The 64,269-nt window shown below is 32.2% G+C and overlaps 6 protein-coding genes and 1 long non-coding RNA gene across 7 annotated transcripts; 6 read left to right on the top strand and 1 right to left on the bottom strand.

Moving 5' to 3' along the window:
• Positions 1-13,982: 13,982 nt before the first annotated feature.
• Positions 13,983-21,943, top strand: LOC146958147 (tRNA nucleotidyltransferase cca2-like). Its single transcript, XM_085739724.1, has 16 exons — positions 13,983-14,273; positions 14,379-14,509; positions 14,818-14,932; positions 15,277-15,332; positions 15,827-15,876; positions 15,959-16,057; positions 16,182-16,528; positions 16,662-16,778; positions 16,911-17,035; positions 17,383-17,449; positions 17,599-17,679; positions 18,820-18,882; positions 18,991-19,135; positions 20,479-20,628; positions 21,340-21,434; positions 21,537-21,943. The coding sequence occupies exons 1-16, from the start codon at positions 14,130-14,132 to the stop codon at positions 21,639-21,641; spliced, it is 1,890 nt and encodes a 629-aa protein (XP_085595850.1). The 5' UTR covers positions 13,983-14,129; the 3' UTR covers positions 21,642-21,943.
• A 2,516-nt stretch (positions 21,944-24,459) lies between these two features.
• Positions 24,460-28,783, top strand: LOC146958146 (uncharacterized). The gene is made up of 6 exons (XM_085739722.1): positions 24,460-24,599; positions 24,811-24,909; positions 25,407-25,496; positions 25,834-25,960; positions 26,166-26,305; positions 27,992-28,783. Exons 2-6 carry the CDS (start codon positions 24,811-24,813, stop codon positions 28,109-28,111), a joined length of 576 nt encoding a protein of 191 aa, XP_085595848.1. The 5' UTR covers positions 24,460-24,599; the 3' UTR covers positions 28,112-28,783.
• A 5,434-nt stretch (positions 28,784-34,217) lies between these two features.
• Positions 34,218-34,765, top strand: LOC146958145 (uncharacterized). The gene is made up of 3 exons (XR_015020289.1): positions 34,218-34,274; positions 34,360-34,540; positions 34,648-34,765. It is a non-coding gene; the product is annotated as an uncharacterized LOC146958145 (long non-coding RNA).
• A 1,966-nt stretch (positions 34,766-36,731) lies between these two features.
• Positions 36,732-43,151, top strand: PDIL5-2 (PDI-like 5-2). Its single transcript, XM_085739729.1, has 5 exons — positions 36,732-36,974; positions 38,553-38,656; positions 38,758-39,128; positions 41,113-41,414; positions 42,590-43,151. Exons 1-5 carry the CDS (start codon positions 36,783-36,785, stop codon positions 42,911-42,913), a joined length of 1,293 nt encoding a protein of 430 aa, XP_085595855.1. The 5' UTR covers positions 36,732-36,782; the 3' UTR covers positions 42,914-43,151.
• Positions 43,152-47,787: 4,636 nt separating this feature from the next.
• Positions 47,788-48,587, top strand: LOC146958143 (uncharacterized). The gene is made up of 3 exons (XM_085729519.1): positions 47,788-47,804; positions 47,903-47,981; positions 48,196-48,587. The coding sequence occupies exons 1-3, from the start codon at positions 47,788-47,790 to the stop codon at positions 48,469-48,471; spliced, it is 372 nt and encodes a 123-aa protein (XP_085585645.1). The 3' UTR covers positions 48,472-48,587.
• A 2,488-nt stretch (positions 48,588-51,075) lies between these two features.
• LOC146958142 (uncharacterized) lies at positions 51,076-52,174 on the bottom strand. The gene is made up of 3 exons (XM_085729470.1): positions 52,052-52,174; positions 51,620-51,970; positions 51,076-51,525 (listed from the first exon to the last, which is right to left on the bottom strand). Exons 1-3 carry the CDS (start codon positions 52,172-52,174, stop codon positions 51,259-51,261), a joined length of 741 nt encoding a protein of 246 aa, XP_085585596.1. The 3' UTR covers positions 51,076-51,258.
• A 5,580-nt stretch (positions 52,175-57,754) lies between these two features.
• On the top strand, positions 57,755-61,902 carry LOC146958141 (receptor homology region, transmembrane domain- and RING domain-containing protein 2-like). Its single transcript, XM_085739721.1, has 4 exons — positions 57,755-58,026; positions 58,783-59,013; positions 59,611-60,018; positions 60,799-61,902. Exons 1-4 carry the CDS (start codon positions 57,900-57,902, stop codon positions 61,356-61,358), a joined length of 1,326 nt encoding a protein of 441 aa, XP_085595847.1. The 5' UTR covers positions 57,755-57,899; the 3' UTR covers positions 61,359-61,902.
• The last annotated feature ends 2,367 nt before the right edge of the window (positions 61,903-64,269 follow it).

The raw sequence follows: 64,269 nt of genomic DNA, 5'->3' as shown, positions 1-64,269 counted from the left end.
TTTGGAAAGAAGAGAATTGAGGACTTTGAAAAAAGAGAGGAGAAGGGAGAAAATGAGCAAGGGTTTTGACAAGTTCATTTTTCTTCAGAATACACAATTTCTCCAATTTGTAAGAACTTGGATTCGAGCTCTACCCCTTTAACTTACAAAGTAAAAGCTCTAACCATTGAGTTGACATTTCTTGAACAAATTCTTTGCATGTTGTTATAACACTCTAAAATTTTAAAATTTATTAATCATAAACCAATTTATCATAGTTCTCTACAAAATTTGTACAAAAAAAATGTTTGTCTACAAAATCATTATTTCAAATAAGGTAAAATATTATTTATGTCAATTTATCTCCCTTCCACTCAGTCCAAATTCCTTCTCTCTCATCTGAATGAATTTGATGGTCATTGGTTAAAAGCATGGTTGGAGTATTTAGATATACAGTATATGTTTTTTTAGTGGCAAAATGTTAGTATGTTAGTATTTTCTCCTTTGTCAGTTTCAAATTCCAGACTCTTACTCCATACCTCCCTTAATCTTGTACATCTTTTAATCTTTTTCTCAACCAAGTGAGTTATCCATATCCTCCATGGGGTGTTTAGATATTGACTTTTGAATAGTAGAACCTCCTAATAAAAGAAATGTTACAGACTTAATTGATGGTTAAGACCACTATAGAAGATGCACCATATAGGATGTGACACTAGTATAGTGTACAATTGTTCGGATGTACATACTATAGATTAGCACAAGTTGTTAGAGATTAGTTAGTTGACAGTTATATTAGCTCGCTGGCATTAGTTAATCAGTTAGAGATTAACCTCATAGGGTTTACTTGCTAGTCAAGTAGAGATATATAGTTAGCTAACATAACCATCTCTATATATATGACTATTGCATTGTACATATTACAACAAATTTTTCATATAATCACCCTGTATTCGTGCCAATAGTAGTTTGAAATTTTACACTACTCATCTTGGATCATTTTTTGGGTACCTATTGATTATGAGTTTAATTTCTATCTCTAATTTTAGAGTATTAAACAATACCCTTAAGATGCTTTTTAGTATTTCTCTAATTCTATGATTTTGGGCCTAACTTCTATTTCTTCAAGATATAAATTTGTCTTCTGCTCAACACCAATCTCGACAACACTCATTTGGATTTGTTCATTTTCAAGAACTCCCCCATCTCAATCTCCAACCACCCATCGCTTCTCACACTAGGACGTGGCAATCCTTCTGCTCAAGTTAATTATAATATATTTACTGGTTATTACTTCTCAAGTTAATGAACACAATAAAAACAAATAGAAAAAATTAAGAGCAAACCTGGAATCGGGCATAGAAATACAGTTCCAATGCTGAATATGATTATCCCAAAAAATGGTGAGAAATCTAGCAGAAATCATGTAACAAATTTTTCCACTATTTCTATCAAATTGAAAGCTCTGCATTTCAACAAATATCCAAAACCTATTATTAATATGAAGAATCTGAACCAAACATTTTAAAAATGTTCATTATTAGGTCTTCCTTGCTCAGTCATCGTTACTTAACCCTAAATTTGAATTTGATCCATCCAAAAGGAAAAAACGTTTAAGGGTTCATTTGGTTCGAGAGTTTTGGAGGGGAGGGGATGGGAGATTTTTAATTTGAAGTGTTTGGTTCAATTTTTAGAAGGTAATGGGAGGAGAGGGGAGCAAATTTTATTGCGATGCCAAAATTATCCTTAGATTAATTTAAAATCTCAATATTATCCTTATAACAACATTTAATATTATTTTTTGATTATATTATCCTTAAAACAATTATTATTATTTCCTTCAAAAAAAATTATTATTATTATTATTTTTGACGTTGAAAAACAATTTCATTAACGAAAGTCTGCAATAAATCAAATGCCAAGACTGCAGAAATACAAGGCGGAGTTTCTTCGACCCATATGCAATCTAAATTCTTAAGAGCATATTTAGCTAAATAATGAGCAGCTTGGTTGGCTTCACGCCTAATATGCAAAAAAATTAAACTACGAAAACTACCCTTAAAACTAATACAATCTCGAATAATAGAGCCAACATAGTTGGAAGATTGTTGGTGAGCATTCAACGCTAAAACCACATTTGAAGCATCTGATTCTGCTATAAGATTCAGAAAAGACATGTCTTTTGCAAATTCCAAACCCTTCCGCATAGCTAAGGCTTCTGCAACCTCTGAATCCGGTAATGAAGATACTTGCCAAGAACCAGCACCAACAACACCTTCATAATCTCTCACAACAACACCAATACCCCACTTATCACCCTCTACCGGACCCGCTGCGTCAACATTAAGCTTATAGAAACCACTAAAAGGATGTGTCAGATGAACATCAGATATTGGCAAAATTGGACCTTCACTTAGTGTGTTGTTTTTGGATTTCCAAACTGTTGTATTTGGATTTCCAAATTCTATTATCTACCTGTTACTAGCTTGAGTCACGACCAGGTCGCTCTCTTTAAGACGTTTCGTGGCACTACCCAAAATTGTGCAAGGTAGACTATCAACCACGCCGCCTCCAGGATAAAACAAGCCCAGCTACAACTGTTCGATTAACTACTGCACTGTAGAAAATCGTTCGAGAATTACACCGTCAAATATGGTACTAAGATCACTCTTTAATACTGAAACCACTTTAATATGGTATCATTACCATTCTATTATGGTGCTAAGACCACTCAAATATGGTGTTTCCACCATTCTAACCTTTAAGTTCTCCAAACTATCAATATGGTACTTGTAACACCCCGTTTTCCCAACATAAAAATTTCATATAAATCAGAGTATTTATTTCATAAACGGAATGTCACATATTCAAAAAAAATCATAAAATAGATAATAATAATTATCCTTCAAGTTCATTCACCATAAAATCTGAAACTACGCAGCGGAAAATAGTTCAACATAATAAAAGTCTTGGCACACAGGCCTTATCAGAAATCTCATAAGTCTTAGTTAGTGTTTATTCATAAAAGTTCATGAAAGCAAGCCCCATCCCGTTACATATCAGAGCACCTAGACACAAAGTGAGGAGTCCACTCACGAACGCCTCTAGTCTTTAATACCTGCACATTACCCACGGTCGAGGCAACATATACGCAGAAGGGGTGAGATTTCACAGTCAATAAATTAAACATATAATTCATCAAAGTGCATTTAACAACATAAATCATCATTTACATATAAAACATTTATCATTTAGCATTATATCAAATCATATTCAATTATCATTATCAAATATCATCATTAGTTCGTAAACAATTATCATCTCTAATTCGTAAGCAAAAATCATTATTAAATCAAAATCAAATATCATCATATATTTTACAACTTAAGACATCATAAACATCATCATTAATAATCATTTAGTATCATAATATTATCATCATCAATATATCATCATCAAATCATAATCAACATCATCATCAGGGCATCATGAACATCAACAACAATTATCATTTATCACCTAATAATCATCATAAGACATCATGTTCAACTTAACACTTGACTCTACAACACGACCCAACTTGACAATACAACTCTTATCAACTTAACAACTTAACATCAACGACAAATGCAACGACAACAACTTCAACATCAACGACAAATGCAACGACAACAACTTCAACTTAACATCGTACATATGCATGTGGTACCAGCCAATCAACATAAATGAGCGTAATTAGGCTCTTCAACGTGTGAGCACAAAGGCTGTCGGGCCTAAAGCCCCCAACTTTAATGAGCACAAAGGCTGCCGGGCCTAAAGCCCCCAACTTTAATGAGCACAAGGCTGCCGGGCCTAAAGCCCCCAACTTTAATGAGCACAAAGGCTGCCGGGCCTAAAGCCCCCAACTTTAATGAGCACAAAGGCTGCCGGGCCTAAAGCCCCCAACTTTAATGAGCACAAGGCTGCCGGGCCTAAAGCCCCCAACTTTAATGAGCACAAAGGCTGCCGGGCCTAAAGCCCCCAACTTTAATGAGTATGCAATGGACTCAACTCCTACAACTTAGTCATCTTGAACTTCTTAAACAACTTATATGATTCCAATAATTTGGACGACATCTTACGACTTTACAACTTAAACCGACATTTACAACTTTATGACAATAATGGTCAACAACAGCAAACCAACAACATATGCAGCAAATAACAACTCTTATACATCATATAATCATTAAAGAATGAATCACATCAACATAATCATCATAAATAACACATATAGTGCATAAATAACAAATCTCACATCATTAATAATCTTAGTCATCTTAACTTAGGCATTCTGGACAGCTTCTAATAATCTAGACATCCTCCCTTTCCTACTCCAAATTCATCTTAAAACTACACGATCTTTAAATAGTAACACATCTTTATATAACACATCTTTAAATATTCTCATCTTCAAATATTCACAATTGCACTTAGTCAAATAATTCATCAATTACCACAATAAAAACTAAGTATCATGATTACCCATTCTCTCACAAGTAAATTATTTTAAAGTTAGTTTTATGTTAATTACTATTTAAACTACTTTACAATATTTTAACATGGTCATATAATGGAATAAACTAAAATATATGATATTGAATGTCACTTTGCCTTTACTTCATGAATCACAGAACTCCTAACACTAATAGAATGTAGTAACGCATTGGCCCCCTTTTTCTTCCTTGTATATATATATAACCTCACACCTTAGATGTACTAGTAAAACCACAACCTTCCATCAGTGGTGAACTTGGAATCAAGTATGTATATACCCTAGTCTTTAAGCCTAAAATCCACCAACCATATCCATTCAATCTGTTCGCATATCATCTCAATTTATCGTGTATAACTTCAGAATCAAATTATATTAATATATGTATTGTCTTCGTGCCTACACATGTGGAAGTAACAGATGTTCCTGTTATTTAACTTTATTAAAACTATTCGTAAGATTGGAACTAATGCACTCCCAGTGGTTCAATCCTATTTCTAATTATACCTTCACACTCAAGAAATCAACACGGACTAACTTACGTTCACTAGGAAATCAAATCTGCATGTTTCTTAATAGTATTGAAATCAGGAATTTAGCACATTAAAATTATAAGAACATAGCCAAAATCACATCAACGAATTAGAGCACATAAAATCATTAAAAGATCATGAAAACAAGGAAGAAAAACACAGCCCTTCACTGACTATATGTTCACACAACCCTTATATGAATAGAGACTCCCCCTTACATCAATTCAACGATTTTTCATCACCTAATCATCAATTCTCACTCAACCCTAATTCTCATAATCTTACAAAACTCATCCTAAAACACGTTAGATGCAATCTAATGATCTACATACTTAATATTAGTGAAAGATAGTCTCACCCTTACCTGGTTATTGCAGAAAATCGACAGCCTCCTCTTGTTCTTCTCTCTTTCTGACTTTTCCTCCCTTTTTTCCGAAAACGTACGTTCTGTCTAGAAACTTTTCTCAACCTAACTCCTTCTATTTATAACCTCACTTCTAATTTCTCTTTACACCTCTAAAAATGCTCTTTTCACATCACAGCCCAAATTCTAATATTTTTATTTTACTTTCATATCTTATTTTATTAAATAATAAAATAAGTCTCAACACCTCATAACATCTCTAAAAATCATAACATCGAATATCTCACATAATTTCCAGATAAATCACATATCTCTCCTAAAATCACGTAAACCTCATAAATCACTTAAATTCATAAATCATATATATAAATATATTTCTAAATAATTAAATAATTTACGACGGGCGTTACAACTCTCCCCAACTTAAAGAATTTTCGTCCTCGAAAATTTACCTCAAGCAAACAACTCTGGATAAGACTCCTTCATCTACTCTCTAGCTCCCACGTCAAGCTTTCACCAGTCGTTCCACTCCAAACAACTCTCACTAGAGGTATCTCTTTTCCTCTCAACGTCTTCACCTCGCGATCATCAATCCTCAAAGGCAAAGTCTCCACCGTAAGGTTGTCTCAAACTTGCACATCATCACTCTGATACATCTAACGGTGTCATCAATCCAGCAGGTTTCTGATGCTCTACCTTCGATTTTTGACAAATCAGACAAGAGTACACAAATTGTGCTACATCGCGTTTCAATCCAGACCACCAAAACAACCTCTTCAAGTCATGATACATCTTTGTAGCTCCCGGATGAATACTTAAGCTACACCTATGACTCTCTTCAAGAATCATCTTCTTTATCTCATCATTGTCTGGAATACAAATCCTACCTCGAAACCTCAACACACCTTGATCATCTACCTTGAAGTCACTATCTTCAGTTTGGTTACTAGCAACCAACAAGTCCACAAACTTAACATCAACTTTCTGCGCGTCTTTAATATCTTTTAAGAAATCATTATCAATTCTCAGCATTCCTAGCTTGACGCTTCGAGACGACATTTCACAAATTAAGCTCATATCTCTAAACTGTTCAAGCAATTCAAATTCCTTCACCATCATAGCAGACATATGTAAACTCTTCCTACTTAAGGCATCCGCAACAACATTGGCTTTACCCGGATGGTAATTCAAACTAAAGTCATAATATTTCAATAATTCGAGCCACCTTCGCTGTCTCATATTCAATTCCTTCTGATCAAACAAATACTTCAAGCTCTTGTGATCACTAAACACCTCAAATCTCGAACCATACAAGTAATGTCTTCAAATCTTAAGCACAAATACAACTGCAGCTAACTCCAGATCATGAGTAGGATAATTTCGTTCATGAGTTCTCAATTGTCTTGAGGCATAAGCAACCACTTTACCATCTTGCATAAGCACACCGCCTAAGCCCAATTTGGACGCATCACAATACACTGCAAAAGGTTCATCAGGTTTTGGCAAAATCAAAACTGGAGCCGTCGTCAAACGCTTCTTCAATTCATTAAAATTGTTCTCACAATGAACATCCCACACAAAGGTTTTACCTTTACACGTCAACTGTGTTAACGGAAGTGCTAACTTAGAAAATCCTTCTATAAATCTTCGGTAGTATCCTGCCAAACCCAAAAAGCTTCTAATCTCTGTAACTGACTTAGGAGTCTCCCATTGTGATACTGCTTCAACTTTAGATGGATCGACTGCAATACCACTACCAGAAATAACATGGCCCAGAAAACTTACCTCATTCAACCAGAATTCACACTTAGACAATTTAGCATACAACTTCTTCTCTTTCAGCACTTGCAAAACGATTTTCAAATGTTCTGCATGTTCTTCTTCTGACTTAGAGTAAATCAAAATATCATCGATGAACATAACCACAAAGCGATCCAAAAATGCATGGAAAATGCGATTCATATACTCCATAAACACGCCAGGCGCATTACTCACACCAAAAGGCATCACCTTATATTCATAATGACCATATCGCGTCCTAAAAGCCGTCTTCTGCATATCTTCATCTTTTACTTTAATCTGATGATAACCCGACCTCAAATCAATCTTGCTGAACACACGTGCACCCACCAGCTGGTCCATCGAATCATCAATTCTACGAAGTGGATATCTATTCTTTATAGTTACGTAATTCAGTTGTCGATAATCAATGCACAACCTCATACTTCCATCTTTCTTCTTAACCAACAATACCGGCGCTCCCCAAGGTGAAACACTCGGTCTTATGAACTTCTTATCTAGCAAATCTTCCAACTGTTTCTTCAACTCAGCAAACTCAGAAGCTGACATACGGTAAGGTGTCATAGACACAAGCTTCGTTTCCGGAACAAGATCAATAGAAAATTCAACTTCTCTCTCCGGTGGTACATCAGGAATTTCATTAGGAGAAACTTCAGGAAAATCATACACCTCTTGTAACTTATCAATCACTGCTTGATTCTCAATGGACAAGACGCCATCGATGAAAACATCAAGATTCCATCGCGTTCTAACTGCTTCAGCTGCTTAGTAGACAAAAACTCTGCTCCACTTTCTTCTTCGGCAGAAGAAAAAAAAATACACCGACTTACTAAAACAATTAATGTGAACATGGTTGTACTCCAACCAGTTCATACTAGGGATTACACAACAAACAACAAACAGGACAACTCAAATACAGTACAAAACTGTAATACGACACAACGCGACTCTACTACTTGGCCGGACGGACCAACCTGCTCTGATACCAATTGTAACACCCCGTTTTCCCAACATAAAAATTTCATATAAATCAGAGTATTTATTTCATAAACGGAATGTCACATATTCAAAAAAAATCATAAAATAGATAATAATAATTATCCTTCAAGTTCATTCACCATAAAATCTGAAACTACGCAGCGGAAAATAGTTCAACATAATAAAAGTCTTGGCACACAGGCCTTATCAGAAATCTCATAAGTCTTAGTTAGTGTTTATTCATAAAAGTTCATGAAAGCAAGCCCCATCCCGTTACATATCAGAGCACCTAGACACAAAGTGAGGAGTCCACTCACGAACGCCTCTAGTCTTTAATACCTGCACATTACCCACGGTCGAGGCAACATATACGCAGAAGGGGTGAGATTTCACAGTCAATAAATTAAACATATAATTCATCAAAGTGCATTTAACAACATAAATCATCATTTACATATAAAACATTTATCATTTAGCATTATATCAAATCATATTCAATTATCATTATCAAATATCATCATTAGTTCGTAAACAATTATCATCTCTAATTCGTAAGCAAAAATCATTATTAAATCAAAATCAAATATCATCATATATTTTACAACTTAAGACATCATAAACATCATCATTAATAATCATTTAGTATCATAATATTATCATCATCAATATATCATCATCAAATCATAATCAACATCATCATCAGGGCATCATGAACATCAACAACAATTATCATTTATCACCTAATAATCATCATAAGACATCATGTTCAACTTAACACTTGACTCTACAACACGACCCAACTTGACAATACAACTCTTATCAACTTAACAACTTAACATCAACGACAAATGCAACGACAACAACTTCAACATCAACGACAAATGCAACGACAACAACTTCAACTTAACATCGTACATATGCATGTGGTACCAGCCAATCAACATAAATGAGCGTAATTAGGCTCTTCAACGTGTGAGCACAAAGGCTGCCGGGCCTAAAGCCCCCAACTTTAATGAGCACAAAGGCTGCCGGGCCTAAAGCCCCCAACTTTAATGAGCACAAGGCTGCCGGGCCTAAAGCCCCCAACTTTAATGAGCACAAAGGCTGCCGGGCCTAAAGCCCCCAACTTTAATGAGCACAAAGGCTGCCGGGCCTAAAGCCCCCAACTTTAATGAGCACAAGGCTGCCGGGCCTAAAGCCCCCAACTTTAATGAGCACAAAGGCTGCCGGGCCTAAAGCCCCCAACTTTAATGAGTATGCAATGGACTCAACTCCTACAACTTAGTCATCTTGAACTTCTTAAACAACTTATATGATTCCAATAATTTGGACGACATCTTACGACTTTACAACTTAAACCGACATTTACAACTTTATGACAATAATGGTCAACAACAGCAAACCAACAACATATGCAGCAAATAACAACTCTTATACATCATATAATCATTAAAGAATGAATCACATCAACATAATCATCATAAATAACACATATAGTGCATAAATAACAAATCTCACATCATTAATAATCTTAGTCATCTTAACTTAGGCATTCTGGACAGCTTCTAATAATCTAGACATCCTCCCTTTCCTACTCCAAATTCATCTTAAAACTACACGATCTTTAAATAGTAACACATCTTTATATAACACATCTTTAAATATTCTCATCTTCAAATATTCACAATTGCACTTAGTCAAATAATTCATCAATTACCACAATAAAAACTAAGTATCATGATTACCCATTCTCTCACAAGTAAATTATTTTAAAGTTAGTTTTATGTTAATTACTATTTAAACTACTTTACAATATTTTAACATGGTCATATAATGGAATAAACTAAAATATATGATATTGAATGTCACTTTGCCTTTACTTCATGAATCACAGAACTCCTAACACTAATAGAATGTAGTAACGCATTGGCCCCCTTTTTCTTCCTTGTATATATATATATAACCTCACACCTTAGATGTACTAGTAAAACCACAACCTTCCATCAGTGGTGAACTTGGAATCAAGTATGTATATACCCTAGTCTTTAAGCCTAAAATCCACCAACCATATCCATTCAATCTGTTCGCATATCATCTCAATTTATCGTGTATAACTTCAGAATCAAATTATATTAATATATGTATTGTCTTCGTGCCTACACATGTGGAAGTAACAGATGTTCCTGTTATTTAACTTTATTAAAACTATTCGTAAGATTGGAACTAATGCACTCCCAGTGGTTCAATCCTATTTCTAATTATACCTTCACACTCAAGAAATCAACACGGACTAACTTACGTTCACTAGGAAATCAAATCTGCATGTTTCTTAATAGTATTGAAATCAGGAATTTAGCACATTAAAATTATAAGAACATAGCCAAAATCACATCAACGAATTAGAGCACATAAAATCATTAAAAGATCATGAAAACAAGGAAGAAAAACACAGCCCTTCACTGACTATATGTTCACACAACCCTTATATGAATAGAGACTCCCCCTTACATCAATTCAACGATTTTTCATCACCTAATCATCAATTCTCACTCAACCCTAATTCTCATAATCTTACAAAACTCATCCTAAAACACGTTAGATGCAATCTAATGATCTACATACTTAATATTAGTGAAAGATAGTCTCACCCTTACCTGGTTATTGCAGAAAATCGACAGCCTCCTCTTGTTCTTCTCTCTTTCTGACTTTTCCTCCCTTTTTTCCGAAAACGTACGTTCTGTCTAGAAACTTTTCTCAACCTAACTCCTTCTATTTATAACCTCACTTCTAATTTCTCTTTACACCTCTAAAAATGCTCTTTTCACATCACAGCCCAAATTCTAATATTTTTATTTTACTTTCATATCTTATTTTATTAAATAATAAAATAAGTCTCAACACCTCATAACATCTCTAAAAATCATAACATCGAATATCTCACATAATTTCCAGATAAATCACATATCTCTCCTAAAATCACGTAAACCTCATAAATCACTTAAATTCATAAATCATATATATAAATATATTTCTAAATAATTAAATAATTTACGACGGGCGTTACAGTACTATGACCACTCAAATATGGTGTTACCACCATTTCTCCTCAAATAAAATTATTGAATAATTTTTATATACCGTTAAGATCATTCTTGATTCCGACGGGACATTGTTTATTCCAAATAGGGACTATGATCTTAAAAGTACTCTTTATTCCGAAGGGACATATATTATCGAAGGGACTATGAACTTAAGACCATTCTTAATTCCGAAGGGACATTAAACCGAAAAGGGACTATGGTCTTAAGAACACTCTTAATTCCGAAGGGACAGAAAGGAGTAGAAAAAGGAGAAGGACTTGTTAAACAAGTCGAAGGAAGGAGAAGAGATGAAAGACTCGTCAACACAAGTCAAAAAAGGGAGAAGAGAGAAAGAGTTTTCGACAACTCAATGAAACTCTTTGGTGTGTGGAATGCACTGTGTGAGCTCTCTATTTATAGAGAAAATTCACAACTTTGGGAACAAGTAATATGAGAAACTTTGGGAACAAGTAACATATTACTTTGCGATTAAGTAATTCACATATTAGATCTAGTACAAAAATATCTTAATTGAGTACTAAAATATATTAAATTTAGTACAAAAATATATTATATTATGTACCAAAATATTTTAGCAAAACTTGGGGACTAAGAAAGCACTTTCTAATAATGATTAAATTAATTATTTAATTTATCATTTCCAAATAATAAAATATATATCAATATATATTTTTTCTCTAGTGCTTATGTACCCCCATTAATTAGAGGTACACCCCCACTATATAAACACTACTAATGTGTGTGTTCCATCCGATGTGGGACTTCCACTTTTTTCAATTCACACAACACTAGTTCTACCCAACATGAGAATTTGTGTTTAGTCTTTTTACTCAATTTCCACACATGTTCCAACATAGTGTCTCCACCAACACCTTACTAGCACTCTTAAAATTCACAATAGATCTTTGTGCCTTTTGAATAGTGGCAGCCACATCAACATAGTCCCCTCAAAACATTTCTTATTTCTAGCACACCATATCTCATAACACAAGGCCAGAACATGGACTATAATGTCCTCATCGACATCAATAATATTTTCCTCTAACCACTTTTGAAAAGGAACATACCTGGAATCATGCGAATTAAATATCACACCTAAAGAGGAAGCAAACCATATCTGCTTTGACCAATGACACTCCATAAAGAGGTGTGAAATTGTCTCATTATGTTCCCCACAAAGAACACACAATGGATCGCTACTTATTCCTCTTTTAAACAGATCATTTTTTACTGGTAGTTTTTCATGTAGAATCCTCCAAGAAAAGTGGATGTGTTTTGGAATACTTTTTATTTTCCATAATTTTTTCCACACTTGGTGATTATTGTCCTGCATTGAGCTATGTGGGCCATCTGCTTCACGCCTTGCCTTTAAGAAATAGTATGAACTTTTCACAGAAAAAGTAGCTGACCGTGAAGCACCCCACACAAATTCATCTTGCAATTGAGAGAAAGAAATTGGCAATTGAAGAATTTGTTGAGCCTCAAAAGGGAGAAAAATTTCATTCATTAACGGAGCATTCCAACATCGAATATCATGGTGAATGAGATCTGAAACAAAACTAATACCACAATTAGGGGGTTTAGGGGACCAAATCTTGTGTCCATTTTGATAAGGGTCAATCATCCTCCCATACATTAATTAGACGACCGTCTCCTACTCTCCAAATACCAGCTTTCTCAATAACATCCACTCGTGCTTGCAAAATACTTCTCCATGTATAACTTGGGCAGTAACCAGTTGAAGCTTTCAAGAAATTGCTTCTAGGAAAATACATTGCTTTCAAACATTGTGAGATCAATAAGTCGTCGTTGTGCATAATACGCCAACCTTGTTTAGACAACATTGCAAGGTTAAACTCATGAAATGTTCGAAAGCCTATTCCACCTTTCTTTTTTTCCTTACATAATGTCTCTCATTTAATCCAATGAATTTTACGTTCACCTTGCTTGCTACCCCACCAGAACTTACTAATCATACTTTCAATATGCTCACATAAACCCATCGGAAGTAGAAAACAACTCATCACATACGTAGGAATAGCTTGAACCACTGATTTGATCAAAACTTCTCTCCCAGCAGTTGATAGAAATTTTTCTTTCCAACCTTTCAGCTTCTTCCACACCCTATCTTGGACAAAATTAAAAACTTGTTTCTTAGACCTACCAACAAAAGCAGGCAGCCCCAGATACTTTGAATGACACTCAACAGCCTTAATTTGCATCCAACCTTGGAACAAAATTTTTCGATCATCAGGTACATTTCGGCTAAAAGAGATTCAGATTTATCCAAATTAATAAGTTGACTAGAAGCAGATTGGTAAGTATTAAGAATTTCTTTAATGGCCTGAGAATCTTGAAAAGAATCCCTACAGAAAATGAGGCTATCATCTGCAAAAAATAAATGATTAATTTTTGGAGCTTCTCTAACTATTTGAATTCCATGAAGGCCCTTTTCTGCTTGTGCCTTATTTTTCGTAGTAGTAGTAGATTACAACTTTTCTTTTCTGATTGTATTATCTTGTAACAACTTTTATTATTATTATTATTATTATTATTATTATTATTATTAGGTTATATTATCCTTGTAACAACTTTTATTCCATATTATTAACAATTTTCCTTGTAACAAAACCCTAAACCCTAAACCCTACTTGTAACAATATCTCCACCCCCCTCCCCTCCATTAAAATCGCTCCCCTCCCGTCCTAATTCTCAAACCAAAGAGACCCAAGGATTCAAAAAAATCCCTTCGTTCTTTTTCCTCTTCACTCTCACCGTCCCGCCAAAATATCCTTCTCCTCACCAAAACGCCGTCGTTTCAAAGCTCTGCATGCGCATCAATGTCTACACAGACGCACCATGTTCGCGAAATAATCGAACTCACCGAAGTCGAGCAAAAAATCTTCGATAGACTTCTCGACACTCAACGTCACTTCAAACTCAAAACTGACATCCGAGTCGCCGGTGGTTGGGTTCGCGATAAGGTTTGTACAAATTCCATTCTTTGAATCATTCCTAGCTCTAATTCATTGTTCACCTCTACGTTTTTTTGTTAATTGATTATTTGATTATCAATTTTTTGTGTGTAGCTTCTGGGTAAAGATACCAATGACATTGATATTGCTCTTGATCATATGACGGGTAAAGAGTTTGCGAATAAAGTCAGAGAGTATTTGTTGTCCATTAAGGAAGATGCGCCAAGTGTGCATGTTATTGAAAGGTACCTTTTGCTCGTTCTCACATGAATGAACCCGAGACCTTGCAGTTGTGTGTGAATTTCAGTGGAACAAAAATAAAGTTATAATAATTTTGATCATTGAATACATATGAGTGAAATAAAGTTATTCTTTTGATAAATACATGATATTTTGTTATGCTTGTTGTTTAGGAAGCCGTCTAGTGGATAATTTTTGGGTACTTTCCCTTTTAAGAAATTTGCAATTGGAAATTACATTCGTGTATTTTATGTTTGTGTGCATTTTTTAACATTCTTTTCCATATAACGTTGGCTAATTATTCTTTTTGCAGCGACACTGAGAAGTCCAAACATCTGGAAACAGCCATGATGCATTTGTTTGGTATCTCGATTGATTTTGTCAATCTGAGGACCGAAAAATACAAAGACGATTGCAACGTTCCTGAGGTATTTATTTGTCCAGTCTCCTTTTATTAGGTTGCTTGCCTTTTGTTTTTGGTTCATTTTGGTAAGATGTTTCTATGTTTTCTTCAAAGATAGCTTGTATTCTTTCTTATATTTAATCGGATTTTTTTAATCAAATTTTGATTGCATGCTTAAGAACCAAGAAGTTTGATTATTTTTAAGATAAGTTTCCTAAATTTTTGTAATTTTTATGGGTATATAATTTAAGCTAATTTTATTCAAAGATGAAAATGTATTCTCACTTCCTTTTGGCATATTTAATCTTCTCCTGATTTCCTATATCCTAGTCAAATTCTACAGAATTAAGTTTACTTCCTGTCTAACAGCAAACGTTTGGCACGGCTGAAGAGGATGCATACAGGAGGGATTTAACAATTAACAGGTATCTTTGTGAACTTTTATGTAAAGCATTTTTAGATAAGAAATAAAGAAATACAAAATTAGGTGAAATTAAACATAACTGTGGTTAACATTTTAAGTGTTTATGCTCATGATCCGATACAATTAAGAAATATGCTGATCAACCAACCATTTTTTATTTATTTATATAGAAAAAGTTGGTGTAGCACCAATCGTAAATATAGAAACAAAAATGGCCGATTCTCTTCTTACTTGATCGAGGCATGAGCAGAGAAAGCTCATTGAAGCCCCAGATACAGATGGACTATGGGCAATGGAGATTAGTCCAATTATTTGCGAGACTTAGAAAAACTATAGGTCAAACTATTAAGAAAGATTTACGTTCAAATGATTTTTTTTTTTTGACATATCTATAATAGGACATTATAGTGTTGTCTAATCACGCAGTTCACCCTGCCCAATTGGAAAAGTTATTTAGATGATAGTTTCATAAAACAATTTATTCGTGTATGGCAGTTTATTCTATAATATCAACACTGGCGCAGTTGAAGATTTTACTAAGAGAGGTCAGAGTGGATTTTATTACCTAAACAAGTATTTTGATAGCTACTTGTTTGTTCATTTATTAACTTCTTTGGTACTCTGCAGGAATCTCAGACCTTAAGTCTGGAAAGATAGTGACCCCTTTACCTCCAAAGGCTACCTTTCTTGATGATCCATTACGAGTTCTTCGAGCCATTCGATTTGGTAGTTTTAATTTTTCACTACTTCCGAATTTTTGTATATGCCATGAATCTTTTGTCCTATGTTTTACGTGAGGTTTGAACTTATTTTCCTGCTATATTGAAGAGACACACTTTATTACTTTTAGTTGCTAGATTTGATTTTACTCTAGACGAAGATCTAAAAGGAGCTGCTGCGTGTGATGATGTGAAAAATGATCTAACTGTTAAAGTTATCAGAGTGTGTATTCGAAAGGTGCGTAAAATTAGCAGAGAGCACATTGGAAGAAAGAAGGTGCGTAAAATTAGCATAGAGCACATTGTAAAGGAGGTGCATGAAATTAGCGGAGAGCGCATTGGAAAGGAGCTGTATGAAATTGGAAAGGAGCTGTATGAAATTTATGAAGAGCGCATTGAAAAGGAGCAGTATGAAATTTACAAAGAGCGCATTGAAAAGGAGGTGTATAAAATTAGCAGAGAGCGCATTGAGAAGGAGGTGTATTATACTTATTCTCTTTTTTGTTATGGATAACTTTTACATTTACGAGTTTATGACAAGCTTGCTCATATTTTTGGTTGTACTGAAAATTTAGCCATTTATGCTCTTATGTTTATGGCTTTGTCTGTAGGTTGATCTAATGATATCTGGAAATCAACCTGTCAAAGCAATGGCTTATATTTGTGAGCTTACACTATTTCAGACAAAGGAGGTGTATAAAATTAGCAGAGAGCGCATTGGAAAGGAGGTGCATTATAATTATTCTCTTTTTTGTTACGGATAACTTTTACATTTACGAGTTCATGACAAGCTTGCTCATATTTTTGGCTGTACTGAAAATTTAGCAATTTATGTTCTTATGTTTATGCTTTGTCTTTAGGTTGATCTAATGATATCTGGAAACCAACCTGTCAAAGCAATGACTTATATTTGTGAGCTTACACTATTTCAGACTGTCTTTACTCTTCCTGAGCATGAACTTGTCATTTCGGATGAATGTGAAAGGTATAAGCCGTAGATAAATTCATAAATGTGTTTTGGTTGAATGTGCAAATCCATTATTAATGAATTAATGAGTAACATTCACATCTTCTGCACATAGTAAGAGTTATTCTAATAGTTTATAGTTGCCCCATTTATTAGGATAAAGTAGGCCTACATCGAGTTTTAATAATTGTGCCATGAATACATCTTATCAATCTGATATTATTTAGAGCCTCCATTCTCTATTTCTTCCATTCCTACCTATATCCTATATCTTGCATTGTACTTTATTTTGTGAGTTTTTCTTGCATAGAGATACATGCATTTTGTTGGACATGCTGACTTAGTAATTCTTTCACTTTATCCAGGCTTTGCATTTCTTACTTGGATAATGCATCGAAACTTATCCATTTACTTGGAGAGTCAACCTTTACTGTAAGTGATGAGTTAATCTTTCGTTTTTAGAAAATACTCAATATTTTTACATTAATTCTTAAAGCACGAAGTTGTACGGTTATTTGTGTGTCACTTTAGGCTTGTTTGATTATTATGTGCTGGCTGATGCACAATTTCTGTGTATTTAGGCTGAACAAAGAAGACTTGCACTTTATGCTGCTTTGTTTCTGCCACTCAGAAATAACACTTATAAAAAGAAGGCTAAGAAGGTACACACCTCCTTTTTCTATTTATTACTATATATGGTTTTGCAATTTTAAAGTGCAAGTGCATTAAGTATAATGTTTGTGCTTGGAGATGGAACATCTAGTACAATATCTATATTTAGATTTTCAACTAGAGTTTTTCGAGGTTGGTGGCTAGGAAATTTTTTCGTATCTGATTAGATGCATAAGAACTTGAATCCCCGTCATTAGACTTTCATGCTACATTAATGGGAATGAAAATTGAAGCTAGTTATTTGTTAAAATTGAACATGACAGCTTGGTTCAACTCAAAGCTCAGTTACCCTGAGTTAAAGTTTCATATCATATGATAATTAAACTATCGAGCAAGATTGAACACCGGGTATTATGTCATAGAAAGCCTGCAAGCCAAGTCTATATAATATCCATTACTCTATTTCGTCATTATCAAAATCATAACATAGACTATCGATTTTTCTGTTTATTTTATTATTTACTCCCTCCATTTCGAGATTTTTTTTATCCAGTTTTATCGGACCATTTCGAAATATAGGACCATTTCGAGATTTTTTTTTAATCCAGTTTTATCGGACCCTCCTCAAAAAACATTTATGAATTAGGAAGATTAAAGTAATTCTCTCTTATGAAGGGTAATCTTGGTAAACAATATGTTAGCATTAGGCCTTCTATAGCGAGGACCTATTCTAGGAAAAAAAAAACCATTAATACAAGTGAACCTGGGACTGCAGATGTGTAATTATAAATAGCAGTTTAGAAAGAAAGAAAAAAGGTGTAATTATTAGTAGAAACTGGTTGATTAGGGAGCAGACATGCTTTATTATTTTACTGAAAAGTAAAGAAAAATTGTCATTTCAAATTACCCATAATGACCCATCAGTCCCCACACTACCTACCTTTAAGAAGCATTTTAAGATTGTTTCAACATGATGCAGAGTACTCAGTTAAATTCTATTAAGCTTTTGAATTTGAAAACGAAAGGAAGGAAACTATCATATAAAACAATTTCGCTTCACTCACACCTCTTTTTCCCATTCAATTATATTGTTTTGTCTTGGATTCTTGGCACTGCCATGTGTAATCTTGTGGTTATTATGTCTAATGACATGTTGGTTCAATGGCCTAATATGTGACTCTGAATTATAGATTCCTGTTGTCAATCGCATCATTCTTGAGTCCCTTAAGTTTAAAGCTAAGGATGCAGAAACGGTCAGTTTCCTTTGAGCCTTAGTATAATTTCAAGAGATACATTATAACACGCAAATATGCAGAATGTAGGTAATTTCGTCATTACTTTGGTTTATTGTAAAAATCCAGGTTCTTGACTTACACCGATTGTCATATAAATTCTTGCCGTTGATTCCTTATCTCGCATCTGGTGAGGATATGCAAGCATCAAATCTTGATTGGATGGGAGACTTGATTGATGTTCCTGTCTCTTCTCGAGCCCGGGTAATAACAGGTGAAGTGTTTTTGCATGGTTTACCCTTTACCTCACTATTATACTCCCTCCATCTCATTTTAAAAGTCGTTTAAGGATTGTGCACGGGTTTTAAGGAAATGATTAAGTATGTTGATTTTAATGGTAAAATTAGTATCATTTACTAAAATACCCTTATTAATTGTAGTTAGTGGAGTAGTTAAGTTGGATGAAATGCAATAAATAAGGGTATAATAGTGGGAAAAGAATAATAAATGCTACATTGATATTCTAAAGTGACAATTATTTTGAGACGGAGAAAAAATGCTAAAGAGACAATTTAAATGAGGCGAAGGGAGTATCAGCATTGTGCTGTTTCTTGTAGTTAAGCTATTGTTGACCTTAATTTTCAGTTATATTCTTTTCATATTGACATATTGTGGTTTATACAGTAGTTTATCATGATTCTATATGTTGTAATTTCAATTAATATATTGGCTTTTTAATGGAAAGTAACCACAAGCCACATTTCCCTTATTTCATTTTGCAGCCACACTTTTCTGATGACTTTAATAAGATTCCTGCACTTCTGTATCTGTGGTAGGATCCCACATGAGAAGGCAACTAATGATAAGGGTATTATGGGCAAACCCAAAATATGGAGGGTTTACTAGTGAGGTGTCTAAGAAATCTGTAGGGTGTCTAAGTAGTAGGAATATTATGTAACAAATATATTGTCTGATTCTATCTCCTTAGTATATTAGATTAATATCTTCTTAATAAAGATTTTATCTGATTTTATCTCCTCAGTAATATTTAAGAATAAGTTCTAGGGTTTTAGAGGATATGATATGATGGCAATAACTTTCTGTTAGGGCCAGCGTTGGGGTATCTCTCTGTTGTGTCAGAGCTTTCCTCTCGGACGGAGTAGTTAGAGAAACACTTCACTACTATTACTCCCTCTGTCTCACAATAATTGTCTCTTTACCATTTTTTTATTTTTCTCAAAATAACTGTTACTTTAGAATACCAATGCAGTATTTATTATTTTTTTCGATTATTATACCCTTATTTATTGAATTTTATCCAACTTAACTACTCCCGCTAACTACAATTACTAAGTGTATTTTAGTAAATGATATTAATTTTACCATTGGGTAGACGATCTAGTTAATCATTTCCTTAATAACCGTGCACAAACCTTAAATGACTATAATTTAGAGATGGAGGGAGTATTGTTCTATTGTCAATAAAATTACTACTATTTATCCATATTCGCACTATTGTTGGGGTTCCCATCAATTTGTTTCCATTAGAAGTTGCTTAGCTATTGTGCATTATGAATTGTTTTTGATATGGCTGAGATTTATATTTTATTATTTAAGGGTTTCTCTTAATTGAGCTTAGAGATTTTTGGCGGGTTGTACTGTTGATATCCATTCTATTACATCCCATTGACACTGAGAATGAGCACTCACAGTTGGAAAAACGAAGATATTTGTTTAATGTCGTGGAGAATTCTATAATGAAATTAGGTGAGACTTTTGTAGTAATTATATGTTTGTAGCAATTTTTTAAATTGTACTTCATTTTTTTCTTGTTTTACTAGACTTATTCGTGTCAATTATCCTGTTTGCAGAATATTTCAACATGTATTTTTTTGCTTCTTCCTGTTGCATCTTAACTTTAGTCAATATGTTTCTTTAATTTGAATATCTGAATGCATTGTTTGGCTTATGATTCTTTTCTTCCTTATTTTTCTTTGGATTGGAATGGCTTTGCTCTAGTGGAGGAAAGTCATGTTTGCACTTGCAGTGCAGTCACATCAAGAATTACACTCAAATAAGAGAGCTTAATTTAGTTGGTTATGGTGAAAAGTTAGAGGGAGCTTTCGTTTCTGTAATGTGACAATGCTGTCAAGTTCTGCAGGCATTCAATTTTTTAATTAGGGGAGGTTCAATGTTAATCAACTGCGTTCTTTTGGTAATAAGTGTGGTTTTGGACTAAATGAATTACTAATAAGAAAAACCAAATCAAAAGTAAACCAATAACAACCCGCCTTTTCTCACTAGTTAGACCTCTTATTAGTATTGTTATGATATATTATTACGCTGCAGTTATTATGTTATTAGGCAACAACCAGCAGTTAGTGTCTTTGACGAGAGATGTGTTTTTCTGTGCTGGTGATCTCAGAGTCGTTATTTTGCCTCGTTATATTTTGATTAACATGTTTTGGTGAATAACAGGCCTTGAGAAAGTATGGGACGTAAAACCATTGATCAACGGCAAAGATGTTATGAAGGTTCTACAGCTTAAAGGAGGGCCGCTTGTTAAGGAGTGGGTAAGTCCTTCTGCTTACTGCAAGTGCATCATCTCTCCAAAGTGGTGTTCAGTCTGCCTCCAAATTTAACGTTTTCATATTCTGTTTCATTTTCACTTGCAGCTGGACAAAACAATGGCTTGGCAACTTGCCAATCCATCCGGAACTGCAGAGAAATGCATTGAATGGTTGGAAGAAGCCAATTCCAAGCGAGTAAAGTTGGAGTGAGGCACACTGATGCAAGCAAAAATATGGTAAAGAGGACAGTGAATTTTGCAAGTAATTTCGACCCACTGAGCAAAGGGGTGCTTCTATGAAATGCAAGTAGAGAAAAGTTGATAAATTTTCTGATTAACTTCTCACTGTAACCAACCATACAGTAAGTAGAGGTATTAACAAGCCACTAACCAGTAACTAGGGAAAATAACATTGAATTAAAAAAATTCTGCAAGAAATTTTGACCCACTTTCTAACAATGGGGTGCTCCTATGAATTGCAAGAAGAGAAAAGTTGATCAATTTTCTGATTAACATATCATTGTTTCCAATCATAGTCTAAGTAGAGGTATTGCAACTGTACATGAACGTTGGACAACACAAGCCACTAACCACAGTAACTAAGTAAAATGACATTGAATAAAAAAAAAAAAACAAGAACTAATGTCACCATCGTGACTTTGTTTTATGAAACACAAATGGAACTAGCTTTATGTATTGGGCTCAAATAAAAAAAAATATTTGCCATAAACAAATAATAAAAAGAGCATGAAGTCCCACATCTTATTGATAAGAAGACATTGTTTATGGCTAATGCTTTATGTTCTTCTCATCAAAAAAAATTAATGTTTGTTAAATACATTTGTATAGAGACGCTTGTGATGTTATCGCGATAAGTTTTTTGCTGAATGTAGCATTTCTCTTTGGAAAAGCTTACAAAACAACGGATGCGTTAGGAAATTGAAGACGAATGAGGTTAACAATTGCATTTAATTTGTCTTAACAATCTCGGCCTAAGTTTAAATTTTTTTATATTAAATTTTTTTTTTGTTGTATCCTCAATTTAATTATACTAGTATTCGTTTTTATTGGTTGAAACCTAGATTTTGATTAAAAGAATTGGAGGAAGGTTAAACTTTGCTAAGATAAAGAATTGAGAAATTTTTTGACTTACTTTGCAATATGTAAATGACGATTGTTTTTTATGGAAGATTGATAACTGTTTGATACGGTAGAGTGATAATCTATTAATTTTGTTGGAGAGATATAGTGTCTGAAAAACAATTGGAACTTATTAGAGAGGGGGAGTGCATCACAATTGTCTGAGATAGAGTGTGTCTTTCAATTATACAAATTATTTAAACTTTTATGATTCCAATTTTATATTTTTTTAAATATTATTTAAATATTTAATTAAAAAGATTAGTTAAATCTTTATTTTATTGTGATATATTCTAAAAAGTCTATCAACAAATACGATAAATATGCATAAGTGTTAAACATAATAAAAAAGCGAAGAAACATTAGTGTTCGCATTGACATTAGTATAAATAGTGAAAAGAAAAAAATGAAGTGAAATTAGAGATAAAAGATAAAAAGGAGGTGAAAGTGATGGAAAGAGAGAGAGAAAAAGATAAAGCAGATTAATTTTAAAAAATAATTTTTTTTTTGAAAGCAAAAAAATAAATTTGTTGCCAGAAAATAAGAGAATTCAAATAAGATAATATTTTATTTATTTAATAGAATAAAAAATGGTTTTATCTCTAATTCAATTATCTTAACAACTTATCAGTGTTTTTTGCTTAAGAAAAGAAGAAGAATTCAAATAAGACAATATTTTATTTATTTAGTGGAATCTTCTATAATAATATATGAAGGGGTATATAATTTTAGGGGCTATATTTTTTATTTTTCTAGTTATACCTTAAAAAAATTTGTTTTTATTAATGTTATACTGTTGGCGTTATTGAAAAAGATATGAATTTTTATTATATTGTTATATCTACTAAACTAGATAGGAAAATCAATGTCCATTTTTTTTACCATTTTGCCCTTGTGGGGGTATTTTGGTAAATTGGTAATTGGAGGTATCTCTATATATAAAAAATCAGTAACCCTCATTCCATTTTTCCATTTCCACGTTCAGCAATTCTCCCAATTCTTTCTTCTTCTCCATCGAACCTCTCTCCTCTTTCCTCTCAAATTTCCACCAATCTTCACTCAAACATCAACAAAATCAACATGTAATCATCTCACAATCAATAATCATCAAAGGAAATTTTACATTCAATCAAGGAATCTGCCTCTTCTTCAGTTTTCCTTCATCATCAAAGGTTTGTTTTCCAGAAATTTTATTTGTTTCGGTTGTAATTTTGCTTGCATGTGTTCATAAAATTGTTTTATTGATTTTAGGGTTTGATTTCTTGGTTTTGGGTTTGATTTTAGGGTTTGTTTTAGTGATTCAGGTTTGTTGTCTGTTGGGATTAGTTTTGTGCCCTAATTTTGTATTTCACTGTTGAATTGTTGAATTTGAATTCATATACTTATATCTATTTCACTTGTGGTGTGAAATTGTTGTTGAATTTCATTAGGGTTATGTTTGATTTGAATTTAATTTGATTTGGAATTAATTTTGTGTTTCACTTTGGTTTGTGTTTATGATGGGGATTAATAGTAGAGGAAAAGATGGTGAAGGAATTTCTGGAATTAAAATAAAGTAGCCAAAACAATGTTATTGTTAATCAAATTGTTAATTATATTGTTAATGTTGTTGTTGATATAATTGATCAATTGAATTGTTAATTTTTTGATTTAATTTTGTGATTTTTATTGTGTAGGTATGAAGAGGGCAAGAGACATACTTGTCTGAAAAAAATGGCATGCACTTCAATTGTTTTATTTGTAATTGTGTACTGAAGTTTAAAATTGTTATTAAAGTTTTTGATCTTTCTGTAATCAATGGCAGGTAATGACTCAAATTTTCTGATATGGTTTGATGAGATATGCCAATCTCTTATGAAAGGTTCAATTAGATAGAGTGCTTTGGTGGGAGCTAATTAACTGATGTTACTTGCATAATGTTCATCAAGGACATGTAACTGAAACCTTGATTCGGTTTCTGAAAGCAAGGGAATGGAATGCTTCAAAGGCTTTAATTTGGGAGCTTGTGAAAGAATTCAGATTTAGAAAGGTGAGTTTCTTCTTTTAGGCTTTAATTTGGTTGTATAGGACTGAAATTGTTGTATGAATTTAGTGTTATGCTCTAAATGGGAGTTGTTGTCTATGAACTTGGGAAATTAGTGATCATTTATAATTTGTTTTGTTTTGTTTCTTAGAAAAATTTGATTTTTTTGGATTTGGAATCCTGCAATTTTTTTTTCCTGTTTTTTATGTGATTGCAGATGCTAAAAAGGATGAAGGATTGTTTGAGAGAAATGAAACAATGGTGGGATGAACTAATGAATGAAGAGGAGGAAAAAGTAGAAGAACAGCAAGAAGAGGTAGAACTTTTCAAACTTGTGCCTTAGATTTGTTTTGATCAGCCTGTGTTGCTGAGTTTTGGTGTCCTTTTTCTTCATTTTGCTGGTCTGGTTTTTGGTGTGGTTACTAGCTTTCTTTGTGGCTTTGCTGCTGATATTTTTTTATCGTTTTTGCTGGTTTTTTTCCTGCTGTGTCTAGGTGCAGGGTCTGGGTTAATATTAAACATGTTGGCATTTATTGGTGAAGCAACATTTAGCTTATTCCTCTTTGATAGGAGTGGCGTGGTATCATAGGCACTTAGAAGAACTATTTTTATTAGTCATGTTATATAGTGTTGTAGGGACACTTATAATTCTACATTAGGTGATCTAAGCCAGACACAAATTTTTGCAAAGATTGAAAATGTTGAGGTGAATTGCATTTCTTCATTATGCATTGGACAAAATTGAATTATTTCTTAGTTAGATCCTTATCAACTATGCTGATTCAACTGCATTTATATATCTGTTCTTTTTAGGGATTGACCCATTTTGATGAGATTCTACAAGAAGCTGATGGAATCATCTTGTCCCGTGGGAATTTGGGCATTGATCTTCCACCAGAGAAGGTTAGATTCTTTGTAGTAATTAGTCTCTACGTGTTATTTGAAGTGCTTTTTACTTATTCTGTTTTGTTGTGCTTTAGGCATATGTTGATAGTGTACTTAATAATTCGTAAAATGGGGTTTGGTAATATTTTTGTTTGTTTTATGAGGTATTTATTATGAACTTGAATTTTGCCAATTTTATTCAATCTTTCCTATTTTAAAGAGTAAAAATCTTTACATTGATTTTTTTTTCAACTTATGTTGATGTTTTAATCTCAGATTGTTTGTTTTAGCTTACATGCATGCTTTGACTATAACTCTTTTTTTAGTCACAAGTTTTTTCATGAAAAATGTGCAGGTTCTTACCAATGGTATTGAAGTGAAGCTGCATAGGAATGCTCTTAGTGTGATTGAACCACTAACCGATCTCGAGGAAGATGATGACCTTGAATTTGAAAATACCATTTGGCATGAATCAGATATGGGTGAGTTTCAATTTGGGATGTTACTGTTTTTTTTTTGTTCCTATCTTTCCAAGTTTTTATTTTTCACTTCATTTTAGGAAATTATGATTGTATTTGCAAAGATTTTTATGACTTTGTAGTTATATTTGATCAGTTTGTGTGATTGTTTCTCTTCCTTTTGATTTTCCCTATTGCTGATTTGTTTGTGCTTTGTTTGATTTCTCAGCATCAGATGACACACAAAAGTCCTACAGATCAAGGCCTAGAATGCATAGATCATTAGGATCATCTCACGGGAGCATGAGCAAATCCTTCTCTGTTGATTCACAGTCCAAGGGGTCAATTTCTATGCCTCAGCGGTGGACGGTATAAATACTTGACTATTTTTTTCTCTTCTCTAATGGATTTTCTGTTACTCTTTTGTATATTACAAAATTAATTTGTTGATGATTGAGGGAATTTGAATCTTTTTTTTGTAAGATTGCGTATTCTTTATTGAAAGATGAGAATGAATTTTCCTTATGCAATTTCAATTTTTAATGAGTGGCTTTTGAAATCTGATAATGTTATTCTTTAAATTAGCTTTAAATTCATCAGCTATGATGTGTAGTTTTGAAAAATGGTGGAAATAGTTGATTCTGGACCATTCACTGTTATTGCATTTTGATTGAATTAGTGGTTGTATTTTCAATTTATAGTACCCTTGGTGACTGAGATGTTTTGTAATTGGTTGACAGTGTAAATCATTTGTACCTTTTGCACCGACATTGGTGGGGAGGCACTTATGGTGAATTTAGTTATCAAACAAATTAAAAAATTAGTAAAATGATTTCTAATTGTGGATATGTTGATTTTGTCCATGCCATGTAGTGTATGCTTTCTGTAGATCCTAACATTTGTGTGTTTTTCAATTTAGCTAGAATATTCTCCTTTCATACTGATAGCGATTTTCGCAAGTGTATGAAATCGTGCAAGTAGTAATTTAAAACGGCAAGACCGAGTATCGAACTCGAGGATTGCGGTATACTGTTGAATAGTATTTGTATCTTAATTGAACAAAAGGTACTGAGTTTGTTTTATAGCAATACTGAAAATTAAGCAAAGTAAATTGGTTCGAATTTGTTCAATGACTATTTCTATGTAACTGTTTGATAACTGTTGTCCTTATGCTTAAAAGGTGGCTGTTATCTTAAAAGATATAATTTCCTTTCTCCTTTCTAAGATAGCAGCTTTACTATTATGGTATCGATTTAGCAACTATGCTATCATGTATATTACCATTTATCTATTATATACTACCAATGATATTGTAGTAAGATGAGTATGTTAACTCAAAGTCTCAAGTCTTAGGAGGGACAGAATATTTAGTGATTGACTGAACTTCATTATTTCATGTCTTAGGAGAACAAAATATTTTGTAGAAAGATGAGTATGTTAACTCAGAGTCTCAATTTTTTGCAAACTTACACACAATCATTTTCTGATGCAATTCTAGATTAGCCTATTTGGATTTGGGTAATAGTCATTCCAAAAATGCCTAGACTTAGCATCGATGAGAAGAGAGCAACAAAAGCATAAGCAGGCACATTCTTAAAATAAGTAGTAAGCATATTATGAAGATATTGTGAATAAGAATATAAGTGTACTCATGTTCTGTTTGTGGTGACATAAGTCCCCCTTACAACTCATGAAGAACATTACCAGGGCTTGACATGCCGCGACAATCTTTCAAAAATGATAATAGAATTACCAAACTAAGTGAATCAAAATTATTGTCCCAGTATTCATCTGCTTTTAGAAAGTAAAAGTAATGGATTGTACCTTATCATTGATTAATTGAATAGTAGAAGTAAAAAAATAAAAATTAATATACATGGAATTAGGAATTCAGCATTGTTATATACATGGAATTAGAAGATATAAGCTTTTATTACCAGGAAACTGATAGACATAGTTTGCTGAATCTGATTTTGTTGATATTAGGTGGTTGTTTAATACATTATTGACAACCTGTACATTGAACTGATTTTAAAATTTTTGTTTTCCTTTTAGGTTTTGAAGGAGAATTTAACATTCTTTCAATTGTTATGGAGTCCTCGGATGGACTTTATGCAGCAGCAAAAGGTCTGGGAATTGATTTGCAGATTTTCTTCTCCTACTCACCTGAGTTGACCAATGAAGTTATGATAAACTGCATTAAGAGTACTGCCATTCTGACAAGGGGTTTGTATGCTAAAATGCCTGATTCAGTAACTCTTGCTGAGTCATTTCTTACACAATTTCCTGGAATAAATTCTTTGACAGCACATTCTATACTATCTTTAGGGGTCACGCTTCATGAGTTTCTTGCTTGGTCACACGAACAAAGGATACATGTTTTTCTAATTATTGTAAACTGAAGTTTGAATTTTGACCGAGAGATGTAATTACATTTAACTAATATGCCTAGAATCGGATTAACTTTAATGGAGGAAACCAATAAAAGAAGAAAAAAGTGTTATATAACCATTTAAACTTTTGATAAATGTTTGTTTGTGAATAATGGTGGTGATGAGAGCTTTTCTTCTATGGCATTCGGACCTGTAGGTCCTGTTGGTGCGGGTTTGAAGCTGCAAGTGTCGAGTCTATACTATGTATTCTCTTCTATTAGTTTTGGCTCTGATGTTAGTTTTGTCATTGGAATGTAGTGTCATTAATTTTTATATTTTATTTTCAAAGTTTTCCTGTTAGTTTGGTGAACTAAGGTCAAGGCCAGTATTAGAGTAAAAACAAATTAAGTTTATAAAAATTGTAACAGCTATGAATTATGAGCAATTAATTTAGAATATCACAAGGTCTTTCAAACTTGAATGTGATTAATAATGAAAATAAAGTATGTGTTCTCACAGCTGATACATTTGAAAGCAATTCTCAAAGTAAATATTTTGAACACAGTGATAAAAAAATGAAAACCCTCCGTATTAAAAACAACACAAGCATTATATAGAAAATTATAAAGAATGGAGTTATAACTAGGACTCATCCCTTTTTCTTTGTCTCCTTTTAAAAGCATGAAATTGAATAATTAATGCATATTATAAGAAAATGTATTTGCAAGTTTCATTATTGGTGTTCATATTTGTGTTTAATAAACCAAATGTCTAACATATACACGAAAGACTTTACTAGAGCTGCACAATGTTGCGTCGGTGTAGAACTCTTTTACACCGATATTCAACGACAAGTCATCCTATTTGTAAGATTTATGTGAGCTATTTCCTTAATTTACTTATTTTTCATGTATAACAAAGTATTTCTAAAACGCGATATTCAACCCGTGCGAAGAATGATTTGGATCTGGCTGGGAGCGCACTCCTGCAAATGTGTTAACAATGTATAATTTGTATAATATTTCGATGACTATGTGTTGAAACTAAGGTTTGGATATAGTAATCCAACCCTTTTTTGGTAATCAAACTTAAATAGGTTCTTGACTATATCGCAACATCTATATTTTGGCTGCAGTACACTATCTATACAATAACAATGGTTGCTATGTTAGTTACTATGTAATACACATGTTACAAATTTTCAATTTAGACAACCTTACGAAGAATAGCAATGTTATCTAATTTGAACATCTCTCTTTTAGAGCTCCATTGAAATTACCATTTTGCCCTCATGAAGGGCATTTTGGTAATTCAATTATTAGAGAGTGTGTTTTTTTTTTAAGGTTGGCCTATGAATTTCTATTTTTGCCCCTAACCAATTTTTTTTAATTATTTTCTAATTTTTATATTTTTAATAACTTTTAATTATTTTCCAATTTTTATATTTTTAACTATTTTTCAATTTTTTCTCCCAAATTCAATTGCTTCTACATTGCCGTTGTGGGAGATTAAGGTATCGTTTGACCCGACTTTTTTCAAACTTCTTTACATTTTTAAGGAGAAGTTAGGCCAAATACAATATCAATTAAGTACTTACTAAAAAAAGTACTTTTTTTGAACGCATAAAATTGAATGGAATGAGCTTTGACCAGAAGCTGTTGAATGTTACTTTAAAAAACTACTTCTCGACAATTTATTTCACAAGCACATCTTTTCAACTCACGCCGGGAACCTTTTCTTTATTTTTTAATATTATATTTCAATATGTTTTTTTCTTCCATTTAACTTTATTTTTTTTAACCGTTCCATTAATTTTTTAAGGAGGTTCCATTTAATTTTATTACCTTTTTTTCAAAGGAATTTTATTATCTTTTTATCACTTATATATTTAATTTCCATATCGTTTAATCATCACAATCTCACAAATATTTTTATTCACGCTGTCATTTAATGATCCCAAATATTTTTATCTTCTTTCTTCAACCTCACGAATATATACACACATTAACGTTTAGAGTAATATTTTATGTCCGTCTGTCTGTTTTTTTGTTACGCATGCATATAATTTTTTTAGTGTTGCTTGGTTGAGTGCTACCTCACCAATTTTTTTTAACTATTTTCCAATCTTTATATTTTTAAAAACTTTTAACTATTTTACAATTTTTTATTTTTAACTATTTAAAACTAAGTTGATGGTTCATGGTTTTTAAGGTTTATATTTTGACATATTACAATGATTCACAATTATCCGTCATTTTACCATCTATCCTTTCAATGTAATCTTCCAGACTGAATATTACTACGCATATGTGAAGAGACTGAATATTGCTCAGCTGATATTACTTTTTTGACGTCAAAGAGATTTTTTTATTTTTTAACGGTCAAATTATTAATAACCAAGTTTCTACACAAGACGCTAAAGAGTTTAATGTGTTTCTTTCGTTCATTTTGTGTCATGTAAATATTGTTGTTAATCCCCTTTTTGGTAACTCTATGACAGTAGCGCTCACTTTTATAATTTTAACTAATATGTAATTTATAATGTTTTCTTGCGCTTGATAAAGCTTTCATAAATATTTTGATAAAGATTTATAATTTTTGTGCAATATTCACTAATTTGTTCATTTTTCCTTCGGAACAATTTTTTTACAAAATACGTTACTGAACCCCATGCCTTAGACCATGCATCACAAATATTTGGATTATGTGACCTTCATTCTCTAATTTACGAAGAATGGTAATATTCCGTAATTTGAACATCTCTCCTTTAAAACAAGTTTTTTAAAAGTACGTATAATTCACATGAAAGGACTCGATACTAAATTGCAGTTAATATCTGCCTTTGCTGTAGATCATGTGAAATGATTTATATACGTTGAAACTGAAAGGCAAAATGATATAAATCAAGTAGAGAGACATTCAACTATCTGTCTGATTCAGAAGTTTGTTCACCTGAAAGGACTGGATGCTAAATTGCAGTTAATATCTACCTTTGTTGTAGATCATGTGAAAGGACTTATATACGTGGTACTAAATTGCAGTTAATATCTGCCTTTGCTAGGGGTGGCAAAAATACCCATGCCCACGGGTACTCGTGGGTAAAATCCGTCACGGGCATGGAGCGGGTAGCTAAACGGGTATCCACTGGTATAATAAACGGGTATTTGACTACCCATTATTATATGGACACAGACACGGATTGAATTGTATCCATACCCAATAATAAATTAAGTAAATTACTAATATATCTTTATATATCATATCTTATTACTTAAAGTTGGTACCTTATTATTGAATAAAATTTTACCGCCCACCTAAAAATCCTCAATAATAACCTACTTTTATTTTCAATTTTTTTAATTCATCTTATTAAGTTCATCGTTTCCACTTCATTCACATCATAAAACATATAGATTATATAAGAATCATGAATTTTCTATGAATTATGTATGATTTATGAAATTTTGAGTGGATTATGGATGGATGTTTAAAAGTTGAAGTTTTTTGGTAGTTAAAAAAAGTTATTATTTGTACCAAAAAATAAATAAATTCAAAACTCCATGGGTACCCATGGATACCTCAATACCCACGGGTACCCGTATAGTGGGTACCCACGAGGATACGGGACGGGCACGGGTATCATATTTATCCAACGGGGCGGGGACGGGTATCATATTATTCGTACCCATGGGTATCCATTGACATCCCTAGCCTTTGCTGTAGATCATGTGAAAAGATTTATATACGTTGAAGCTAAAACACAAAATGATATAAATCAGGTAGAGAGGCTTTCAGCTATCTGTCTGATGCAGAAGTTTGTTCACCTGAAAGAACTGTATACTAAATTGCAGTTAATATCTGCCTTTGTTGTAGATCATGTAAAAGGATTTATATATGTTGAAGCTGAAAGTCAATATGATATAAATCAGGTAGCTTTGGTAATAGGGTTTTCATTGGTTTATAGATAGATATCAATTATTACTAGAAAAGTGTTTCTACCGCTGACTAAATATGTTTTTATTTGTTACTCGTGATCAAACCATTTTGAAGATTTAATTTTGTAATCTGTAATGCAAGAGTACTCTAAATATTGTATTATGGTTTATAATTATCTGTCATTTCGCAATCTATCCTTCCAATATAATATTTTGTCAAATACGTTACTGAACCCCGTGCGAAGCACGGGTTTGTAACTAGTTGTTGATAAAAGATAAACATATTTGTTACTGTTTATTTTTTCTTCACAAAATAATTTGTTACTATTTAAAAGTTATTAACATCTTTAAATACTTGCATTTAGACAGACTCCCCGTGTGCATATGTCTGTATATAAATTACAAACAACGTTTTTTTTTTATATAAAATTTTAATTAAAATCATAGACATTAATGATAGATATTTTGCACTTTCATATTGTAACAAACTATACTGATTTTTTTTTCAATGATATCAATAATATAACAAATATAATATAAATTTTTATCCTTTATTATAACAAATATAATACAAATATAAAACTACAATTATGTTATCCTTTATTATAAAAGCTAGAGTTGTTTGGCTACAATGTTTGCCCTAATTCACCATATTTTGCCCTAATGCCTAGCATTTTTCCCTCCTAAACAAGTATTAATTGCTACTCTAATCTCACCGTTCAAACTCTATTTTCACATTTGATCACACCCATTGATTCAAACTCTAAAAATGTTTCCTCATATAACTTCGTTAATGCAATTAAAGACGTATTAAATGCTAATCAATTCATTCAACAATCCCCTACACTAATTGTTAATCAAAAAAATCATAAACATCCATTAAAATGAACTTATATCAATTGGTCACGAAAAATAAAAGCTAGACTTGCTTGACTACCATGTTTGCCCTAATTCACCCTATCCTTTATTATAAAAGCTAGAGTTTCCAAGCTATCATATTTGCCCTAATCACCCCCTCTTTTTCCCTCCTAAGCAATTAAATGATCTTAGCCGTTTATGTGAATTCCTTGCTAATCTAATCTCAGCCGTTGATTCAAATGATATGTTTTAAACTACTCATTTCCTATCTCATACAGATGCGTCATAATGTCCATTAAAATCGTAGTTAATGCCAATCAAATCACCATAACTCCCAACGATTAGTAAACTTTTCTATTTAGGGAATCATATCGTATGTATTCATTTAGTGAGTAAAATCGTAACTACTCATTTCCTATCTCATACAAATGTGTCATAATGTCCATTAAAATCGTAGTTAATGCTAATCAAATCACCATAACTCCCAACGATCAGTAAACTTTTCTATTTAGGGAATCATATCGTATATATTCATTTAGCAAATAAAATCGTAGTTAATGCCAATTAGTGCCCTAATCACCCCCTTTTTTCCCTCCTGATCAATTATATGATCGCTGCCATTGATGTATTCATTAATCAATGCAAATAATGCAAATAAAATCGTAACTACTCATTTCCTATCTCATACAGATGCGTCATAATGTCCATTAAAATCGTAGTTAATGTCAATCAAATCACCATAACTCTCAACGATTAGTAAACTTTTCTATTTAGGTAATCATATCGTATGTATTCATTTAGCAAATAAAATCGTAGTTAATGCCAATTAGTGCCCTAATCACCCCCTTTTTTTCCCTCCTAATCAATTATATGATCGTTGCCATTGATGTATTCATTGTTGGTTACCGTGGTTGATGGAAAACTATCTTGCAAATGATGCAAGGAATGCAAAAGCGCTGTTCCGAGGTAAATATACCACTTTTTATATGAAACATATCAATGAAAATAATTAAATTGGATTATAACTGATATCATTAATCAATCCATTGTAGGTTCAAGCTGCATGTCATTGTCATGGATGATTCTGGCTAGACAACATTTGTTCTCTTTGATCGTATTGTCACCCAGTTCATAGGAAGGAATGTCCAAGACTTGATTGCAGAAATTAACAAGGTTGCTTTCTTATTCTTAGTTTTATATTTTATATGCAGATTCAAGTAAACACTAATCACTACAAACTCCCATTTGCTTGGTGCAGCCTGAGAACAAGTCAATTGGTTATCCTATTGATTTCAACTTTTTTATGGACAAAAAAAATGCTCTTTAAGGTGGAGGTTAGTGATGGTAATATCAATAGGAAGTGGAGGAACTATGGTGTCAAAAGGGCTACTGATGATGTTGAAGTCATCAATGAATTCATCAAGAAATACAATCTCAAGGTTTTTTTTTTTGTTTATATTTTTTTGTACTATCATATAGGTATGGATTCTTGTGCATGCCGTTATATATTAGAATTTTGACACGGAAGAAACTGTCTTTTTAACAGGATTCAACTGATGATGATGGTGTTGATAAGGAATTAGAGTTGACTGCGCTGGGTAGTGATACCAATAATTTGGTGAGAAATTTATAAGCAGACTAATTGATCTTATGCCTTTTTTAGCATCCTGATGGCTGAATTATATCAAGTCTAATATTTTTAAACATTTCAGTCACTTTTGCGCAATCACAACTATATGAAAATTAATCGTTTTGCATATATCCTCTCTCAGGTGGGGAGTAGCATTACTACAGATACCTTTGTCAACATGTTGCAGGTTTCAAAGATGATTTCTGTAGTATTTCCTTCCCACGAACATATAACTGTCTACTACGTTTTAAATGTATAGTTTTTTTCATATAATGTCACAAGAAATTTATAGAATCCTCCTAACCGTTTTCTTATGACTTTACAAAGCAATACGCGGTTAAAACTTTTAATTGCTGCAATTAATAGGAATTACTACCAATTGATTTACAGTGATCATTTACATTAAAAACTTTCTATAAAGCCATACGCGGTACAAGTGAAAATTTCCATGAATTATTTCTTATGACTTTACAAAGCAATACGCGGTTAATGCTTTTAATTGCTGCAATTAATAGGAATTACTACCGTTTGATTTACAAGGGCAATTTACATTAAAAACTTTCTATAAATCAATGCGCGGTGCAAGCGAGAATGTCCATGAATTAACGTTGTGAGTATTTACAAAGCAATACGCGGTTAAGGCTATTAATTGCTGCAATTAATAGGAATTAATACCAATTGATTTACAATTGTCATTTACATTAAAAACTTGAGTAAATTACACTCACCTCCCCTTAAAGATGCTTGAATTACACTCCCCTCCCCTCTTATGTTAAAATACACACTCCCCTCCCCTCTTATTCAAAACATATTAGAAATTTTTTCACTCCCCTCCCCTGAGAGAAGCTTGAATTACATTCCCCTCCCCCTTTTATGTTAAAATCTACACTTTACTCCCTCAATATTTTTTTTATTTCTAATAATCTAGCAAAAAAAATAATAATCTAACACAATTCGAAAAAAATAGTACTGCGATTCTATTTTAATATAATAAAAATTTGAATACATATTTTTTCGCTATTTTTTATTCATAATTTCATTAACATGTAGTTTTAAACTATGTTATAAAATATGAACAACCCAAAATAAAATTAAAATATGTGAAAAATTACTAAACACAATAAAACATGGTTATTTAAAAGTTAATTTTATACCATAAATTATAAAATCAATAGCAAAATATTTAAATTTAATTATCATTGACATTTAAATTATAAAGAAATGAATTAATTTTTCTTAAATGGTGATTCAAAATTAATGTATATCATAAAAATATTTATTTATATTAAAATAGATTAAAGTGTAGTGCACGTTTAATTATATTGTAATTCAAGCATCTTATAAGGGATGAGAGTATAAATTTTACTTTTCAAGGGAGATGAGTGTATCTTTTAACATAGGGGGGGGGGGGGGGGGGGGGAGGGGAGTGTAATTCAATCATCTTTGAGGGGAGGGGAGTGTAATTTACTCTAAAAATTTTCTATAAAGAGTTGTCTTCTCCCTATAACTTTGTGCAGATTTTCGATTCCAAGGGTGCGATATTCGGCGATGTACGCGTAAGTGAGTTTCTGTTTATATATTGAGGTCATATTTATACATCTAGCCATTATAAACTAACCTATTGGCGCTATATAATATATATTTTAATTTTTTTGCTGTTTTGCTTTTTTTCAATTCCAGTAATTTATACGATTGAGTTTCAAACCTTTTTGTTATGTATGCTACCATTTCATTTTGTTATGTATGATATAAAACTTCTATCGCCAATGTATGGTTACATTATTTTTATTGTTCCGATCAACTTTTACGTGGTTGGACCCGTGCGGTAGCACGAGTCATTGGTCTAGTTTTAACAAACTTATCAGTACTTTAATTTTGCTTAGGTGTGAATTAATTAAGTTGAATTAGTTTCGTTATTTACGTTAAATATATATAATCATTTTTATTCATTACTCTTCTTGTGAATCGTATCGTATATATTCTATCAAAGTATATATTATACACAAGCCTCTGTTTCGTGTTTGGATCCAACAAAAGAGAAGAAGAAGAACATGAAGATTTGCGTTGTTGTTTTTTGTATTGTTTCACTGATCCACTTTTGCCGTGCTGAACCATTATCGGTTGATGGAAAGGTATTGATACTCGATGAATCCAACTTCGATTCCGCCATTTCATCCTTCGATCACATCTTGGTTGATTTCTACGCTCCTTGGTGTGGTCACTGCAAGCGTCTCTCTCCTGAGGTATATATCTACTCTTATGGGTCTTTCTAAATATTTGATTTTTATTCATACCCACTTTCAAAATTTGATTTTGTTTGTTTTATTTAGTGTTTGATAATAATTTGAGAACATAACATAATTGAATTTAATTACATGTGTCCATGTTGTATCAATGTTGGACCCCGACGCGTGTTGGACACGGGACACGCCCTTGATCAGAAGTGTGAGTGCTAAGATTGGCGATGCACTTCTAGGAGTTAGAGTAGTATGCATTCATCAAACATAATGGACATCTTTGGTGGTTTGGATTAATTTATCAGTAGTGTTTTTGAATCTAAATTCTAGTATTACTGCTTGTACCTGTTCTTCTTAGATTGAACTTTATTGAAGTTTATAACTGAAATAGAAAGACTTGTTAAGTTATGATGTTAAATAAAATATTAATATTGTTTATAAAAGATCTAAATTGAGAGTCAATATATATAATGTGCATCTAATCAAACAATTTTTTTCATTAAAAAAAAGTTCTAAAACAAGGTATGATAGTATTTGACCTTTTATGTAAAACGTTATAAAAGTTCTTTAACGTGCAGTGGCGTTGCCAGGACCCTGGGTCAGGGGGTTCAAACCTTTGTAATGTAATTAATAATTATAATAATATATACAAAAATAATATATTTGAAAAATTACAATGTAATAGGTTTAAGTTGTACTAAAAAATTTGCGAAGATACTCCACAATTGTCATCCAAAGCAATTTTATATTATGAATGTGTTGAATAATCAATTTTTTTATCAATGTTATCAAACACGTCTCTATCAATATAAGTAATGAGACAATCATTTATCTATTCGTCCTCAATTTGACTATGAATATAAATTGTTTTATAATACTAATGAAATATAAAATTTTACTTTTCCGATTAACACATATAAAATTAATTATCTTTTAAATTTATGTATAATTGTCAATATGATTTATGTAATTTATGATGGATGTAGGGCTAAATTTTAGGTGCAAAAGTAGTACTAACAACTCACGTTAATTAAGCAAGCAAAAAGCTAGGTAGATGCAAGAAAAATCTTTGAACTCAATAGAAAATGTTTAATGTCAGCCTTAAATAAATTGATTGATATATGTACATTACATATATGTACATTACACCACGTTATTAGACAATATGCTCCAATGTGTGCAACTTTACGTTTACAAATGAGAGAGAGTTGGTGCAAGCCTTATATTTAAGGGGGTTCAAGATGGAAGAAACCCAAAATAATAGGAGTAAATTAAAGGGTTGAGGGGGTTCAGCTGCATCCCCTGGATACAAGCTGGCTCTGCCCCTGTTAACGTGTGTCGTATGAGTGTCACACATGTTGGAGACCATTTCAAGGAGTGTCCAAACAAAGGAAAAACTTTTTTTTGGAACACTTGTCTGAGTTGTCCGACATGTGTCGCATGAGTGTCGGACCCCGCGACACGCATAATCCTAATCTGTTACATGACTATTATTGTTTAATTTAACCTGATAAGAGATTCTTGTGACTATCAAATCTGTTTCATTTTATATGAGGAATGAAGCTGTGATTTTCTGTCTTACAGTTAGATGCGGCCGCGCCTGTACTTGCAGCCTTGAAGGAACCTATACTCATTGCAAAAGTAGATGCAGACAAGCATACTAGCCTTGCAAGAAAACACGATGTTGAGTATGTTTTCTTTGGTCATCTATATTGTTTGTTCAAATTCGAACCGTATTTATTTCTTCCTAATTTATAAGTGTTGCTTTTTTGGGCATTATGTGATGTAGTGCCTATCCAACCATTTTGCTGTTTAATCATGGGGTCCCAACTGAATATCGCGGACCAAGGAAAGCTGATTTACTTGTTCGTTATCTTAAGAAATTCGCTGCTTCTGATGTTTCCATTCTCGATTCAGATTCTGCTGTGAATAATTTTGTTGAAGAAGCTGGTACTTTTTTCCCAGTAAATATAGGTTTTGGGCTGGAAAGTTCATTGATAGAAAAGTTTGGCAAAAAGTATAAGAAAAATGCATGGTTTTCTGTGGCAAAGGATTTTTCAGAGGATCTCATGGTAACATATGACTTCGATAAGATTCCTGCCTTGGTTTCCCTTAATCCACTGTACAATGAGCGTAACACATTTTATGGTCCATTTGAAGGTTAGTTTATTTCATACATAATGGACACTTCACAGTTATTTTACATACTAGATAGTACATCTCACATATATACATTTTTTTCACACTTTTGAGTTGATTTTATCATATCTAGGAGATAAATATGTGCTGGCATATGCTACTTTGATATATTTTTTTTTTAAGAGGCTACTTTGATAGTGAAACTGTGATTCATTTGTTTCTAATTTTTTTAAGAGTGAATGAATGGTTTTGGATTTATTTATTATATATTTTAATTTAAGTAGGGGATTATTAGGGTCCACATTCCATTGTATGAAGCTCATTTTGGTAGATGTAATTGATGCGCTGAAACCTTATAGTATATGTCAAAAACCAGTTGTTAGGTTCTTTTGGAAGAACACAGGTAGAAAGGGAATTATTCGTCCCTATAGTTTTATTGATTTAGGACAAGAAAAATAGACAGAGGAAGCTACTCCCCTCACACTGGAATTTTCCAGTCAAAAACTAAACTAAAGCTAAGATACCATCTACGGAAAACATGGACCTTTATTTATAGGCATTCTGAAATCCTGCACTACTTAAATAGGGACACTAACAAACTAGCCTAACAAGTAACAACCAACAGAAATATAACAGAAAGAGTAACTAACTATTTACAGCACAAGGATAGTTAGTTCTTATTCCTTCTATGGTAAACTAACAAAAGCTTTGCACAACCTTGCAGATCATTAACATTCCCAACACCAACTTTCCTTACATGTTAAGTTATTATATAAGCCTGAGAATTGGGTTTTATTTATCCAGCACGCCCTCTTCTACAAGGTCCCTTTGGGCGGCTTCAAGCATAGACAATGCAAACTTTGCTAATGCCGATTTATGATATTCTTAGGCTTAACTTCATTCCAAAGATGGGGTTGACATTGGTTAAACTCCCAACCACTTGGTCGAAGAGTGCGCCAACAAGAATGTCAAAGAGAAACTCTCATAAACACTATATCTACTAGGTAGAAACCCAAGATTGATTTGTGTATTGCTGAGTCTCAGAGTTCATAATATGATGACCTTACTTTATTCGTTTATTTGTGGAACCTTAGATACTAGGAAGCGTCTCTATTGAATAAAGTATAATCATCAAACTAGTTTTTATAATAATTCTTAGCAAATCTATTGTTAGCCAATCTTTAAATAATATATTTGGACCCCCACAAGCAAGACTGTAGGCCTGCACTACACTCTTGCTGATTCTTTCTGAAAGTTTAGGTTAGGCTGCTGCTTTTTTCCTTTTGGTTTTCCCCGGAAAACTTGTACTCATGAAGTTGCCACTTATTGCATTTTAAGATAACTCGTAAACTTTGAAGTGTAATATTTTTGCTACTTTTGGGTTTGTGACTGTGTCTGGACTCTATTGTTGGGCAATTAGTTCACTATCCAGATTTTAGGAGAAGTAAAAGTTGTAAGGCTTTATGGCACCAAGCTCTGTTTTTTTAGTGTTCGGTGCATTTTGCTTGACTGGAGTGGCAGAAGAACTGTTAAACAAGGGTCTTTATTTCCAGCTCTTGGTTTCTTTAGGAGGTCTTTTTGGCCTAGACCCAATTATTATCTAATAAATCAAATAGAGTATGGCAAAGTTACCTAGAACGTAACTGAAGCTGAACTCTAACCTAAACATACAATAGGTCGACTTGAAAGGATTTTCTTTTGTCAGGGTAGGAATTGATGTAGATTTGAGGACTCAAATACTACATTTTTTATCTATAGATTAAGTATATGCTTGAATGTCTGTTACTAATCTAGAATGTCTTTATTTCTGTACTGGAAGTTACCATGATGTTGTGAGCTTAACTGTACTTCTTTCTTTATACTGTATTGTATTTTGTTTTTTCTACTTGCATTATGTTATGCTGGAAAATATTCGTCTTTGTTCATGTTCTATTAAAATGATTTAGCTTTGATACATTATTAAATGAATCTCTTGATTAGTTATGTTTTTGTTTTCATAAAGCAGATGATTTTTTGGAAGACTTTATAAAACAAAATCTCATTCCTTTGGCTGTGCCTGTATCCTATGAGACACTTAAGTTGATGAAAGCTGATGGTAGGAAAATAATTTTGACTATTGTGGACGATGAAAGTGAAGAAAGTTCCAAAGAACTTGTTAAGTTATTGAGGGCTGCTGCATCTGCAAATCGTGACTTAATATTTGGTTACGTTGGAGTTAAACAGCTGGACGAATATGCTGATAAATTTGATACTACTACTAAACTACCAAAAATGGTCATTTGGGATAAAGAAGATGAGTATCTTTCGGTAAGTCTGGTTTATACCTGAAAAAAAATATTACTTTAGTTTATCCTAATTGTACTTCTCTTATTTACATGCCTAGTTTCAAGTTTTTTCCCTCTTTATTCTGATACATTTCTTTTGCATGTCTTATTTTGGTCAGTTCTTATCTATATGTCTATGCTTGGTTACTTTGAGATGAGTAGTGGAAAAAAAAAATGATATCCTGACATTCATGCCATCTAACTTTTCTAAGGTTGTGAAATTCCTTGTTGCATAATTTAGCAACGTGCGTGAATGGTGTCATGAGTGGAAGTGAGAATTTGAGATACCTTGGTATTAAATACCTGGAAAATAAGGAAGCTATGAACTACTATTGGTATAGCTGTTAATAAAATTCGTTCTGGTACATAACTAGAAAACTCTAGAATAGGATTTTGGATTGCAAGAAATCACACATTATCTTGATCCTAGGATTCCAAACATTGGTATCTGAAGTTCGGGGCACCTCACCAATTGGCGAGGATATATGAGCATACTAAATGTCTCAATAATATACACTCTTATAAATCTGCATGTCCTTTGATCATCATCAATTGCATGATTTCTCTGTGATACTAGACCTGTTAACCATGTAACTATCCTATATAGGCTCTTCACTTTGAGGTGTATGATGTATGCCAGACTTACCAATTTTTTCATAAATAGTTGAAGCATTCCCTCTATTGACCACCATGTTTGTAAGATTTCCCAGTATAGACATACAAGAGAAGTATATCATCAATCTTGTTACATCAGTGTTGTCAATCACAGATAGTGGAAACTAGCTATTTGTTCAAATTCAAATATGCTACACTCACTGCTATAACATTTCTATAACCTCTATTTGACATAAACTTTTTACAAAATAGTGTATTGCAGAATACTAGCGATTTGTTCAAATTCTACTTTGCTATAGTAGCGTTATAGCGCCGATGTAGTTGCTATGGACAACACTGGTTGCATGTACATAATGTTCATAACCTATCTATGACAACTGACAAGTGAGAGTTGATTTTACTATGAAAGTTCCTGCTATCATGCAAACACAAATTGCTCATATCAAGTCATATAAACTTAAAAAGTGTGTTGGTTGTTGTCTTCATTCGAACTCTTTTCTATAATGTGGGAAGCCAATACATATTTCTACATTAATTTTTCAGGTAGTTGGTTCAGAAAGCATTGAAGGAGAGGATCAGGGAACACAAATCACTAAATTCCTAGAAGGATATAGAGAAGGAAGAACCGTAAAGAAATCATTTAGTGGGCCGTCGCTGATGCAATTTATCCATAGATCTTTCGACATTAGAATGGTGTACATCGTTGTTTTTATGATTGCAGTGCTAATGCTTATTCAAACCTTAGGTAGTAAAGGAGATGATGGTGAATATCAGAGAGTACCAAACCAAGAAAAGGTTAATCAACCAAGCAGCTCTACCTCAGAAGGTGAAAGCAAAGAGTATAAAGAAGGTGACAAAGAAGACTAAATTAATTATAACATATACAAGGATCATCACTTAATTATAGCTGGCTTTAGAATTACCATGCCTTTTGGTATGTGTAAATATTTTAGAGTCTGTATGTTTCATAAATTTCGAGTACTGTCCAAATTAAACTTATGTTTTTGTTTGCACGTTTTAAGTAGTTATTTCTTGTCATGAAGGCTTATTTATTACTTTGAACGTGGCATTGATGAAATCAAAGTGTTATTTCAATTATTGTCTACATCATTCCTAGATATAATAATTAATTTAAGTTGTTGGTGTGGATCATTCCTGCTCCATTATAAGATTAATAATAAGTATATTGAGTATCCTCTAAAAGAAAAAGGCTAAACTGCATTTTTCGCCCCTTAAGTTTTAAAATGTTGCGATTTTGGCCCCTATTAAAAAAATAGCAATTTTGGCCCCTTTCGTCCCAAAATTGTTGAGAAGACGCCACGTGTCCCAAAAAAGGGTCATAATCGCAACTTTTTGAGAAGATAAGGGTCAAAAGATCATATTTCCCTTATGTTATGGGGTCAAAAGAGCATATTTCCCTAAACATGGGGTCACTTTTGCCATTTTTTTAATAGGGGGTCAAAATCGCAACATTTTAAAATTTAGGGGGCAAAAAGTGCAGTTTAGCCAAAGAAAAAGTATATTGGTAAATTACTCAATTTGTTATTCAAACTTTTATTTTTGCCAGAATATTGTCTTTATAATCTAGTGTCATTATAAGATTATAAAAAAGCATGATAAACTTGACTACTTGTATACAGCTCACCAAATTGATTTGGATAAGACTTAGTAATTTTAATTTCGGCGTTTGTTTGAATCTTCTTTGACTTGAAGTTTCCAGGGTCATTATCTGTCCATAGAAATATTCTCAAGCGTTCATGAACTATTTGAGGGGCTTTAATTCAACATAAAAATAAATAAAATAAAATATATTTTGCATGAGCGTCTACTATTTTTTTTATTTATTTTATTTTATAATTTCCAACCAACGGATGACCTTGATCAGACCAGAATGTTACAATCTAATTAGAGACAAAATAAGCAAAAAATCACAAACACAGGGACATACTTGCACTTGGTCTGAATTATGTGGTAGGTAGGTCTTTCAACAACTTGTATAAGAAAACAATGCAGAAATACACTTAACCAAGTATAAATAATATGATAAAAAATTGCGATTTTTTATAAAGATGTGTGTTATTTGAACAATCATTTTTAGACAACTTATGAAATAATCGAAGATATACAAAAAAATATAGAGATTGACACAAAAGGCAAAACAATAGAGAAAAATTAAAAATATACTGTTTTTTTTTACGTTAAAGACAAATTCATTAACGATAGTCTGGCAATAAATCAAATGTCAAGCCTGCAGAAATACAAGGCGGAGTTTCTTCTATCCATATGCAATCTAAATTCTTAAGAGCATGTTTAGCTAAATAATGAGCTGCTTGGTTGGCTTCACGCCTAACATGCAGAAAATTTAAACTACGAAAGCTACCCTTAAAGCTAATACAATCTCGAATAATAGAGCCAACGTAGTTGGGAGGTTGTTGGTGAGCATTCAACGCTAGAACCACATTAGAAGCATCTGATTCTGCTATAAGATTCAGAAAACACATGTCTTTTGCAAATTCCAAACCCTTTCACATAGCTAAAGCTTCTGCAACCTCTGAATCTGGTAATGAAAAGACTTGCCATGAACTAGCACCAACGACAACACCTTCATTATCTCTCACCACAACACCAATACCCCACTTATCACCCTCTATCGGACCTGCTGCATCAACATTTAGCTTATAGAAATCACTAAAAGGAGGTGTCCAATGATCGTCAGATATTGGCAAAATTGGACCTCCACTTAGTGTCTCCACCAACATTGTACCAGCACTCTTAAAATTTACAATAGATCTTTGTGCCTTTTGAATAGTAGCAGCCACATCAACATCAGTCCCCTCAAAACATTTCTTATTTCTAGCACACCATATCTCATTACACAAGACCAAAACATGGACTATAATATCCTCATTGACATCAATAATATTTTCCTCCAACCACTTATTAAAAGGAATGTACCTGGAATCATGCGAATTAAATACCATGCCTGATGAGGAAGCAAACCATATCTGCTTTGATCAATGGCACTCCATAAAGAGGTGTGAAATTGTCTCATTATGTTCCCCACAAAGAACACATAATGGATCGCTACTTATTCCTTTTTTAAAAAGATAATATTTTACTGGTAGTTTTTCATGTAGAATCCTCCAAAAAAAGTGGATGTGTCTTGGAATACATTAAAAATATACTGATAGTATCAGAGATAATTGTACAAACACACACTCTATGATTAATAAACAAAAATCTAATTTTTAGATTTAATGAATAAATAATGTATGTGATTTATATTATATACTATATATAATTTATTTAATAAATCTAACAAGTGAATTTTTACTTATAATAATGTACGGAGAGTGTGCGTATTTTAAATTTCTTTGAATGCAGCTTTAATTAAACTTTTTATCTCATATTTTATCAAACTCACGTAAATAGTATTTTTTTTTTTTCAAAGGGTGACATTTATTTCATACAATTTCGAACGCTATCTAGATTTTTAACCCTAAAATAATAATTATTATAATTTAAAAAGTAGTTAATTTTGGCTTAAAAATTGCTGTTTTCAATTTAAAATAAAATTTCGGTCAATGAATTACAACTTTGACTTCAAATGTAGGAAAAAAGTCAAATAAATTTATTTATCTAATTTAAAATTTGAATCAAATACATTTGTTTTGTTTGATTAATATTTTTTCTTTATATTCGAGATCGAAGAAAACATCATTTTTAGGTAAATGTTACCTCTGACACAATAACAAAAATAATAAAATTATTATAAATAAATTTGTTTAAGGGTATTATTGAAATAATAAAAAAAATCTCTATTACTGTCGGATACCGTTCAAACGGACACTTCGTGTGTCTATTCATCTTTTTTTTACTGTGATAACACGTGTAAATTATAAATGTTGTTTAAAGATATCCAGATGTCCTAGCTCAACTGACAAAATGCCGAAATTGTTAAGCCGGATGCAATGACCGGGGTTCGAACCCCGTGTGTGAGTTTATAATGGCTTTGCCATTTCGTCTATCTACAAAAAAAAAAGAAGTATGTTACTTTTAAATTTAAAAAGAAGTATGTTACTTTTAAATTATAACAAACTATATTTATCCTTTACCAACAATATAACAAATACAATATAACATTTTTATTTTTATAGTCAAAATATATGAATCAGTATAAGTTGTAAATTCATATTGTTCATATTATCACCGCCATGCTCAGCCCGATGTACACATCAAAGGTAATGGTCACACTCCCAAAAGTTGAAGTGACCTACATGTATCCATGATAACTCCATTCATATATTTTCTTAATGATGGGAAATTAGTTGTCTGACAATTAAATAATTGTTTTTTAATAACTAAATTATACTACTATATTATCTAAAGAGTGATACAGACTCCAGTGAAGCACTCCTCCTCCAGCGGCGTGAAACAAACGATAGGGTAAGTCACTTTTCAAATACGATTTGTATATGCGTTTTTTTTTTTTTGTCGAACTCAGTATTTCTATATATAATTATGAAGATTAATTCCTTGTGATTTCGAGACTTAAATAAACGACAGACTCTTTTCAAAAGTTTTATGTGTTTTGTATGTAGAGATAAATCAAAATTCTGAGAACATTTTCACTAATACTCACTGTATTATTTGAAACATGTAGGTATCACTACTTTACATGGGGCCATTTCCAAAGTGTAGCAACTATGTATATTTCTTTCAATAAAAAATTGATGTTTTAGAGAATATTCCAATGAGAGTGTCCATAACACTTATGTTTGTATATATGTTTGATATGAGAATAAATAGAGATAAAAAGTAACAAACGTAAACACATTACTTATAATTTTATTTTGGAATATAGATGTAGTGGTAAACATGATCTAAAACTTATGCACACAAAAAATGTCAAATTCAAATTAAATTAACCATAAAAAATGTTCAATCTAAAGATAATCATTTGAGTTGTGTCAAACTGACGAATTACATCTAAATTTTAATGTTAAAATAATATGACTATTTTTCTTTTAAAAGAAATTAACACAAAATGTACATTATTTTTTTTTGTTGACATTACATACAATGTACATGCAAATGCGTTGACTAAAATGAGACAAATACCATGAAATAAAACATAGCCAGTCAAAAAACAATTAAATAAATAGTTTTTTTTGTTGAAATAAATAGTTTAAAAGCAATTAAATAAAATATAAATGAAATTCCCCTAAAAATTAAAAGAAATTTCCGATGTCAATTTAAATGGATGAATTTAGCTTCTTTAAAAAAAAAACATCATCTCTTCCTATTAAAAAACAACTAGTAACATACCCGTGCATCCGCACGGGTTCTGGTTCGTCGGGGGACGATTTGTGTATATGGAATTTGATAATTGAAGTGTAGTTTTTAGCCATGTTTAAATGCATATGAACGATAATTTTGGAAGTAGTTTTATAGTCAAAACTAAGTTAATAAAAATTAAAGAAAAATATTTGGAAGGATTTTAGGAAGGGAAAAAAATAGTTGAAAAGAGAGAGCAATAAAGAAAAGTTAATAAAAGTTGAAAAAATTACAAAAGATTCCGAATGTAAAACAAAAGGTAATTCAGGGGTGAAAGTAGCAAAAGATGTAATTGGGAAAAAGATTATTGGGTCGGCCCATATGTTTGGAATAGTAAAATAGGGTTAGGTATTGTATATAAGTATATTCACATTTTCAATTACATCCATCGTTCATATCTGATAATGGCCTCAATGAAGAGGTAAAAATATAGAACATAGGGATTTTTAGGTTATATATTAATTTTAGTATATTTAGTAATATTTGATGTTGAATTCGTATTATGATTAAAAACTGCAGTGAGCTCAATTATGTTGATGTGGAGAAGCTGCAATCGTCAATTGAAGAAGGAGGAAGTTCTGAAGTTCCTAAATCTAAGGTAAACTTATCACATAACTATTACCTGGAGCTAATTGAGGTCCCTCCATGTCTGAATGTTCGATCAGATTCGTGGGAGGTTCTCATTAATTATGGTCATTTGCGTCAAAATCATAAACTGGTAAATTAACAACAGTAATTAAAATAATTTAGTTGTCAAAAATTAAAAAGAATTATTGACTGCAAAGCAGTAACTGGTGATTTAATTGTTGTAGCGAATTCCTAGCCATATTAAAGGAAGTTATCGAGATCCTGGAGTAGATCAAGAAACACTGACTCTGACCTTGCTTGATTACGAAGATGAAGCAGTGGATGCAATATGGTGCGACATTGTTGTGGAAGAAGGTGATTATGTGGAGAAGAAATTCATTGGCAGGGGTTGGCATACATTTGTGAAAGATTGTAATGTTGAAGCTGGAGACAGGTTGTATTTTAAGATGGATAGTAATCCCGGGAATTGCTATGTCAGATTCATGGAAAACGATGTATAAAAAATAAGTGTTATTTGTTTAAATTAAGTTTTCTGTTTTAGTATGTGTTTAATTTATGTTGTATTACGAACTTTTAAGTTGTGAAGATCAAATGAATGGCATGTGTTTTATATTTGACAACATTGTGCTAGTTGATGATTATATAAGTTTAGTTACAAATTATAACTAATATATATGATATATGAGCATAAAATTAAAAGGATATTTTTTGGAACAACGAACGTGAAAGAATTGATGAACAATGGTGTCCATCACAAAACCAGGAATTGAAATAGGAAGTTGATTTTGCTGTGAGATAATTGGCATTGTAAAGTATTATTCGGAACTTATCGTAATACATGATATATGAAGACTAAGTTTAATAGTTCAAAATAAATAAAAAAATAAATAAATAAATAGATAGTCCAGTAATTTACAAATACGATTAAATTAAGAAGAAAAAGAACAAAGTATTACAGGTGGTTACATAAATATGAATATATAAAAGCAATAAAACGAAGTAGAACATTTAATTTACAACATATTAAGATGAAAAACAATTAAGGAAAATTTGTATCGGATAATTCAAAGACTTGAGCGACATAATAATCATTCGAGGTAAATTTAAATCGTACATAACCACCGGGGGTAAAATGATTTCTGCGACAGAAAATATTCCAGTTAGGTCCCAACCCCACAATTTGATTATCATTGTTGTCACGAACAATGTTGGTATTTTGGTTATAGCCATAATCTCCACACAAAATAACACTGTCACACAAATTGTAGGTAAAACAATTTCCAAGCTCCACAGGCAAATGCTGAAAGAGTAATGAATGAAATTAGTAATAATAGAAATAAAGATAATAAATAAAAGAAAGAATTATATATAAGTTTAGTTTGGGCTAACCATATACGAACGTTCCAAGTCCCTTCTCATAATATGAATATCAAAGTATTTAGTTTCATTTGGGGCACAACTTCTGGTGTGGAATGAAGGTATTGCAGTAATACAAAGTATTGGTTGAAAGTGTGAGACTTTGAAAACATTATAGCCATAATAGTTAAAGTGAACTTCAGCAGTATCAGGAAAGTTATGCAGACGTTTCAGTTTTTCCCAACCATATGTTATTGTAGGATTATGTATATTTTTTCTAATGATTAATTGCGTAATAGATCCATTGTCGTTAATAATGTCCCAAGTATTCTGAAATTGGTGACCATATCTTTCCACAAAATATGGATAGATTTCGGTATGGTTCTAAAATGTAAAAAATAAAAATGGTTAGTAAATAAAACTTATTAAAAAAAATGACATAATTGTAGTTGTATTTTGTAATAATAGTGGATAGTATATATTACCTGATAGTGCAATCGGACCACACATACATCATAGGTCGGTTCCTTTTGGAGAAGAGCTTGAATGTTTGGAAGAGACATGTTTTGTTTGTTTTATCTAATGGAGTAAAAATGAAGTTGGGAATAATGTTGATGATTTGGTTAAGTGTTTGGTATTTATAATAGTAGCATGGAGTGAAAATTAGTTTTGTACCGTATACAGTAACTAAGGCATTTTATACACAATATAAATCACATACTCCCTCCGGTCACTATTATAAGCAAATTTATACTTTTTAGATTCATTCAATAAATATTGTATTTGGTCTACAATATAGGGTACATACATCATTTATTGAATGAACATAAAAAATCAAAATTTGTTTATAATAATGACAGGAGGGAGTATGATTTAATAATAATATAGGTAGTATTCAATATTTTAAGGGTAATGTTGTATAAAGTCCAACTGTAATAATTGAAGTAGTGAGAATATAATAATTACTTAACTGAAATTACGAACATAGTCTTAGTTGTTTATACTATATAAATGGAATCTCTACTGGTGCACTCTACGTTCTGATGTTTTGTCATTTAGTAATGTACTCCCTCCGTCCCGGAATAACTGACCCATTTTCTAAAAAAAAGTGTCCCAAAATAACTGACTCATTTCAATTTTCAATACAACTTTCATCATTCCCAATACAATATAACACTAAATAATACTACTTTTATCATTCCCAATACAATATATTCCACTTTTCCCTTTATTTATACATTTTTCTTAATCTGTGTGAAATGAGCTAAGAGGTCAAATAAATTGGGACGGAGGGAGTAGTTATTTTGGTGACATTGAAAAGCAAAAAGGTACTCCCTCCGGTCACTATTATAAGCAAAATTTAACTTTTTAAATACATTGAATAATTAATGTATCTAGTCTTTATTATAGATTAGATACATTAATTATTCAATGTATCTAAAAAGTGAAGTTTTGCTTATAATAGTGACCGGAGGGAGTAATTTTTATTGAATACATAATGTATATGGTTTATATATTGACCAAATAAATTAAGTTATTTTTTTTTTGAAAGACAAAATACATTAAGTATTGAATGAATGAAAAAAGTTTTTATTTGTCTGCAAATGTGATCGGAGGGAGTTAAGCACCGTAATACATAGTTGTATGGTGTATGTGTAAATGGAAAAAAAATTGAAAATTGAATTTTTATGAATGAAATTACTATTGGGATTTAATTAGAGTTGAAAAAAGTACAAAATGTACACAGGTGGCGGTAATGCACATCATTGAATAGTTGAGTCAATCAAAAATATGTGGTGGAAATTCAATGACTTGCTGTTATGGATATTAGCTTGTAGTCTTTACAATGCAGGCATAGTACAATAAATAAATTAAATATAAATGTTAGACTATTGAATTTGGGTCCTAATATGTCATTAATAGAGTAGCAATTATACACGTCTTGAAACTTTGCTAACCGACACGATGTTTTTCGCCATTATAGAGTCGCACTTAAATTGCAGGACACTTTTAGGATAAATGCGATTGGTTAAGCAAAATGATTTCCATCCACGTCCAATGATAACAGTTGTTTCATTAGTTGCATGATCTTTTTTGAATATCAATTTGCAATCGGTTATAGTGTTGGAAGTGCCACAGATTCTCAGGTACTGATGGTTGATAACGATAAAAAAATTACCAAGATCTTGTGGTAGAATCTGAAATTCAAAAAATTAGTAAGATAAATTGAAAGATTGAAGAACAACTACTAAAATATGGATATAAAATTACAATGAAAGATATAATATTTACCAATTTGGAAGAAATTTTAGCATTGTCAGGCATGTCGAACTCAAAGGTAATATCTCTAAGACTGGAAGTTGTCAATCTATGGTAACGTGGATATTCATTGTATGGTGTAGAACCATTGAAGATTTTAATATGAAACGTACTATTTCCTAAATATGCGTAGGACATGAGTGGATTTGATGTTATATTATAAAAAGCTCTAAATTCATGCCAACCATGTGTTAGTATTGGCATAAGTAGAGATTTGTTAAATTCAACTTCATGAAAATTTCCATAACCATCAATTAACATCAATTTGTCTTGCAGATCATCATAAAGTTCAGCAATAATAAGTGGATCTAATTCGCATATTATCTGTGATATAAATAAAACAAAGTTAGTGCAATGACATTATAAAATGGAAGGAAAAAAGGTTATATAGAATAGAAGCAATACCTCTGTGCAGACTGCTACGAAAAATGGTCTATTAGTTTCAGATGTAAACAATGGAGCAATGCTGCAATTCATCGATTTTTGATTGCCTGGTATTTCACTAAGTGATGAAGAACTGGATTCCATTATTAATGATAACTGTTCTATGTATCATTTGTTGAATATGTATATATACTGTAAAATTGGTCATAAGAAATATTTTATTCTTTCATTATAATAATATTATGTATTATTTTATGTGTGGTTTTGTTTTGATATAGTTTGTCATTATTACGTTATGATAAGAATAATTATTGTAAAATTATTTATTAAGAATATTGGTTCAGAATGGCGTGTTCGAGGAGCAACACTCCAATTGATTACAAATAAATGTTGTAGGGAATATTGCAGTGTACTTGGTGGTCAGATTAAATTAAAGATTGATTCAATTTTTTATGCTGGTTCATATTTGTATTTAAATTGGTAAACGTATATACTCCCTCCGTCCCAATTTATCTGAGCCCTTAGCTCATTTCACACAAATTAAGAAAAATGTATAAATAAAGGAGAAAGTGGAATATATTGTATTGGAAATGCTAAAAGTAATATTATTTAGTGTTATATTGTATTGGGAATGATTAAAGTTGTATTGAATATTGAAATGACTCAGTTATTTTGGGACACTTTTTTTTAGAAAATGGGTCAGATATTCCGGGACGGAGGGAGTAGTTAAATTCATATAATGGTAAAAAAATGTAAATGTGAATTTTTGATTTGGAATGTAAAAAAATTCAAAGAAAACATTTAAGTGGAAATTATTTTAGTGTATAAATTAAATTAATTATCTATAGTTCAATATGCATTTTTTTTTACAAAAGTTCAATATGCATTTTTAAACAGTGGTATATTATAGTTGTCTTTACATGAGAATTAAAAAGAAATAAAATTTCTGTTTACAAAGTTATTGTCAAGTGAAGTTTCGAAAATCAAATGTGAATAAAAGTGTGGAGATAGGCGTGCATAAATGTGCACTATTTTGTTCAAAATTACGAATGGTCAACAGGAATATTAGATACAGACTATGGTTCAGCAATAAAGCAGTATAGCAGATGCTGATATTCAATGGTCTAATCAAAATTATTTTACAGGCTACAGTTGCAAAGCAAATTTATTATACAACCATGGAATACAAACAGAAGCATTAAAAATAGGCGTTAATAAAAGTTTAGATATTACATCAAACAACATATATAAAACATAAGTTAAAGACAATTACTATTAAAGACTTAATAAAAAGTAGACATAATACTAATACATAAAAACATAAAATAAAATAAAAATGTAATGCTTAATATGGATCAGAAAATGAGATAATTAGAGTTGTGAATTTCTCAACTATACTTATGTTGAGTTAGAAGCAGAGGCTGATTCCTGGTAAACATGGCATGAAGTAGTGTAACATATTTTTGTAAATTTGAATCGAATGACTCCTGGGGTAAAGTGATTTTCTTGGCAGAATTTGTTCCAATCTAGTCCTAATATAACGCTTAAATCAGTGCCGTTCTTCATAAGGACATCAAATAGTTGGTAGTGACCTATATCAGTGCAGCAATAGAGAATATCAAATGAATGTTGTCTGAGGAAGTCTCCAAATGGCCTTGGAAGAAACTACAGAATAATAACATAAATAACACAATATTAACATCGAAAAGTTGGCAAAATATATACTTATAAATATAGAAATAAAAGGAAAATAGTAATGAAAAAAATAATAAGTAAATTAATTAATGAAGGAATTTAATATAATAACCATCATAGGTTGAATCAATTGGTAGCTTAGGACAGGAACATCAAAGAAAAAAGTGTCTTTTGGATCAAGACTTCGGCTATGAAATTTAGGATAAGTGTGTGGATCATCAAGTTCTTTGAATCCAGCAATTGCAAAAATGGTCTTCCCATAATATGAGAAAATGATCTCGGCATTTTCTGGTAGACCATTATTTTCAATGAGATCATCCCAACCATCAGATATCAGTGGAAAAATGGTGCAGTTTCTGAATTTGAGTTCATTGAATCCAGCTTCCTCGTTTATAACATGCCATGTAGTCATAAGTTTGTCATAGTATTTGTTAACAAACATGGGATCTACTTCAGGGTATTTCTGAATTGAAGAAAAAACATTTATTAACTTATTGTTTAGAATAATGTTAAATTGAAAATGATAGTTACAAAAAAAGGTAAATGATATACCTGTGAAGCAAATTTGACCACAGAAAAATGATCAATTGGTTCTTGTAGAAGGAGTTTTTTGAAAGAAGACATGTTGTTGATTTGAAAAAGCTATCAAAAGTTTGCAGTAGTTAAATATTTAGGAGTTTATGTATATGTAGTTGTAGAAAATCGCATTATAATTATTAAAGCTAAAATGTTAATAATACATTAATTTTAGTTGGTTGTATCATTAAATGATCATTTAGTTAGGTTGGTGAAAAAAATAATATTACAGTTTAGTGAAAAGTGAAAATGTAATGTTTGAAAAAAAATTTGATACAAATGGCAGTATATCTTGAAGGCAGTTTTGAGGTGGTTGTATTATAAATATGAAGATTAGAAGGGCAATTATCCATGAATTTAAATAGGAATTATTGTGTATGAAAAGTATGAATTAATTCGAAACCATGTAAATTACAATAACACGTTTGATTAATTTAAACATTGGGTTATGATTGTTTATGAACCTGGCATTTAAAAAAAGTACTCCCTCCGTTTCAAAATGAGTGTCGTTTTAGGTGTTTACACACATATTAAGAAATGCAATGATTAAAAGAAAGAGAATGGTTATTTTACCAAATTATCCTTATTAACTATTGGTTAGTTTTAAAATTAATACTTTGGAAGTAGTGTGCTGGGTATTAATTGGAGGGTACAATTGAAAAGAAAAAGTTATTATTGCATTGGAAACTGAAAGTGACATTCATTTTGAAACAAATTTTTTTGGCTAAAGCGACACTCATTTTGAAACGGAGGGAGTAATGTATATATGGTTTTTTAATAGAGCAATGCTATATCTCTAGAAAAATAACTTGAAGAATTCTTCAAGAATAAAGAGTAGCCAATCGCAATGCATTATTTGCCACAATTCAAGGAGGTGTGGCTGAAAAATAGGAAGTGGACAAATAAATCATCCAATTAAAATTTGCCAACTGTGTCTTGAAAAATTCTTGAAGCTATTTTTCTTGAGAAGTAGCATTTTCCTTTTGAATAAGACTGAACAAAATAATATATTACATGGAGTTTTTAAACAATCTATACATAAAAAGGTCACAATGGATTAAACAATCTATGGTGATGATAAGGTTGGGATTTTACGTATTCACAATAGACTTAGTTATCATACTGTTGTCATTCAATATACTCCCTCCGTCCCAATTTAATTGACCTACTTTGGTTTTTCACACAGATTAAGAAAAGTGTATAAATAAAGGGAAAAGTGGAATATATTGTATTGGGAATGATAAAAGTAGTATTATTTAGTGTTATATTGTATTGGAAATGATGAAAGTTGTATTGAAAATTGAAATGAGTCAGTTATTTTGGGACACTTTTTTTTAGAAAATGGGTCAGTTATTCCGGGACGGAGGGAGTAACCTCTATCTTGTGCTGTAACGAAAATGTCATAAACTTAAAGGTTACTTTCATCCTATATATTACTATCATATTTTATTGAGTTAGATATCTTAGAATAAGTTGTAGACTTAGTTATCATATTTTAATAATTTTTATTTTTTCAAATAAAGGCCATATTAGTTTCATGTTATAGTGTTCGATTCGATACTTCAAATTCAATTATTGAGTTAGATATCTTAGAATAAGTTGTAGAGAAATGTGCGGTTGGGGTGTGATCAAACCATGTCTAGAATATACACTGTTCAATCACGTGGTGAGAATCTAAACTTGCAGTACAAATAATAATGTCAGGTATAATATAAAGTTGTAGTCCTTAGTACGTCACACATAACTTGCATTGTAGCTCTATTGGAGTGGGATAGTAATAGAATATATAATTAATAGGATGTAGTATTGGAAAAAAAAAGTTTATAATTATGCACGCAACTTTAGTTAAATTACTAAATTACTTAATTTTTGAAATAATACTTTATAAGATGATATTTATAAGAGAAAATTTGGTATCGACAATTTGATGTATTTAGTTAAAAATTCAGTCTCATATTATAAACTTCAAATGTTGATTAAACTTTTTCTTGAAAATCGGACCGGGTGTAGTAGTAAATATCAGATCACAACATAGCTTTGTGTAGGTGTTATTCTCTTTCAATATCAGATCATACATAGCTTTGTATTCAGTAGGGATCACAACTTGAATATCATCCCCCTATAACATATGTTGTATGTTAGTTTTGTCAACCAAACTATGTACATTTAAGGTCAGTATGGAGAGACACATAAACTCATATTTAAACAGCACTTGCTGATAATCAACTTTTCATGTATGTAAAAGTTATTGATATTCTTTTAGGTTTTATACTATATTTAGCATATAGAATATTAAGGCAGCTAATGATACACATTATACCTTAGCATCAACGATAACCATCTCCAAGTGCTCCCTCCCATCCTTAACAACAACCCATTTGTCTTTCACCCTCACAGCTAGCTTCCAGAAATCCTTCTTTTGGTTAATGTCACGGATAAATTGAACTGGTCTTATCATTGTTATTGCTCTGAGAATAAATAGAAACAAATATGTTATAAGTTAGACAATACATAAGAACAGAGTAATATAAGTTTGAAAAGTGTAAATACATAAAACATGGTTTTACAGAAAACTTGTTAACTCAGATCTAAAAACAAATATGTTATAAGTTAGATTTGTTTTACAGAAAACAAATATGTTATAAGTTAGACAATACATAAGAACAGAGTAATATAAGTTTGAAAAGTGTAAATACATAAAACATGGTTTTACAGAAAACTTGTTAACTCAGATCTAAAAACAACATGGAGATTAAACAATGTGGAACCAGAACAACAAATGAAGTTAATACATCGGAAAATATTGATAAGTGGATTCATGATATATGAGAGAAGTGGTTACCAGAAAAGTTGAAGTGTGAAAATGAAAGTTTGGGAGCTTAGAGTGTAGTAATTTTGTATGTGTAGTATTTTAAAAGTAGCAGGCGAGAATAGAGTTATGTATGATGATAGATATTGAAAATAGTGAAGCAGGTTTGATTGATTGGGTTTCTGACTTGGTGTATTGTTCGAAAAGGTAACTGGAAGCCTTTTAGAAAATGTACGGAAGTTGGGACATGTAGTCAGCTTCAAACCGGGATAAACATTTTGAAGTGCAATAAAACCAAACTAACATAACTTGGTACTTAGTTGTTCATTTAGTTAGGAAAAGCAATATTTAGACTTGTTTTACCCCTGAATTAAGGACGTGTCATCATTAGAGGATAGTCTAGTATGGGATTTTCCACAACATTGTTTCTTCTTATATTAAGGGGGATTTTGTTTTGACAGAGATAACAACAATATAATTATCTCTGATATTTGATGCTAAGTACCAATCAGATAGTAGAAACTTTATAAGATATGACGTATTGATTATTTTTCTCATTATTGTAACAATATTAAATTTCCCATTTTGCTGTCACAATATTATTTGCAATCAATTCGAAGAAAACAGAGAGCATCAAAGGAATAGAACATTCATTTTTGACATGGAAGCTGATGTTTCTCTTTTTTCTGCAGTGTTTCCGAAACCCTAATTTTCAAAATCCCCAATTTCTCTTTGGATGATTTTCAACCAAAAATCTAATCTTTCGTGCTTTTCTATTCAATTGCTTTGATGGGTTCCTCGAATCTTTGCTTCTTTTTCTTCTCTTTGTTGAGTTTGTGTGCTATGGCGGCTGCTAAGGTTGTGTTGATTGGGAACAACATCACTCTCTCGTTTGATGATATTGAAGCTAATTTCGGTGAGTTTTGTTTTTTTCCTTCGAATTTGGATTCTGTGTTATTTGATTTCAGCTAGTTTGAATAGGATTTTGATTTTATGGAATTTGTGAGTATTGGAAATTCTTACACTGGTAGTGTTTTTGGCACACTGGAAAGTCAAATCCTATCTAATAAAGAAAGAAAAAAGAAAGAGAGAGAAAAGGATTTGAATTGATGCTGGAATATGTCAACAAACAGTTGAGGCATGCAAAGCATGGAATTAGTCACATGTACTTAATCAGATAATATTACGACGTAGTTTGATCCATGTAGCCGACCCCACTTACCGGGATAAAACTTTGGTTGTTGTACTTATATTAGGTAACATTATGGCGTAATTTGATCCATGTAGCCGACCCTACTTACCGGGATAAGACTTTGGTTGTTGTTTGTTGAACTTATATCAGATAACAGATACTTACCTCTCTATAGTTATATTCTAGAATTTGTGTTTCCTTTGTGATGGTTGTGGTGGCGATTTTAAAAACCATAGACTTAAAGCATATACTTGCCATTCCTAAGATAAATTCCGGAATATACTTGCCATTCCTAAGATAAATTCCGGATTTATTTTTGTGATTAAATTTGTGCTTTGTTTGGGGAAAAGATGGTGATGAAGAAGAATGTAAATTTGTTGCTGTGTTATTGTTTTAATATTATAGTATTGCATTTGATTGTGGTGCTGATGTTAAATCTACCTGTCTCTTTTTGTTAACATGAATGGCTTTTGATTTCAGCTCCATCGGTCAAAGGTTCTGGAGAATACGGAGCCTTATTCTTGGCAGAGCCTCTTGATGCATGTACAGAACTTACGAATAAAGCTAGAACACTTTCGAATGCTAGTTCACCTTTTGTTTTGATGGTTAGAGGGGGGTGTAGCTTTGAGGAAAAGGTTAGGATTGCACAAAGTGCTGGCTACAAAGCTGCAATTGTCTATGACAATGAAGATGGTGGCATCCTGGTTGCAAGTAATGACCAATTGTTTTATGTAGCAACATTTTGTTCTTTATCTTTCTCTTCATATATGCGATTGTCATCAAATTATTTTTGACACATAAAAAATGCTAATGTGAGTTGTCTGGTACACTAACTGGTTGTGGCAAAATTGTTTTGTATAGACTAAGAGATCCATTATCTAGAAACGTTTTTGCTGTAGATTTTACAGTAATTGTGCTTATTGTAATGTCTTTTTTTTTTTTTTTTACCATAAAAAAAAAGACATAACAATAAGCACAATTACTGTAAAGCAATGAAATTATTTTACAGAAGTTGGTAAATTGTTTCATTATTACAATATCTCTTGGAAGGAAAATATCAGGGTTCTAGCTTAGTATGTGGTGCATATTGAACAACATTCTGGACAAGCTTGGAGATGATAATCCAAATACAATATAGGATAAAAAATTGAAACTTGGCAATAATGTAAAATCTATAAGGCCATTGATGACCATTTCTTGTTGGATTGATTTCTTGTTTTCTTTTGATATATATCTGTATATTTGTTCACACACCTGAGTCATATTCTGATAAATTATAATTTCTGATTGGTGGTTTTTTAATTTCAGTGGCAGGAAATTCTGCTGGTATAAGAATACATGCGGTATTTGTTTCAAAAGCTTCGGGTGAAATACTAAAGAAATACACTGGTTTAACTAATGTGGAAACATGGCTCATTCCAACTTTTGAAAACTCAGCATGGTCTATCATGGCAATTTCGTTCATTTCCCTGTTAGCTATGTCTGCAGTGCTGGCCACTTGTTTCTTCGTCCGCAGGCATCGCATACGAAGAGAAAGGCCTCAAACTTCTTCTCATGTTCGTGAATTTCATGGCATGAGTAGTCGCTTAGTGAAAGCAATGCCAAGTTTGATTTTTACTTCTGCTTTGGAAGATAACTGTACATCAAGAACATGTGCCATCTGCCTTGAAGATTATTGCGCTGGAGAGAAACTCAGGATTCTGCCCTGCTGTCACAGTAAGTCTTCCCATTCCAATTTTTTTCCCTTTTTCAAATTCAGTGTATTGTTGGTTTGATCTATCTTCGAATAACATTTATGTACTGTGTGCAATTTATTATTGGATTGGTTGTTGTTCCTTTGTTGAGACATATGAAAGCCTTACACATTGGTGTTAACTTTTAATATAAAAATATAAATGCCAGTTATTATCTGGCAAATGAGAATGTCTTTGTCATGAGGCAGGTTATGGCTATTTTCCCAGGATTTCCGGCCATGTCTCTTTGGTTTTATTGTAGAAGAGTATACCATGAATTTTTTTTAAATAATTTCTATTCTGAGACGGAAGTAATTGCTGAAATGATTTTATTGAAAAATATAAATGCTAGTGCATGAAATGATTTAATATTAATTACTGACCAAAATCATTTGATTATAAAAAAAAAAAAATGCTGACCAAAAACAGGTTTGCTTGAGGACCTAGTACACTCGTGTTCCATTTAATTTGTTTGAACTGTGGTGTTTTCTGTACCTTGTCTTTAACAATACGAGAGTTTAAATCCCAGTATATCATCAGTTTAGTCCATTACCTTTATCCCTGATGAAATTAGGCCTTCCTAGTTTCTTGTTTTTCTTTGTTTTCGATTTTACTATACGCTTCCTGGCTATTGATATGTTGTTTCAAAGAAAGATTAGTCTATGCTGCCCGTTTTGAAGTTACTAGTACATTGTGCATATTAATTTGCGTCATTGTTACAGATTATTCTAATTCAATTTTTTTCCTGGCGACTTATTGACAGAGTTTCATGCTGCCTGTGTGGATTCTTGGCTTACTTCATGGAGAACCTTTTGCCCAGTTTGCAAGCGTGATGCAAGAACGGGTCTGGCTGATCCACCACCTTCAGAATCCACACCTCTGCTGTCATCAACCCCGTCATCTGCGGCATCCTCTTTCGTGTCTTCTATGAGGTCATCATTTGCTTCATCTTCAGCAATACAAATTGGTTCACCGTCGCAATCTGTTTCTCGTAACCACTCTTTAGCAAGTACCCCTTACAATCAGCCTTCTCTAAGGTCCTACCGTCAATCCCCCTCCCTAAGCTTCAGCCGTAGCTCTGTGGATCTTAGGAACGCGTCCCAAAGATCTCTAGCTTCACACATGAATTCACCGCGTTCCATCGGTTATCCATCTTTATCATCTCTTAACTCAAGATACTTGCCTTCACACATTCCAAGTCCAAGCAATGCTTCAGTAAGTTTCCTCGGTTCATCCAGTCATCAGCAGCATCCACTCCGATATAGTGAGTCAGCCTCAAGCTTCTCACCATTTGCGTCTGCCAACTCCCTTCCGGAATGTTGAATTGTTCAATTGGATTTAATCATATGATTGAGATGTCTTTGCGGTTGAACCCGTGATTGCCGAGTCATTGAACTAATGAGCGGCCAAATGATGACCGTCAGTCTATGTCCATACCCATCGACATTCCCTCCTTCTGTTTTGTGTCTCCTCTGGCAAATGACTTCCTTGTTGGCATCTGGTGTACATTGTAACATCTTGTGATGTTAGTTTTCTTTACATGTGATGATTATGGTTCTTACATTTTTCAGGTTGGTGAGCTTGAGTACAGTAGTCACCACCAGTGTGTTTTACGCTTTGATTATTGATGTTTTGTTATAGCCTTGATTTTCAAAGTATAGTTAACTTGCTGCTAACAAGAGAAATGTTGGACTGTATAGACAGATTGAAGTCAGAAGAGCTGTTTGTATTTTGTCTAATATGTTTGTCCAATTGAATGATGAGATTATGTGATACTCTTGGAGTTATTACTTACACATACCTTATCATCTAACTTCAACAGTGAGTGCCAATAATATATGTACAAATTCGGTGGGATTTAGCTTCACTGTTGATTCAGATAGATAGATATGTATGTTGGTCATTGTCATCAACTTTATTTAAACCATAGAGCTGCATTGGCTAATGATAGCAAATTTTTTTTTCTGCACCAAGAAACTTCATCAGCAATATATGTTAAACTATGTTTTAACCTAAAACTGGAAAATTCAAGTAAATTAATTACAGATTTTCATTCCCTTGGTACAATACGTAGTTTACATTAAGTTTATTTATAAGATCAGAACACATTCTAATAATACAAAATATACTGAATATCACAGGTTGATCAATCAATTACTGAACACACCGAACCTTTACTCTAATACAAGAGAATACAACTTTTCCAATAAAAGAATACAGGAGAACGTTAAGTTTGATGACTTGGTACAGCTGTTCAAAGTTGGTTGAAACTATTGGCAAAGTTAAGAGAAGAAGTTCATGCAGAGCCGCCCCCCCCCCCCCCCCCCCCCCCCCCCCCAAAAAAAAAGTCCAATCCTTAATGAGAGAGTTTCTTGGATACTTAGATGGTCTTAAATGTGAGATAATCGAGCGTCTTAAGGATATTGAGGCAAAGATTATGGAGGTTTGGTCGGAGACGAAACCTGCTCTAAATTTCAAAGCCAAATTACCTTCTCCAACTCCTTTATTTCTCCCACTTTCTCCTTAAGGATGCTTAATATTCCTAGTGTTAAATTTTGAAGTTTGATTCCTAAGTTTTTTAATTATATACCATTTTGCCTTTAAAAAAAAAGACTTCGATTCCTACAACCTGTTATTAAAAATCAAAACTTTGCTGGTTTAATGCTACATTCGAGAATTAACCTGTTAAACATATATATACTCATTCAAGAATATTGGCATTATGAAATTTAAATTGAGGTTTCAGTGTTTAAAAAACCGACAATTTCACAGATGAGAATGAAGCAATGGGAACATTACTTGATTCTTCAGCAAGACTCTTGGTTGATTTTGTTTGTTCTCTGCTGCATTTTTTTCTTTAGCATGACTTGACTTTGTTAGCAAGAAAGTGATGAGTCAAGCTACTTTTCTTCTTTTGTATTATTTGATTCATCTGTTCCAACTTTGTTTTTCACTGTTATTTTTTCTCGTGTGATTAAAAGCTGGATGTCCTTTTACTTTTGTCGATCCTTGCTTTAAAGAAGAGACCTTTAATCATTGCCCTTTTTTTATTGTGGGCGAAATGCCATTTTTTAGGCAAATCCGTTTCACATTGCCCTTTTAAGTTAAGGTATTAGTAGGTCTACCCTCTCTACCCTATTGACAAATTCTTCTCATAGGAACTTTAAATTCTCTTCCATATGCGATCACGTATGTTGCAAAAAGAGTCTTTTTCTTCCTTCTCACCATCGACGGCATTCCCAAATATTTTTTTGGAACCAATGCCCTCGACACCTGAAAATTATACATAATCCAATATCTTGTTGCATGAGTCGTATTTGTGCTTAAAAATACGCTCAACCGAAAAATCACCACAAATGCCCACCGCTAGTCTCCATGTGAAATTCCCAAACAGCCCTTCAAGTATGTTTATAAAACCTCAAATTCAATTAGAAATAATTTCATAAATTTAGTTGTTTCGCCAATTTTAAGTTTGAAAAAATCGGAGCATAAATAATTCACATTTAGAAAAGGAAAATGTTAACAAATGCCCTAACGAAAGATTTTAAAATAGTACTGTAAGTTTTTATAAAAGTATGTGTATTTAATAAAGGGTTGTGTTAACTTGTGCCCGTGCCCTAAGGGCACAAGTTAAGAAGCTAAAAATGGAAGTAAAACATAATTTCTGTCTTGAAAACATAAGATTTTAAATTTCTAAAACATAGAATGCACAATTTTCAATAAAATATTTCTATATTTAATCTCTTAACTTGTGTCTTAAGGGCACAAGTTAACATTTCCCTTTAATAAATTAGAAATTGAAATGTTTGACTTTTTAAATAAATACTTTAAAATAACTTCTTTATACGGAATCTTTGAAGAGTGTCCTTAGGACATTCGTTAACCAGACTGAATAGAAAAAAACTATTAGAAATTGTTAGTTGGTTATATGCAAAATATGTATTGAATATCAAAAGTTTTTATAGTAAAAGATAAAATAATGTTGAATTTTTTTATGAACATTTTTTTCATGATGGATTTAATTGGTTATATAAACATTTGTTTGCGTGCAATAGACAAACACTGATTACAAAAAAATTCTGACGTTGGTTCATACATTAAAAAGTTACTTTCAACTCGTTTATGGTCAAGTCAAATTTTTTATGGTTAATTTCATAATTTGGGAAGACTTAGGCATGGCAACAGAACCCGTACCCGTGGGTATCCATCCGAACCCGCCGCGATTTTGACTGGA

The sequence above is a fragment of the Medicago sativa genome, chromosome 1 (genome assembly GCF_051527215.1).
Source record: "Medicago sativa cultivar Bolivia chromosome 1, Bolivia_mono, whole genome shotgun sequence".
Lineage (NCBI taxonomy): Eukaryota > Viridiplantae > Streptophyta > Magnoliopsida > Fabales > Fabaceae > Medicago > Medicago sativa.
Note: the sequence above shows the minus strand (reverse complement) of the source record. Positions and strands in the feature narration are given on the sequence as shown.

What these genes read in the sequence shown, in the direction of transcription:
- LOC146958142 (XM_085729470.1), bottom strand. Translation starts at nt 52,174, where the DNA reads ATGGAATCCAGTTCTTCATCACTTAGTGAAATACCAGGCAATCAAAAA. An exon ending in TCGTAGCAGTCTGCACAGAG is followed by an intron (nt 51,971 to 52,051) that starts GTATTGCTTCTA and finishes TTTATATCACAG; the next exon opens with ATAATATGCGAATTAGATCC. An exon ending in CTAAAATTTCTTCCAAATTG is followed by an intron (nt 51,526 to 51,619) that starts GTAAATATTATA and finishes TTTGAATTTCAG; the next exon opens with ATTCTACCACAAGATCTTGG.
- LOC146958146 (XM_085739722.1), top strand. Translation starts at nt 24,811, where the DNA reads ATGCTAAAAAGGATGAAGGATTGTTTGAGAGAAATGAAACAATGGTGG. An exon ending in TTGATCTTCCACCAGAGAAG is followed by an intron (nt 25,497 to 25,833) that starts GTTAGATTCTTT and finishes AAAAATGTGCAG; the next exon opens with GTTCTTACCAATGGTATTGA. An exon ending in CTATGCCTCAGCGGTGGACG is followed by an intron (nt 26,306 to 27,991) that starts GTATAAATACTT and finishes TTTTCCTTTTAG; the next exon opens with GTTTTGAAGGAGAATTTAAC.
- PDIL5-2 (XM_085739729.1), top strand. Translation starts at nt 36,783, where the DNA reads ATGAAGATTTGCGTTGTTGTTTTTTGTATTGTTTCACTGATCCACTTT. An exon ending in GCAAGCGTCTCTCTCCTGAG is followed by an intron (nt 36,975 to 38,552) that starts GTATATATCTAC and finishes TCTGTCTTACAG; the next exon opens with TTAGATGCGGCCGCGCCTGT. An exon ending in AAGAAGATGAGTATCTTTCG is followed by an intron (nt 41,415 to 42,589) that starts GTAAGTCTGGTT and finishes TTAATTTTTCAG; the next exon opens with GTAGTTGGTTCAGAAAGCAT.
- LOC146958141 (XM_085739721.1), top strand. Translation starts at nt 57,900, where the DNA reads ATGGGTTCCTCGAATCTTTGCTTCTTTTTCTTCTCTTTGTTGAGTTTG. An exon ending in TGGTGGCATCCTGGTTGCAA is followed by an intron (nt 59,014 to 59,610) that starts GTAATGACCAAT and finishes TTTTAATTTCAG; the next exon opens with TGGCAGGAAATTCTGCTGGT. An exon ending in GATTCTGCCCTGCTGTCACA is followed by an intron (nt 60,019 to 60,798) that starts GTAAGTCTTCCC and finishes ACTTATTGACAG; the next exon opens with AGTTTCATGCTGCCTGTGTG.
- LOC146958143 (XM_085729519.1), top strand. An exon ending in CTGAAGTTCCTAAATCTAAG is followed by an intron (nt 47,982 to 48,195) that starts GTAAACTTATCA and finishes TAATTGTTGTAG; the next exon opens with CGAATTCCTAGCCATATTAA.
- LOC146958147 (XM_085739724.1), top strand. Translation starts at nt 14,130, where the DNA reads ATGTCTACACAGACGCACCATGTTCGCGAAATAATCGAACTCACCGAA. An exon ending in TCTTCGAGCCATTCGATTTG is followed by an intron (nt 16,058 to 16,181) that starts GTAGTTTTAATT and finishes TATTACTTTTAG; the next exon opens with TTGCTAGATTTGATTTTACT. An exon ending in GAATTCTATAATGAAATTAG is followed by an intron (nt 20,629 to 21,339) that starts GTGAGACTTTTG and finishes GGTGAATAACAG; the next exon opens with GCCTTGAGAAAGTATGGGAC.